This window comes from Haliotis rufescens, unplaced genomic scaffold (genome assembly GCF_023055435.1).
Source record: "Haliotis rufescens isolate VD_foot unplaced genomic scaffold, xgHalRufe1.0.p SCAF_6, whole genome shotgun sequence".
Taxonomy (NCBI): domain Eukaryota; kingdom Metazoa; phylum Mollusca; class Gastropoda; order Lepetellida; family Haliotidae; genus Haliotis; species Haliotis rufescens.
In genome coordinates, this window is record NW_025964334.1 from 45,489,824 (window position 1) to 45,549,919 (window position 60,096).

The 60,096-nt window shown below is 42.6% G+C and overlaps 4 protein-coding genes across 7 annotated transcripts; 2 read left to right on the forward strand and 2 right to left on the reverse strand.

Moving 5' to 3' along the window:
- The first annotated feature begins 209 nt into the window (after positions 1–209).
- On the forward strand, positions 210–12,068 carry LOC124142974 (vegetative cell wall protein gp1-like). Its single transcript, XM_048386521.1, has 3 exons — positions 210–374; positions 9,747–10,517; positions 12,063–12,068. Exons 1-3 carry the CDS (start codon positions 210–212, stop codon positions 12,066–12,068), a joined length of 942 nt encoding a protein of 313 aa, XP_048242478.1.
- LOC124142944 lies at positions 10,461–29,614 on the forward strand. Of its 4 annotated transcripts, XM_046511712.2 has the most exons (3): positions 10,461–10,609; positions 11,096–11,151; positions 27,698–29,614. In XM_046511712.2, the coding sequence occupies exon 3, from the start codon at positions 27,715–27,717 to the stop codon at positions 28,474–28,476; it is 762 nt and encodes a 253-aa protein (XP_046367668.1). In that variant the 5' UTR covers positions 10,461–10,609; positions 11,096–11,151; positions 27,698–27,714; the 3' UTR covers positions 28,477–29,614. The 4 variants fall into 4 exon arrangements, with proteins under 4 accessions (XP_046367668.1, XP_046367666.1, XP_048242252.1 ...); XM_046511710.2 differs by lacking the exons at positions 10,461–10,609; positions 11,096–11,151 and adding an exon at positions 18,354–18,441; XM_048386295.1 differs by lacking the exons at positions 10,461–10,609; positions 11,096–11,151 and adding an exon at positions 19,618–19,705.
- A 2,899-nt stretch (positions 29,615–32,513) lies between these two features.
- LOC124142943 lies at positions 32,514–49,165 on the reverse strand. Its single transcript, XM_046511709.2, has 3 exons — positions 49,087–49,165; positions 36,478–37,449; positions 32,514–35,377 (listed from the first exon to the last, which is right to left on the reverse strand). Exons 2-3 carry the CDS (start codon positions 37,184–37,186, stop codon positions 34,827–34,829), a joined length of 1,260 nt encoding a protein of 419 aa, XP_046367665.2. The 5' UTR covers positions 37,187–37,449; positions 49,087–49,165; the 3' UTR covers positions 32,514–34,826.
- Positions 49,166–56,734: 7,569 nt separating this feature from the next.
- On the reverse strand, positions 56,735–58,623 carry LOC125374848 (probable GPI-anchored adhesin-like protein PGA18). The gene is made up of 2 exons (XM_048386522.1): positions 58,591–58,623; positions 56,735–57,982 (listed from the first exon to the last, which is right to left on the reverse strand). Exons 1-2 carry the CDS (start codon positions 58,621–58,623, stop codon positions 56,735–56,737), a joined length of 1,281 nt encoding a protein of 426 aa, XP_048242479.1.
- Between the last annotated feature and the right edge of the window lie 1,473 nt (positions 58,624–60,096).

A 60,096-nucleotide genomic window follows, 5' to 3' on the forward strand; every position in this document is an offset into this window, starting at 1 on the left:
AAGGACGAAGGACCATAACAAGAAGGATGTCCATCTTATACATGAAGAATGTTTGGAGACTATAACAAGAAGGCTGTCCATCTTTTAAGAAGGATGTTTGGAGACTATAACAAGAAGGATATCAATCTTATACATGAGGCATATTAGGATACCATTACAAGAAGGAAGAAGGACCATAACAAGAAAGATGTCCATCTTATACATGAGGCATGTTTGGAGACCATTACAAGAAGAATGTCCATCCTATACATGAGGCATGTGAGGAGACCATTACAAGAAGGATGAAGGACCATAACAAGAAAGATGTCCATCTTATACATGAGGCATGTTTGGAGACCATTACAAGAAGAATGTCCATCCTATACATGAGGCATGTGAGGAGACCATTACAAGAAGGATGAAGGACCATAACAAGAAAGATGTCCATCCTATACATGAAGAATGTTTGGAGACTATAACAAGAAGAATGTCCATCCTATACATGAGGCATGTGAGGAGACCATTCAAGAAGGATGTCCATCTTATACATGAGGCATGTTAGGAGACCATTACAAGAATGATGTCCAACTTATATGTGAGGAATGTTACGAGACCATTACAAGAAGGATGCCCATCTTATACATGAGGCATGTTAGGAGACCATTACAAGAAGGATGAAGGACCATAACAAGAAGGATGTCAATCTTATACATGAAGAATGTTTGGAGACTATAACAAGAAGGATGTCAATCTTATACATGAGGCATGTTAGGAGACCATTACAAAAAGGATGAAGGACCATAACAAGAAGGATGTCCATCTTATACATGAAGAATGTTTGGAGACTATAACAAGAAGGCTGTCCATCTTTTAAGAAGGATGTTTGGAGACTATAACAAGAAGGATGTCCATCTTATACATGAGGCATATTAGGATACCATTACAAGAAGGATGAAGGACCATAACAAGAAAGATGTCCATCTTATACATGAGGCATGTTAGGAGACCATTACAAGAAGGATGAAGGACCATAACAAGAAGGATGTCAATCTTATACATGAAGAATGTTTGGAGACTATAACAAGAAGGATGTCAATCTTATACATGAGGCATGTTAGGAAACCATTACAAGAAGAATGTCCATCCTATACATGAGGCATGTGAGGAGACCATTCAAGAAGGATGTCCATCTTATACATGAGGCATGTTAGGAGACCATTCAAGAAGGATGTCCATCTTTACGTGAGGAATGTTAGGAGACCATTACAAGAAGGATGTCCAACTTATGTGTGAGGAATGTTACGAGACCATTACAAGAAGGATGTCCATCTTATACATGAGGCATGTTAGGAGACCATTACAAGATGGATGAAGGACCATAACAAGAAGGATGTCCATCTTATACATGAAGAATGTTTGGAGACTATAACAAGAAGGATGTCAATCATATACATGAGGCATGTTTGGAGACTATAACAAGAAGGATGTCCATCTTATACATGAAGTGTGTTGACACCCACACCACAGACATACCACAAACGTACACAATCCACTGTCTGACCCCTACAACAGGGATACCGCAAACATATACAATCCTTGGTGTGTGACCAACACCACAGACATACCGCAAACATACACAATCCACTGTCTGACCCACACCACAGACATACCGCAAACATACACAATCCACTGCCTGACCCACACCACAGACATACTGCAAACATACACAATCCACTGTCTGACCCACACCACAGACATACCACAAACATACACAATACACTGTCTTACCCACACCACAGACATACTGCAAACATACACAATCCACTGTCTGACCCACACCACAGACATACTGCAAACATACACTTTACACTGTCTGACCCACACCACAGACATACCACAAACATACACAATCCACTGTCTGACCCACACCACAGACATACCGCAAACATACACAATCCACTGCCTGACCCACACCACAGACATACCGCAAACATACACAATCCACTGCCTGACCCACACCACAGACATACTGCAAACATACACAATCCACTGTCTGACCCACACCACAGACATACCGCAAACATACACAATCCACTGTCTGACCCACACCACAGACATACCGCAAACATACACAATCCACTGCCTGACCCACACCACAGACATACTGCAAACATACACAATACACTGTCTGACCCAAAAGACAGGGATACCGCAAACATATAAAATCCACTGTCTCACCTACACCACAGACATACTGCAAACATACACAATACACTGTCTGACCCACACCACAGACATACTGCAAACATACACAATACACTGTCTGACCCACACCACAGACATACCGCAAACATACACAATCCACTGCCTGACCCACACCACAGGCATACCACAAACATACACAATCCACTGTCTGACCCACACCACAGACATACAGCAAACATACACAATCCACTGTCTGACCCACACCACAGACATACCGCAAACATACACAATCCACTGCCTGACCCACACCACAGACATACTGCAAACATACACAATCCACTGTCTGACCCACACCACAGACATACCGCAAACATACACAATCCACTGCCTGACCCACACCACAGACATACTGCAAACATACACAATCCACTGTTTGACCCAAAAGACAGACATACAGCAAACATACACAATCTACTGTCTGACCCACACCACAGGGATACAGCAAACATACACAATCCACTGTCTGACCCACACCGCAGGCATACCACAAACATACACAATCCACTGTCTGACCCACACCACAGACATACCGCAAACATACACAATCCACTGTCTCACCTACACCACAGACATACTGCAAACATACACAATACACTGTCTGACCCACACCACAGACATACTGCAAACATACACAATACACTGTCTGACCCACACCACAGACATACCGCAAACATACACAATCCACTGCCTGACCCACACCACAGGCATACCACAAACATACACAATCCACTGTCTGACCCACACCACAGACATACAGCAAACATACACAATCCACTGTCTGACCCACACCACAGACATACCGCAAACATACACAATCCACTGCCTGACCCACACCACAGACATACTGCAAACATACACAATCCACTGTCTGACCCACACCACAGACATACCGCAAACATACACAATCCACTGCCTGACCCACACCACAGACATACTGCAAACATACACAATCCACTGCCTGACCCACACCACAGACATACCGCAAACATACACAATCCACTGTCTGACCCACACCACAGACATACAGCAAACATACACAATCCACTGTCTGACCCACACCACAGACATACCGCAAACATACACAATCCACTGTCTGACCCACACCACAGACATACAGCAAACATACACAATCCACTGTCTGACCCACACCACAGACATACAGCAAACATACACAATCCACTGTCTGACCCACACCACAGACATACCGCAAACATACACAATCCACTGCCTGACCCACACCACAGACATACCGCAAACATATACAATCCACTGTCTGACCCACACCACAGACATACAGCAAACATACACAATCCACTGTCTGACCCACACCACAGACATACCGCAAACATACACAATCCACTGTCTGACCCACACCACAGACATACCGCAAACATACACAATCCACTGTCTGACCCACACCACAGACATACCGCAAACATACACAATCCACTGTCTGACCCAAAAGACAGGGATACCGCAAACATACACAATCCACTGTCTGACCCACACCACAGACATACTGCAAACATACACAATCCACTGTTTGACCCAAAAGACAGACATACAGCAAACATACACAATCTACTGTCTGACCCACACCACAGGGATACAGCAAACATACACAATCCACTGTCTGACCCACACCGCAGGCATACCACAAACATACACAATCCACTGTCTGACCCACACCACAGACATACCGCAAACATACACAATCCACTGCCTGACCCACACCACAGACATACAGCAAACATACACAATCCACTGTCTGACCCACACCACAGACATACCGCAAACATACACAATCCACTGCCTGACCCACACCACAGACATACTGCAAACATACACAATCCACTGCCTGACCCACACCACAGACATACAGCAAACATACACAATCCACTGTCTGACCCACACCACAGACATACCGCAAACATACACAATCCACTGCCTGACCCACACCACAGACATACTGCAAACATACACAATCCACTGCCTGACCCACACCACAGACATACAGCAAACATACACAATCCACTGTCTGACCCACACCACAGACATACCGCAAACATACACAATCCACTGCCTGACCCACACCACAGGCATACCGCAAACATACACAATCCACTGTCTGACCCAAAAGACAGGGATACCGCAAACATACACAATCCACTGCCTGACCCACACCACAGGCATACTGCAAACATACACAATCCACTGTCTGACCCACACCACAGACATACCGCAAACATACACAATCCACTGTCTGACCCAAAAGACAGGGATACCGCAAACATACACAATCCACTGTCTGACCCACACCACAGACATACCGCAAACATACACAATCCACTGTCTGACCCACACCACAGGCATACCGCAAACATACACAATACACTGTCTGACCCAAAAGACAGGGATACCGCAAACATACACAATCCACTGTCTGACCCACACCACAGGCATACCGCAAACATACACAATACACTGTCTGACCCACACCACAGACATACTGCAAACATACACAATCCACTGTCTGACCCACACCACAGACATACTGCAAACATACACAATCCACTGCCTGACCCACACCACAGACATACTGCAAACATACACAATCCACTGTTTGACCCAAAAGACAGACATACAGCAAACATACACAATCTACTGTCTGACCCACACCACAGGGATACAGCAAACATACACAATCCACTGTCTGACCCACACCGCAGGCATACCACAAACATACACAATCCACTGTCTGACCCACACCACAGACATACCGCAAACATACACAATCCACTGCCTGACCCACACCACAGACATACAGCAAACATACACAATCCACTGTCTGACCCACACCACAGACATACCGCAAACATACACAATCCACTGCCTGACCCACACCACAGACATACTGCAAACATACACAATCCACTGCCTGACCCACACCACAGACATACTGCAAACATACACAATCCACTGTCTGACCCACACCACAGACATACTGCAAACATACACAATCCACTGTTTGACCCACACCGCAGGCATACCACAAACATACACAATCCACTGTCTGACCCACACCACAGACATACTGCAAACATACACAATCCACTGTTTGACCCAAAAGACAGACATACAGCAAACATACACAATCCACTGTCTGACCCACACCACAGACATACCGCAAACATACACAATCCACTGTCTGACCCACACCACAGGGATACCGCAAACATACACAATCCACTGTCTGACCCACACCACAGACATACTGCAAACATACACAATCCACTGTTTGACCCAAAAGACAGACATACAGCAAACATACACAATCTACTGTCTGACCCACACCACAGGGATACCGCAAACATACACAATCCACTGTCTGACCCACACCACAGACATACCACAAACATACACAATCCACTGTCTGACCCACACCACAGACATACCACAAACATACACAATACACTGTCTGACCCACACCACAGACATACCGCAAACATACACAATCCACTGCCTGACCCACACCACAGGGATACCGCAAACATACACAATCCACTGTCTGACCCACACCACAGACATACCACAAACATACACAATCCACTGTCTGACCCACACCACAGACATACCACAAACATACACAATACACTGTCTGACCCACACCACAGACATACCGCAAACATACACAATCCACTGTCTGACCCACACCACAGGGATACCGCAAACATACACAATCCACTGTCTGACCCACACCACAGACATACCGCAAACATACACAATCCACTGTCTGACCCACACCACAGACATACCGCAAACATACACAATCCACTGTCTGACCCACACCACAGACATACCGCAAACATACACAATCCACTGTCTGACCCACACCACAGACATACCACAAACATACACAATCCACTGTCTGACCCACACCACAGACATACTGCAAACATACACAATACACTGTCTGACCCACACCACAGGGATACAGCAAACATACACAATCCACTGTCTTACCCACACCGCAGGCATACCACAAACATACACAATCCACTGTCTGACCCACACCACAGACATACCACAAACATACACAATACACTGTCTGACCCACACCACAGGGATACTGCAAACATACACAATCCACTTTCTGACCCACACCACAGACATACTGCAAACATACACAATCCACTGTCTGACCCATACCACAGACATACCGCAAACATACACAATCCACTGTGTCTGACCCAGACCACAGGGATACCGCAAACATATACAATCCACTGTCTGACCCACACCACAGGCATACCGCAAACATACACAATACACTGTCTGACCCACACCACAGACATACCGCAAACACACAATCCTCATAAAGTCTGCATCGATAAGATTAAAACCCGGGACCTTTTCAATTGAGAAACGTACTCAGTTTGTTGCGGCCTGCCTGATTTACTGTGTTTAGTTCCATTGAAAATGTGGCGTGTTTTAATCATTACGACGCACACTTTGTGAGAATTTGTGTAGCTACTTCTATTTAAAGTGTGTTCATGTTCCATAGTTTGGTAGCTCTCTGCTGGTTTTCATTGGTAGGCCTGATATTGTTCCCTACAAACCTGTTTGTAACGATTGGTGGCCTTGGTGGGTGCCATGAAAAGGGGTAGGTATACAAAGGGTTTATTTTCGGAAAGCATCGCAGCTCAAACCGATATATGAAAGCTGCATCAGCGGAGCACACAATTTTCACCATGCACAACACGGCGTGAGTACAGGTTAAAGATATTGTAGTAATCATGAATGCCAGTCTTCTCGTTATGTAGCACTTACACTATCAATAGCCTTCAATAATCAATCTGAGATGACACGTCAAAAGGTCTTTCTACATGCCCATCACATTATAAATGTGCCAAGTCAGTTAATGCACATTAGACGTTTCACATTATCACAAATAATCTAATCCAGGTGTCAAACAATACAGCTAATGTTACGCGGAGCATAGAAATCAATATCAGGAATATTTACGACGATAATGTGCACTTACACCAGCCACGCTACACCGTCCATGAAGCAGACGCTCACTGGCCTCCACCGCACACAGAGTTACCATTACAACAGCGGCACCAAGACAAAATGGCGTTTAATAATCTTGGTTTGTGTTGAATCGTCCCCAAACCCTCGCAACCAGGTGCTTCTCAGGCACGTGTCACCGCGAACTTGGGGAAGGGTCACTCTGAACATATTCCTCTTTTAATGCTTGAAGTAAACAAACGATTAATCTTTGCTAAAGTTGATCCCAAGTGTTTGAAATACCCACGAAGACCACTGGTATCTGATCCACCGCGCTCATCTTTAAAATGACGCATGTCAAACAGCAGGCATATAGATATATAGATGTGAAACAACAGAATATCTCCAGGTGGACTTTGATGTCATACGTACAACATATCAGACACAACAGGCACCAGACAGACTAAGATGTGGTATACAGTCATACAACGTGCACAATTTCCAGACAGACCTTAGATACACGTACACGGTATACAACAGACAGTCTCCAGACACACGGACGTCATATAACAGTCTCCAGACACACGGACATGTCATATAACAGTCTCCAGACACACGTACATGCCATATAACAGTCTCCAGACACTTCGACATGCCATCTAACAGACATATCATATAACAGTCTCCAGACACACGGACATGTAATATAAAACAGTCACCAGACACACGGACGTGTCATATAACAGGCAGTCTCCAGACACACGGACATGCCATATAACAGGCAGTCTCCAGACACACGGACGAGGACCCGGGTTCGATTCCCGACATGGGTACAAAGTGTGAAGCCCATTTCTGGTGTCCCCCGCCGTGATATTGCTCACTCACTCACTCCCCAGACACTTGGACATGCCATCTTACAGACATATCATATAACAGTCTCCAGACGCACCATATAACAGTCTCCAGACACACGGACATGTAACATATGTAATAAATCTGACGCCTTGGTGAGTATTTTTTATATATATTCTAAGCCTCGGGAAAATTATTCACATAATCGTATCAGACTTTTTTACCCTAAATGCGCACATGTGTGTTTTGAGCCTATCATGTATAGAAGTCTTTGATAGAACCTGAATCTTGCATTAGAGATGGTAAATAGTCCTTCTCACAGTCCATAATAGTTTCTCTTACTGTAATGCCACACCTCAAATTAACCAAGTCTAGATTTTCCACAGGTTTTGAATCTCCCATCTCAGTGGGTCACCTTTTCAATTTAAATGGAGTTTTTAAAAATGTTTTTATGAAAATAATATATTGCCAGAGACTAAGCGTCCGGCTAAGGTGGTGAGCCTTTATTTCACCCGCTGGCACCCTAGGATCCCATCGGGCACAAACCCTCGACAGACGATTACATGAAGCAATGTTTCTATTGACCCATCATTAGAGAAGCTTGTGGTCTCCTCTAACACATAGAGTGTAATGCGCCTATTGTTCCGTACCAGGTTGTGGACGGCATGCAACCGTTCGTCAATGTTCTTTGGAGATTGACCCTTCAGGGTAAACAATTTCATGACCGCTCTATACGCAGTTGCGTCCATTTCAATTCTAAGGAATAAGGTACTTTAGGGTCTTCAAGTCAGTTATCAGCAAGTCACTGGCGGGAAGCACGTCAAACTGTGAAAGATGACTCAAGGCACACAGGTCACTAATCTATGTCACGCGTAAACATAACAACAAACTAGATATACCAAGTTCAAGGATTACTGGTATCCTCTGACACTGATCAAAATACGATTGTTTTTTGTTTTGTTTTTTGTACAGTATATGTATTTCCGATGGCTTCATGGTACAGTGTTCAAAATATACAGATGTTGTTGACCTTTGACGACTGACTGTAGAGACCCTTTCATAGGCAGAGCGTTGTGATACAACGATACAACTGGATAAATCGAGTACATAACTACGGTTATAACGAACACGCTTATAACGAACTAACGGATATACGGACGAACTTTTTAGTCCCGACTAAATGCTGTAGTTATGCTGTATATATATTTTTATTTTTTTAAATATTTTTTTATTTTTTCAATCCTTTTACATTTATTTGATAAAATGTGACATTCCAGTACATAGTTGATTAATCATCTAAATAGATGCTGGCAAGTTGACCAAAATTTATAGAATAGGTCAATGTCACACTCAATAATCGCTGAACATTTAGTAAGGTTGTAGTAGTTTCTTATTTCGTTCTGAAAGACTTGAACTGACGTGTCTTACAACCTTGGGGCGACGTTTGGTCTGTATCTACTTTATACTACGACCGACACTTGACAGAGGACACACCTCTTAAGTCCCATTCAGTGAGTGTTGAGATTTTACGCCGCTTTCTGACATCAGACCAGGAATAGGACGTAGGAAAACATCATAGTTACTTTGTGGGGAGTTGAATTTCGGGTCTTCGGCGTGACGGGCGACTGCTTCACCACAAGGCTGACCCGCCGACCCTCCCGACCTTCCCGACTTTCCCGACCCTGCCGACCCTGCCGACCCTCCCGACCTTCCCGACCCTGCCGACCCTCCCGACCCTGCCGACCCTGCCGACCCTCCCGACCTTCCCGACCTTCCCGACCCTCCCGACCCTGCCGACCCTCCCGACCCTGCCGACCCTCCCGACCCTCCCGACCTTCCCGTCCCTCCCGACCTTCCCGTCCCTCCCGACCTTCCCGACCTTCCCGACCCTCCCGACCCTCCCGACCCTCCCGACCCTGCCGACCCTCCCGACCTTCCCACCCTCCCGACCTTCCCGACCCTGCCGACCCTGCCGACCCTCCCGACCTTCCCACCCTCCCGACCTTCCCGACCCTGCCGACCCTGCCGACCCTCCCGACCCTGCCGACCCTCCCGACCTTCCCGACCCTGCCGACCCTCCCGACCTTCCCGACCCTCCCGACCTTCCCGACCCTGCCGACCCTGCCGACCCTCCAGACCCTGCCGACCCTCCCGACCTTCCCGACCCTCCCGACCTTCCCGACCCTGCCGACCCTCCCGACCTTCCCGACCCTGCCGACCCTCCCGACCCTGCCGACCCTCCCGACCTTCCCGACCCTGCCGACCCTCCCGACCTTCCCGACCCTGCCGACCCTCCCGACCTTCCCACCCTCCCGACCTTCCCGACCCTGCCGACCCTCCCGACCCTCCCGACCCTTCCGACCTTCCCGACAAGCAACCGGGGGGTTCCACGATCACGTGCAGTACATACTGTAAGTAGGTGTGACAGTTGATGGCTGGGGTGTGTAGGCCTCGTACTTTCGCACGGAGCACAGGCAGGAGAACGACAGCAAGGCAGGAACATGTATGTATAATTTGTGTATTTGGAAACCGTGAAGACGCCCTGTCCTCACAGTGACAGACTATTGTTGTCAATTGTTGGCATCTCAAGTATATTGTCACTAAAGAGAAAAGGAATTTAAATTCTTTTTACAAATTCATTTCAATTTATTCAACAAGTTCACAAAGAACAAACAGAAGAGGGAGGCGACATGCTGATGAATGTCCACGCCTTTTCTAAGGTTGAGATATGTCCACTTCTGTGTGTGTATGTGCTTGACTAGTTGTCATACTAGTTGCACCAAGTAACACAGAGAACTTGGGGCCTGGCACGTTATGAAATTACTCTCTTGTAAATTTTGAAGTGGTAATAGGAAATCAAAGTCGCGTGTAAAAGGCAATATAGTGTAGATATTGTGAATGTGTGTATGAGAAATACTTCTGTACCCGTTCAGCAACACAATATAAAGCAACTTCTGTGGCTTTAATACTCCGTTCATTCTCTCTACAGCGGCACGCCCCGTGGAGATTAAGTGGAAGAATAGATCCCCAGCACCGCATGCTTTGGTAAGAGTTGAATCGTATATTATAAAGGGGGATATTTTATCTTGGGACTGTATCTTAATTTGCTGAGTACCCATTTAATCTTTTTTTCATATATGTTTCCCCCTATATTAATTGACCAGATCCTAAATACTGTTTAAAAAACACCATTAGTTGAACAAATTGAACTCTTCGGGCTTTCCTCTTACATCAAGCTGACGCGCTTTGATTGACTGAAATACTGTTCAAAGCGGCGTTAAAGACAACCTCCCTCACTCAGTCTGCAGGCCTGACGCCTGTCAGTAGAACCCCAGTACTCTTATTCCCAGTCACCATGATGACAGTATCATTTAAATACCGCTACGTTGTTTACAACAACCCTTGACTTCAATGGCTGTATTTTCAGCCATGCGACAAGAACAAGCTTTTCGTTTGACAAAACTGTGAACTACGTCTTGGTATAACGTGGGCAGTACAAGGCCAGTTCATTGGCGGAATATGAGTGTAACCTTCCCATCCCGACCCATTGTCAGCCTTGTTTAGTCTCTGCCTTACCGTGTATGCTTTGTATGCCTTTCATATCATTTACAAATTACATTATGAATCTGGGTTAACAGCTGTTTGATAAACATGGTCTGTTATTATTTGAAAGTAGTACCAGTACTTATTGCGAGAGTGATATGCAAACACACAGACAGTGACGTGAGTGTCTTGTCAGCGTCGTCGGCAGGGCATACAATACGCGCAGTCTACCTTGTCGCCAATCTACCGTACTATCGGACACTCCAATAAATTCTGTTTATAATACTATAATGAATGATGGCGTACGTTGTCACAACCATGTGCACACGTGTTTGTTTGTACCTGTGTCTCGTGCATTTATTTCTGTGTGTGTCTGTGTATGTGTCTGACTGTGTCTCTGTGTGTATGTCCAGGTATAGTGTCCGTGCGTGTGTACATTTGTGTGCGCGCGTTCACGCGGCCTACGTCGTTGACGATTGTCTGTTGCGAGCTGCGGTAACCGTATCTCTGTGCTGCTCCCTAGAACCGATTTTGATATTGACGTGTCGCTACACACAGAGCTACGGACTGTTCCACAGTGTTTCCCTCATGAATCCCAGATCCAAATCTGCATCGCACTTTATAGGTTTCAAAAAGTGCATGCGTCTTGATCTAACGACAAACGCAACACACACAAAAATTATCCGCCAAAACCCGAACCCTCTCGATGAATCCATCGCCTGGGCGATTCTATCAAAGAAAAGCTTCTAGTAATTCTGACTGCTGGAGTTCTACTACTTCATGACAATTACTCTTCTCGCACCTATCGACTTGCAAACTGCTGCTGTGCGACAATCTGGGTTCGAAGAGCTTCCTCACCTTCACTCCAGGTATATCTGTACAGGTGACACTACAGGTATATATGTACATGTGTTCCCCTGGTGACACTTCAGGTATATATGTACAGGTGTTCCCCTGGTGACACTACAGGTATATATGTACAGGTGACACTACAGGAATATATGTACAGGTGACACTACGGGTATATATGTACAGGTGTCCCCTGGTGACACTACATGTATATATGTACAGGTGATACTCCAGGTATATATGTACAGGTGACTCTACAGGTATATATGTACAGGTGTCCCCTGGTGACACTACATGTATATATGTACAGGTGACACTACAGGTATATATGTACAGGTGACACTACAAGTATATATGTACAGGTTTTCCCCTGGTGACACTACAGGTATATATGTACAGGTGTTCCCCTGGTGACACTACAGAATGTATATGTACAGGTGATACTGCAGGTATATATGTACAGGTGACTCTACTGGTATATATGTACAGGTGTTCCCCTGGTGACACTAAAGGTATATATGTACAGGTGTTCCCTGGTGACACTACAGGTATATATGTACAGGTGTTCCCCTGGTGACACTACAGGTATATATGTACAGGTGTTCCCCTGGTGACACTACAGGTATATATGTACAGGTGACACTACAGGTATATATGTACAAGTGTTCCCCTGGTGATACTCCAGGTATATATGTACAGGTGACACTACGGGTATATATGTACAGGTGTTCCCCTGGTGACACTACAGGTATATATGTACAGGTGACACTACAGGTATATATGTACAGGTGTCCCCCTGGTGACACTACATGTATATATGTTCAGGTGACACTCCAGGTATATATGTACAGGTGACACTAAAGGTATATATGTACAGGTGTTCCCCTGGTGACACTACAGGTATATATGTACAAGTGTTCCCCTTGTGACACTACAGAATGTATATGTACAGGTGTTCCCCTGGTGATACTCTAGGTATATATGTACAGGTGACACTACAGGTATATATGTACAGGTGTCCCCTGGTGACACTACAGGTATATATGTTCAGGTGACACTACAAGTATAAATGTACAGGTGACACTACAGGTATATATGTACAGGTGTTCCCCTTGTGACACTACAGGTATATATGTACAGGTGTTCCCCTGGTGATACTCCAGGTATATATGTACAGGTGACACTACAGGTATATATGTACAGGTGTCCCCTGGTGACACTACAGGTATATATGTTCAGGTGACACTACAAGTATATATGTACAGGTGACACTACAGGTATATATGTACAGGTGTTCCCTGGTGACACTACAGGTATATATGTACAGGTGTTCCCCTGGTGACACTAGAGGTATATATGTACAGGTTGTCCCATGGTGACACTACAGGTATATATGTATAGGTGTTCCCCTGGTGACACTACAGGTATATATGTACATGTGTTCCCCTGGTGACACTACAGGTATATATGTACAGGTGTTCCCCTGGTGACACTACAGGTATATATGTACAGGTGTTCCCCTGGTGACACTACAGGTATATATGTACATGTGTTACCCTGGTGACACTAGAGGTATATATGTACAGGTTGTCCCATGGTGACACTACAGGTATATATGTATAGGTGTTCCCCTGGTGACACCACATGTATATATGTACAGGTGTTCCCCTGGTGACACTACAGGTACACTATATGTACAGGTAGACCGCCGGTGACGTGCTGGCAGGTATAGATATATATCTCAGACAGGCTATTGTAGTTACCTAGTGTCACGGTAGAACACCGGCCATCTAAAACCTATTATCACCTATAAATTCCCGACTACATTTCGCCCACTTCAACACGCACTTGCAGGTATTCTCCTTCTCTCCATTCTTCTCACGCGGCAGGCATTTTATAAGAGCTCAGCACTCAGTATTGACTCTTGAAGTAAGACTTAAAAGTAATTCTGTGTCAGATTGCTCCATGGTCCCACTTCAAGCTCACAATGTCTGTTTTATTACCTCTACCGGGGCACACACATCGTTTTAGATATGTAATTGCCACACAAGTGACAACACGTGGTAGGCCAGGGCCCACTGACACAAAACTATCTTAGTACTGAGACTAACCCCCACATTCTAATTACAGGATATTAAACGTGCTATCCGTTTCATATCAAGTACATGTCCCGAGCTTTAGAGAGAAGCACAAAGCAATATTTGACGAGGGATTAATGTACTCTGAAATGGGAACCACTTTTGTATCCTATGTATTAATAACGATGATTTTATTGATTATCAACACAATAACGCAATGTCCGTGTGCCCTATTTGGCTTTTGTTTACATTTTGCCTTCTGTGTATTCAAGTACACTTTGCTGCATTTATAAGGACAGATGGCTGTGAAGTTATTGTGTTGATAACTCGTTAAAGATCATCGTTGGTTATGAATAGGGTACAATACCCGGTCCCTTTTCAAGCTTGTTTCGTGAAATATTGTTTTACAGGTAAAAATTATTCCACTCGACACATACACCTGACATGAAATGAGAAGCTCGTCCAATATCTTATAATTAGCCCGAATAATCGTAACACTAAGATCGTTTTGTGCACATGGGCCAGGAGGGACTCGTGTTGACGATCCGGGCCCTGTTTCACTAAGCCATGTTAGTTCTACGTTTGTCTGTGATATGGTATGAGAGTTATGACCGTCGTAACACAAAGATAACTCTGCAGAACTGGGCCCAGTTTAGTTAGCTCACCCGGTGGCTGGCATGTTCCGGTGATTGTCCGTTGTTTGTGGTGAACTATTCCAATATTCTAGTCTGATTCAGTAAGCGAAGCAGTAAACCATGGCCTGGGCTTGACCATGGGGAGGAAGGGGATCTACCTGGACACCATTTATTTCGCTGACCACATGCTCTTCAATCGGCTTAATACTAGAGTATATTTTCTAAATTATTCCTCGGGATAAATTATTTATATTTTGAAACATCACGTGAGTGTATCCGACATTAACACACACACGCATTGATTGGTATGCTGTCCTCCTGACTCTTAACACATACTTTCTACAGACGTGTTTACAATACAGGCGCTCCAGCGTTCAACAGTGTGGCTTGTTGGAGTGTTTGTTTGTTTGTTGTTTAACACCGTGCTCAGCACTGTTCCAGCTATACGAGTGTGTGTTTGTCTGTTGTTTAACACCGCGCTCAGCACTGTTCCAGCTATACGAGTGTGTGTTTGTCTGTTGTTTAACACCGTGCTCAGCACTGTTCCAGCTATACGAGTGTGTGTTTGTCTGTTGTTTAACACCGCGCTAAGCACTGTTCCAGCTATATGAGTGTTTGTTTGTCTGTTGTTTAACACCGTGCTCAGCACTGTTCCAGCTATACGAGTGTGTGTTTGTCTGTTGTTTAACACCGCGCTCAGCACTGTTCCAGCTATATAACAACGGTCTGTGAATAATCGAGTATGGACCAGACAATCCAGTGATTGACATCATGAACATCGATCCGCGCAATTGGGATACGATGACATTCATCAAACCAAGTCAGTAAGCCTGACAACCCGGTCCCGTTAGTTGCCTCTTACAGGCGTAGTCACCAACTCTTGGTTTGCATTTAAACCCCCTTCTTGAAACAACGTGATGCGGCTATAGTGTCTTACACCTCTTCTGCTGGATCAACCTGACGGTGCTCGTATGTGCCTGATCTATAAATCTGTAACACTGAAGAATTTGCAAGGGCGCGTACCCAGGAGAAGTTAGTTATGACATGGCGGTGATTGTGCGGGGATTATCGGGTCTCACGTTGTGATTGCGGGAGATCTTATAGATGAATAAATCACATGTGTTTGAAAATTGATTAGAATCTATGGTCACTTGAAACCTCACGTGCGAATGAGTGTAAGTAATTAGAGGTATAAATCAGGACCGCTGAGCGGAATTGCTGGGGGTGTACACCACTGATCAAACATTGCACAATCTCTCACACCGACACTGTCGCTTTCTGTGGGAGTCCTGCGTAACTGTCAGTCTCCACAGTCGTTGATCGATCTTCACAATCTTCATTGATCTCCTCTCATATACTGGCATACACTTATCCTGGGTTATCGAGTTGATATTGAACTCAGTATTAGCACGAATCATTGATTCGCTCATTGAGACCATGTTATTGAAAGTCGGATTAATAGCAACACATTTGGCAGGTGATGTTCTTAGATATTCTGATGTGTCAATTTAATTGAACTATATACACGAGTGAAGACATACCTGGAAGGGATATAGCTACAGTTACAGTTTAGTGTTGTGCCCGGTACGTCGTGTTAGCGTCTATACCCATGCTGTCTGGGTTGCGTGCAACGTTGATCTCGCTGATATAGTCACGGAGCTGATACACGCCAATCACAGATCATCACCAGTGATCACACGATAACACTGCACAACTAGTAAACAGCACCACACAGCCGGCGCTTGGAGATGGCGTGATAACACAACAAACGCACATTACAAATACATGCTACTCACTGCTAGGGCTAACTGTGACAATATGTCAAACCTGAAGTCAGTAACTTGTCAGTTAACCCATGTACTTCATCACTTGTCAGTTAACCCCCGTATTCCATCACTTGTCAGTTAACCCCCGTATTCCATCACTTGTCAGTTAACCCCCGTATTCCATCACTTGTCAGTTAACCCCCGTATTCCTTTATTTGTCACTTAACCCATGTACTTCATGACTTGTCAGTTAACCCATGTACTTCATGACTTGTCAGTTAACCAAAGTACTTCAACACTTGTCAGTTAACCCCCGTATTCCTTCATTTGTCAGTTAACCCCCGTATTCCTTCATTTGTCACTTAACCCATGTACTTCATCACTTGTCTGTTAACCCATGTACTTCATCACTTGTCAGTTAACCCCCGTATTCCATCACTTGTCAGTTAACCCCCGTATTCCATCACTTGTCAGTTAACCCCCGTATTCCTTCATTTGTCACTTAACCCATGTACTTCATCACTTGTCTGTTAACCCCCGTATTCCATCACTTGTCAGTTAACCCCCGTATTCCATCACTTGTCAGTTAACCCCCGTATTCCTTCATTTGTCACTTAACCCATGTACTTCATCACTTGTCTGTTAACCCATGTACTTCATCATTTGTCAGTTAACCCCCGTATTCCATCACTTGTCAGTTAACCCCCGTATTCCATCACTTGTCAGTTAACCCCCGTATTCCTTCATTTGTCACTTAACCCATGTACTTCATCACTTGTCTGTTAACCCATGTACTTCATCATTTGTCAGTTAACCCCCGTATTCCATCACTTGTCAGTTAACCCCCGTATTCCATCACTTGTCAGTTAACCCCCGTATTCCTTCATTTGTCACTTAACCTATGTACTTCATCATTTGTCAATCAACCCATGTATTCCATCACTTGTCAGTTAACCCCCGTATTCCATCACGTTTCAGTTAACCCATGTATTTCATCAAGGTAGACACAATTTTATGGATAACAACTTCTTTAATACTGTAAAAAGCGACGGTTCGGTATTCAATCACATGTCACCATACACCCTGTATTCCATCACTTGTCAATATACACTCTAAATTCCATCACTCGTCAACATACACTCTGTATTCCATCACTTGACAATATACACCTGTATTTCACACTTGTCAGCATACCCCTTTATTCGGCACATGCATTAAATAAGTGTATTACCGTGCATATCTTTATTGCCGTATCTTATTTGAAGCTAAGCAATTTGCCACTGAGGCTGTAAAATTGAAGAGATCAATATAGTGCTATTCAGACACGGTAAATTAAGCATCGACTGGTAATCATATCGTCCACTGAGAGACGCAAACAGAGCCTGGAGCTGCTTACCATGGCTGGCATCGGGGGAACTGGGCTCTTCAGACCCTTTCTGGAGGTGCACGGAGTATCAGGGAAAGGTAACACCATATGTATATATATGAGGATATGTGACACATTCTGGAGGTGTGTGGAGTGCCTCGTAGAGGTAACACCATATGTATATATATATGGGTACAGAGCACATTCTGGAGGTGTGTGGAGTGCCTCGTAGAGGTAACACCATATGTAATGTATATATATGAGGATATATGACACATTCTGGAGGTGTGTGGAGTGTCTGGTAAAGGTAACGCCATATGTATATATCTATCAATCCTAAATATTTATAATGTGAAACAATATTGACTGTCTTATTACAATATGTCCATTTTTCAAACATATTTAAAATACCACCTTTTCTGAAAACAATAACATTTGACTTTTTCAAATTTACTTCAAGGCCCCATTTCTCACAATATAGCACTATAGGCTATCTTGTTGTCCATAGTTTAATTATACCTTCTCGCCTACTGCCACTATAGGCAATCTTGTAGTCCATAGTTTAATCATATCTTCTCCCCTGCCACTATAGGCTATCTTGTTGTCCATAGTTTAATTATATCTTCTCGCCTACTGCCACTATAGGCAATCTTGTTGTCCATAGTTTAATTATACCTTCTCGCCTACTGTCACTATAGGCTATCTTGTTGCCCATAGTTTAATTATACCTTCTCGCCTACTGTCACTATAGGCAATCTTGTTGTCCATAGTTTAATTATACCTTCTCGCCTACTGCCACTATAGGCTATCTTGTAGGCCATAGTTTAATTATATCTTCTCGTCTATAGGCTATACTTTAATTATATCTTCTCGCCTCTCGTGATCCCATTGTTTAACCTAACTATTTGTCTACTGCTGTTATAGACTATCTTGGACAGCCTTGGTTTAATCATATCTTCTCATCTACTGCTGCCATAGACTTTTTAGTTCACCCAAGGTATAATTATATTGCCTTGTCTACTGCTACTGCTATAGTAGACTATATCGCAACATATCGTTTACTTATATCCTTCTACTGATAATACTGTACATCCTTAGTTTATATATTGCATATATCTACTCCATTGCCAATACCGCTCTTCATTTAAGGGCAAACGCTACCGTCCTCCGTTATTGATGTATCAGTTCCACTCATATTATCTTGTTCCGAGAAGATCTCTCGCTCTCTCTGATCCCAGATCTACTTGTTGAAGATATGGAAATAATATCTTCATATGTAGGTTAAATCGCAGAGAGAGTGAGCTCCCCCGCGTTGTCAAGTCCAACTCAATCGCTGACAATGTTATCGATGAGCGTCATAAGGTGAGATGAAACGGATTAAGTATTTCTTTCACGCTGTCCACAGCCGTCACTCACGGCCGAGTTGTATTACAAGCGTGTGTGTTCCCTGAGTGTGTGGGAGCACAGACATGGCAGGTATGAGCAGTGAAGACAATGCTGGCGGGCGCTCGGGCGAAGGGAATCAAACAGGTAGGTATGTCAGTGACCGGTTCATTTCACTGTGAAAACTACAGTTCATTAACGTGAGTAGCTTCCTAGTGGTGGGTTCATTAGACTAGTGTGTGACAAGTAAAGGGACTCGCCGCACAACAGCCAGGGACAGTGGATGCTCTATAAGTACCATACATTACAATGTGGTGTTTAACATCATGTTGCATTCTTCTCGTTACTCTGTGGCCTGGGAGCAGCTCGACCACGACCCATCTTGCTGTTTATTTGCCTCAACTGTGTATAATCTTCTCGCTACTCTGTGGCCTGGGAGCAGCTCGACCACGACCCATCTTGCTGTTTATTTGCCTCAACTGTGTATAATCTTCTCGTTACTCTGTGGCCTGGGAGCAGCTCGACCACGACCCATCTTGCTGTTTATTTGCCTCAACTGTGTATAATCTTCTCGTTACTCTGTGGCCTGGGAGCAGCTCGACCACGACCCATCTTGCTGTTTATTTGCCTCAACTGTGTATAATCTTCTCGCTACTCTGTGGCCTGGGAGCAGCTCGACCCCGACCCATCTTGCTGTTTATTTGCCTCAACTGTGTATAATCTCGCTACTCTGTGGCCTGGGAGCAGCTCGACCCCGACCCATCTTGCTGTTTATTTGCCTCAACTGTGTATAATCTTCTCGTTACTCTGTGGCCTGGGAGCAGCTCGACCACGACCCATCTTGCTGTTTATTTGCCTCAACTGTGTATAATCTTCTCGTTACTCTGTGGCCTGGGAGCAGCTCGACCCCGACCCATCTTGCTGTTTATTTGCCTCAACTGTGTATAATCTTCTCGTTACTCTGTGGCCTGGGAGCAGCTCGACCCCGACCCATCTTGCTGTTTATTTGCCTCAACTGTGTATGATCTTCTCGTTACTCTGTGGCCTGGGAGCAGCTCGACCACGACCCATCTTGCTGTTTATTTGCCTCAACTGTGTATAATCTTCTCGCTACTCTGTGGCCTGGGAGCAGCTCGACCCCGACCCATCTTGCTGTTTATTTGCCTCAACTGTGTATAATCTTCTCGTTACTCTGTGGCCTGGGAGCAGCTCGACCACGACCCATCTTGCTGTTTATTTGCCTCAACTGTGTATAATCTTCTCGTTACTCTGTGGCCTGGGAGCAGCTCGACCACGACCCATCTTGCTGTTTATTTGCCTCAACTGTGTATAATCTTCTCGCTACTCTGTGGCCTGGGAGCAGCTCGACCCCGACCCATCTTGCTGTTTATTTGCCTCAACTGTGTATAATCTTCTCGCTACTCTGTGGCCTGGGAGCAGCTCGACCACGACCCATCTTGCCGTTTATTTGCCTCATCTGTGTATAATCTTCTCGTTACTCTGTGGCCTGGGAGCAGCTCGACCACGACCCATCTTGCTGTTTATTTGACTCAACTGTGTATAATCTTCTCGCTACTCTGTGGCCTGGGAGCAGCTCAACCCCAACCCATCTTGCTGTTTATTTGCCTCAACTGTGTATAATCTTCTCGTTACTCTGTGGCCTGGGAGCAGCTCGACCACGACCCATCTTGCTGTTTATTTGCCTCAACTGTGTATAATCTTCTCGTTACTCTGTGGCCTGGGAGCAGCTCGACCCCGACCCATCTTGCTGTTTATTTGCCTCAACTGGGTATGATCTTCTCGTTACTCTGTGGCCTGGGAGCAGCTCGACCCCGACCCATCTTGCTGTTTATTTGCCTCAACTGTGTATGATCTTCTGGCTACTCTGTGGCCTGGGAGCAGCTCGACCCCGACCCATCTTGCTGTTTATTTGCCTCAACTGTGTATGATCTTCTCGTTACTCTGTGGCCTGGGAGCAGCTCGACCCCGACCCATCTTGCTGTTTATTTGCCTTAACTGTGTATAATCAGTATTACAGATGTCATCACGTGGACTGTCTGAGCTCTCTGTGCGTGTTTGAACAGTATGGTCGGTGGTGCACGTCTAGTGTTCGCAAAGATGACAAGGACTTATTTGTTTGTCTGTAAACAGTAAAATATTCACCAATCACCTTTGTGCATGGTAATTATAGAGGCATTATGGTGAAATACGGGTAATTAGAGAAACAGCAATCGATAAATTACAATTCCATATAGCTTTCAGTTTACATTTTGTATCTATTCAGACATTAATTCCTGCATTTAGACAGGGCCCTATATTTTGTCGCTATATTCGGATACATTTCCGTATTTTGTTGCTGTATTTATTTTTGCTCCAATTCTTGTCCCTGTATTCATATTTGTCCATTTAGCTTCTTCCAGTATTTAAACCCGTCCCTTTACATCGTACCTATATTTAGACCCGTCCTTGTCATTTTGTCCCTGTATTTAAACCCGTCCCTCTACATCGTACCTATATTTAGACCCGTCCTTGTCATTTTGTCCCTGTATTTAAACCCGTCCCTCTACATCGTACCTATATTTAGACCCGTCCTTGTCATTTTGTCCCTGTATTTAAACCCGTCCCTTTACATCGTACCTATATTTAGACCCGTCCTTGTCATTTTGTCCCTGTATTTAAACCCGTCCCTCTACATCGTACCTATATTTAGACCCGTCCTTGTCATTTTGTCCCTGTATTTAAACCCGTCCCTCTACATCGTACCTATATTTAGACCCGTCCTTGTCATTTTGTCCCTGTATTTAAACCCGTCCCTCTACATCGTACCTATATTTAGACCCGTCCTTGTCATTTTGTCCCTGTATTTAAACCCGTCCCTTTACATCGTACCTATATTTAGACCCGTCCTTGTCATTTTGTCCCTGTATTTAAACCCGTCCCCGTTTTAGATTGATTTTCTCGCCGCGAATAGCTGCAGGATTGCTGATGCGGCGTTTAAGTAGTACTCACTCACTCCTGTATTTAGATCCGTCCCTGTATTCACATTGTTCCTATTCGTGTCTCTGTATATAACATACTGATGTGAGTTACTGAGTTTACATCTGACATCTGTTCAGACATTTAGATGTCTTCTGTTTGTTGCCCGTGTATTCACATTTATTCCCGTGTTTTGCCGCTGTATTCAGATTTATTCCTGTATTTTGCCCCTGTAAGCTGCCAGTAAGTGCACTGAGATTCCCATTCACCCACAGATACAATTGACGGTTCATGTCTCTGTAGGGTAGCTGGAGCAATAGAAGAGGAACGTATTGGCAATTGATTGACTCGCCAGGGAAAATATTGTGTTCACATGAGTGGGTCCGCCCGTTGTGTCCGTCACCCTCACACCGTTTACACGGGGGATTAGAGCTGGCACTGTCCACATGCCAGGAGAACTGTTTATGTGTATCCACGTCCTTTAGTTATCTGCTTACAACATTCATAAACCGCAACACCTGCAGGTGTAAAAAAATTCCTGTCAGTTTCAACAGAATATATATCGCAATGTTGGTGTGAGGTAAGTAACGCCATGTTTATTGTAACGATTGAAATATAATGTATATATGCCATACGTTGAAATGTACGCATGTTAACACGTCTTTGTGTGCTCATTATACAGTGTATGCATCCGATCTAACTCAAACCGGGGACAGTTGTCACATTCAGTATAGAGCTTACAACAAATAACAGATATTTGTTAATTCCATGTGCAAACACTGGCCTGGATACCAGAGCGAACTTAGTAATGCTGTGGGGCTTAACACTATAGAAACGTACTGTCAACTTTACGCCTCTTAACGGACATTATATAACCAGAAATATGTATATTAAATCGTTAGTTTCTACAGCGTGTATACAGAGTGTGTGTACGCGCGCGCGCGCGTGCGTGCGTGCGTGCGTGCGTGCGTGCGTGCGTGCGTGCGTGCGTGCGTGCGTGTTCCTAATGTAACAGGGACATGATAATGATAGCGTCAAGGCACTGATGTGGGCAGGCTCGGTCAGCTCAGTAATATTTTCAGCCATCAAGTGAGGAAAGTGAAACTGTTGGACTTGTTTATGTTATGTATTATATCTCCCCTGTGCCTATTGACATATGAATGTTTTATTGAACATTTCAATACAAATTTGCTATGACCAAAATGTCCAGCGCCTCCTTTCAGGGTAAAATAATAATTGTATATCTTGTAACAATGACTGAAAATATACTCTGTCTATCAGTGTGGATATGTGACTGTCACAAACTCTACCAGTATCAATGCATCACTGCCATTTATTGTCTGTCAGCATCACTACATCACTGCCATTCACTGTCTGTCAGTATCAATGCATCACTGCCATTCACTGTCTGTCAGCATCAATGCATCACTGCCATTTATTGTCTGTCAGCATCACTACATCACTGCCATTCACTGTCTGTCAGTATCAATGCATCACTGCCATTTACTGTCTGTCAGTATCAATGCATCACTGCCATACACTGTCTGTCAGTATCAATGCATCACTGCCATTCACTGTCTGTCAGCATCACTACATCACTGCCATTCACTGTCTGTCAGCATCACTACATCACTGCCATTCACTGTCTGTCAGCATCAATGCATCACTGCCATTCACTGTCTGTCAGCATCACTACATCACTGCCATACACTGTCTGTCAGCATCACTACATCACTGCCATTCACTGTCTGTCAGCATCACTACATCACTGCCATTCACTGTCTGTCAGCATCACTACATCACTGCCATTCACTGTCTGTCAGCATCACTGCATCACTGCCATTCACTGTCTGTCAGCATCACTACATCACTGCCATTCACTGTCTGTCAGCATCACTGTCATTCACCATCTGTCAGCATCACTGCATCACTGTCATTCACTGTCTGCCAGCATCACTACATCACTGCCATACACTGTCTGTCAGCATCACTGCCATTCACTGTCTGCCAGCATCACTACATCACTGCCATACACTGTCTGTCAGCATCACTACATCACTGCCATTCACTGTCTGTCACCATCACTGCATCACTGTCATTCACTGTCTGTCAGCATCACTACATCACTGCCATTCACTGTCTGTCAGCATCACTACATCACTGCCATTCACTGTCTGTCACCATCACTGCATCACTGTCATTCACTGTCTGTCAGCATCACTACATCACTGTCATTCACTGTCTGTCAGCATCACTACATCACTGCCATACACTGTCTGTCAGCATCACTACATCACTGCCATACACTGTCTGTCAGCATCACTACATCACTGCCATTCACTGTCTGTCAGCATCACTGCATCACTGCCATACACTGTCTGTCACCATCACTGCATCACTGTCATTCACTGTCTGTCAGCATCACTGCATCACTGTCATGTATTGTCTGTCAGCATCACTGCCATTCACTGTCTGTCAGCATCAATGCATCACTGCCATTCACTGTCTGTCAGCATCACTGCATCACTGTCATTCACTGTCTGCCAGCATCACTACATCACTGTCATACACTGTCTGTCAGCATCACTGCATCGCTGTCATGTATTGTCTGTCAGCATCACTACATCACTGCCATACACTGTCTGTCAGCATCACTGCATCACTGCCATTCACTGTCTGTCAGCATCACTACATCACTGCCATACACTGTCTGTCAGCATCACTACATCACTGCCATACACTGTCTGTCAGCATCACTACATCACTGCCATACACTGTCTGTCAGCATCACTGCATCACTGCCATTCACTGTCTGTCAGCATCACTGCATCACTGTCATTCACTGTCTGTCAGCATCACTACATCACTGCCATACACTGTCTGTCAGCATCACTGCATCACTGTCATTCACTGTCTGTCAGCATCACTACATCACTGCCATACACTGTCTGTCAGCATCACTACATCACTGCCATACACTGTCTGTCACCATCACTGCATCACTGTCATTCACTGTCTGTCAGCATCACTGCATCACTGCCATTCACTGTCTGTCAGCATCACTACATCACTGCCATACACTGTCTGTCAGCATCACTGCATCACTGCCATTCACTGTCTGTCAGCATCAATGCATCACTGTCATTCACTGTCTGCCAGCATCACTACATCACTGCCATACACTGTCTGTCAGCATCACTACATCACTGCCATACACTGTCTGTCAGCATCACTGCCATTCACTGTCTGCCAGCATCACTACATCACTGCCATTCACTGTCTGTCAGTATCACTGCCATTCACTGTCTGCCAGCATCACTACATCACTGCCATACACTGTCTGTCAGCATCACTGCCATTCACTGTCTGTCAGCATCACTACATCACTGCCATACACTGTCTGTCAGCATCACTACATCACTGCCATACACTGTCTGTCAGCATCACTGCCATTCACTGTCTGCCAGCATCACTACATCACTGCCATACACTGTCTGTCAGCATCACTGCCATTCACTGTCTGTCAGCATCACTACATCACTGCCATTCACTGTCTGTCAGTATCACTGCCATTCACTGTCTGCCAGCATCAATGCATCACTGTCATTCACTGTCTGCCAGCATCACTACATCACTGCCATACACTGTCTGTCAGCATCACTGCCATTCACTGTCTGTCAGTATCAATGCATCACTGTCATTCACTGGCTGCCAGCATCACTACATCACTGTCACACACTGTCTATCTGCATCACTGCATCACATCCATACAGTGTCTGTCAGCATCACTACATCACTGTCACACACTGTCAGCATCACTACATCACTGCCATTCACTGTCTGTCAGCATCACTACATCACTGTCATTCACTGTCTGCCAGCATCACTACATCACTGTCACACACTGTCTATCTGCATCACTGCATCACATCCATACAGTGTCTGTCAGCATCACTACATCACTGTCACACACTGTCAGCATCACTACATCACTGCCATTCACTGTCTGTCAGCATCACTACATCACTGTCATTCACTGTCTGCCAGCATCACTACATCACTGTCACACACTGTCTATCTGCATCACTGCATCACATCCATACAGTGTCTGTCAGCATCACTACATCACTGTCACACACTGTCAGCATCACTACATCACTGCCATTCACTGTCTGTCAGCATCACTACATCACTGTCATTCACTGTCTGCCAGCATCACTACATCACTGTCACACACTGTCTATCTGCATCACTGCATCACATCCATACAGTGTCTGTCAGCATCACTACATCACTGTCACACACTGTCAGCATCACTACATCACTGCCATTCACTGTCTGTCAGCATCACTACATCACTGCCATTCACTGTCTGTCAGCATCACTACATCACTGTCACACACTGTCAGCATCACTACATCACTGTCACACACTGTCAGCATCACTACATCACTGTCACACACTGTCAGCATCACTACATCACTGTCACACATTCTTAATGGAAATGTATCATCATTGTCATCTACCCACAACCTTATGCCTTTTCACCACGTCATGTCGGCCAACCATTGAATGTGTACTAATAACTGTATGCCAACCAACCATTGAATGTCTACTGATAGTGTATGCCAACCAACCATTGAATGTCTACTGATAGTGTATGCCAACCAACCATTGAATGTCTACTGATAGTGTATGCCAACCAACCATTGAATGTCTACTGATAGTGTATGTCAACCAATCATTGCAGGATATCCTTAACTCTGTTTGGGCACCATTAGTATCAGCCTAGCTCTCTTGTCTTCTGTGAGGGTGTTATACTACGTTTTATGTCCGTAAACTAGCCATCACAGGCCTTGTACTCCTCACTCTCTGTATGTTTGCGCTACCTAGGATTCGGGCATGTATTTCAAATCCATCCTATTGGCGTTGTTTCTCTATCAGCACACTTACTCTCTGACCTTGCAATTGCTGATCCAACTCGTCATGTTTCAGACAGTGCAGCCGTTGAGATGACGGAGTCACGGGTGGAGGACGAAGCGGCGGTGAAGATGCGCAGAATGGACCTCAACTACATGCATCGGCCGCCCAGGATCGTCCCGAACTACGGCAAGAAGAGCCTGAGCGTGCTGCCCAAGTCCAGCGTGTCTCGCGTGCTGCTGTATGACAACGTGACTCAGCAACAGATGCTGGATGTCAAGCTGTCTCACATCAAAACCGAGCAACAGAAGACAACTCGTCTGCTCGATCTACACCGGAAGTCATTTCTCATAAGACGGTTAATGAAGCAACAACATGCGCAGGACCACAAGACGACGACTCCTGGTGTTCTTGACTATCTGTTACCAATCTTATTAGCAGGGGAAGACAATCCTGGCAGGGACAGTAGCTCACCTAGACACCCTAAGTTTGTCCACAGCAGTGCTGGAGAATACACGTATCGAGACGAGGATCTGAAGCTTCCTGACATTGCGGTCAGAAGGAGTGGTAGGGTGACATTCAAGGGGAGCAATGGCGGCGTCACCCGCATCATGCACACGATGAACACGGGGGGTGAACAGAGTAACAGTGGTCAGATGTGGGCTAAGCGAAGGACAGTTCTAGACAAGCGCTTCCAGGGCCTTGAGAGTCTCCTTGTCCGACTGGATGATCCTGGCAACGGTTATATCGAGCTGAGCCCAAGTTATCACAGGGAGACAAGTCAGGCTCCTCCCAGCCTGTCAGCCCTGAGAACCACCGTGCAGACAGGCAGTGCACACACAGCCGAGGGCTGATGCGCGGCAACAGCGACAGTGTCCCGGTGACATCTCGGTGATATCGGACGTTAAAACGTGTGTCTGTGATAGAAGCCATCCTTCATGTCTTAAATCTATGGCATAGACTTTATAAAGTAATGTTTACGTTATAATACATTAACTTACAACGACAGAATGGTGGCGGAGACGACGGTCCAGGTGAAATGCACACCGTGACACCACCCTGCCCTGTGTCGTGGACACGGTGACAGGGAACCTTCCATCTGTCAGTATATCTGAGTCAGCTTCTGAAGCAGTAGTTTCTAATGTATATAGATCGGCACACCGTGACATTAATAGACATAACTCTGTCGTGCACGTGAAATGAGGAACATATTTCCATGGATATACAGTTCCGACGTATATATCCAACACCGCGAACTGATCTGCACTACCTAATATCTGTATACTCTTAGTCTGCGATGTACAAATACACGTAATAATAGGCTGTATGAAGCGGTAGTAAAATGTTTCAAGTGACGTTGGTTGGAAACACAGGCAAATATTTCCGTCCAACAGGTGGTCACTATTTTGGTCAGGTGGAGTAAATGTATGTACAGATAAAGTACAGTAAATTATACAGTTTATAGAGCCGCGAAACTCGAGCTTCGTGAAACCTGTACATTTCAGCATGATAGGCCTTACACAACAAACACTGCACGAGCTGTACAATCTGTATGAAGTCGTGCAGTCTGTTTCGAATGTAAATAGTGGAGTTTGTGCGATCTGCAGCGTACAGGTAGTGGAACTCGAGTATTTGCCTGTGCTCTGAGATAGATAAAGAATGTGTGCCAGTACTTTAAACTTACTGTCGAGAGAACAAAGAACCTCGCCCTTTGTTCTCGCGACAATACGTTCATATCTCGATAAAGTGCTGGTACTCGATCCTCTATCTACGTACACTAAATAGCAGACCAGATAATGGTGTGTGTATTGGTGTTTGAAAGGGCGAAACATTCAACAGCTAATGCTTCTAAAAAACAACCTGATGACTGCAACAGATAACAACGTTTAACACATAACCGAACCTCTTCCGGTGCCTATTATACATCTACATTATGTCTACGTTATTATTATTCTCCTCAATAATTGAACTTATAAAATTCCATTGTAGCCACTTGTTGTGATCGATTGCATGATTTCCGGAGTGAAGCCACTATACATAGAGACCAGGGACTCGTTCCACAAAACGATCATAGCTACAAGCATCAAAAGACTATGTTAAAGTATAGGAGTTACGATCGTAGCGCTACAAGCATCATAAGTCTGTGTTAAAGTACAGGACTTTACGATCATAGCTACAAGCATCATAAGACTATGCTACAGTTACGATCGTAGCGCTACAACATAAGAATGTGGATATTAAAGAGCTCCAAGAAACTCTGCAGACAAGAATATCAACAATAATCGTTGATAAACGAACGTCTGCTATAGATGGGCAAATAGATTGTATGAGCACCAGAAGTAAGATATTGTACTCAGAAGCCGTAAGAAGTGCGAACTCTGATGACCCGTGTGTGACATTTGAAAATACAACAACAAGCCAAGCAGCAGCTCATTGTCCAGCAATTAGTAATGGCAACCCATCTAGATCAACAAACTCAACAATCCGAGACCACACCAAAAGCCAAGCAATGTGAGACACTCACGACAAGAAACATCTCGTAACCACACGAACAATGAACCGTCCCTTACTATTACACGCGAAAGCCCCAGTGAAGAAAATCATGCAAGTCAATCAAGGACCGTCCAACTGAACGATCAGTGGAAAAAGGCCTTCTCTGGGGCCTCTCGCTTTAGACAAAAGAGGCTTGTTCTGTCTTATATAAAAGCTGACATGCCCTTTGAAATTTAGAAGACGCGATCAAGGACTATGCAACATAGCGTGGTGTTACAATTAGTTATATGAAGCTCCTTAAGCAACGGGAGGGTCGAAATCCAACTTACACAATACGTGTAAATATGCCAACACAATGTGCAAAGGCAATATTGGCCGATGAAACGTTCTGGCCTGAAAATGTAAACTGCAGAGAATGGGTACCAAAACGTTCTTGGTATACATTAGGGGTCGAGAATGAAAAGCCATACTAATAATAAACATTAGACATAGTGCATTGCTACTACTCGTTATGCTTCGAAAAGCAACTTGGAACATACGAGGCATTATGCACGGTACACATCAGTTATGTACCAGACTAGACAGCACAGATCTATTCTTTGTCACTGAACATTGGTTAAGTGAACAAAATGCCTCCCTAATGAAAACTATACATGATGATTTTGATGTTTACTATAAATGCAGCTGTACCAGTACTTCTCAGCGTGGGTCAGGTGGTATAGCAACCTTCATACGTAAAGGCGATTGGTGTAGGGTATCCGTTATCAATACATCACAAAGCCAAAATGTTGTCGGAGTAAGTCTACAAATAGGTAGTAACACATTATAAGTGATAGGAACTAGATTACCTTCCACTAACATCTTAGACAGTGTATACTTCGAACAGCTGGACAATGTGATGGAATTGTATGACATATACTCACAACAGGGTCTTACTATTCTTACTGGAGATTTTAATGCAGATATACGACAATCTGCTGTCCAAAGAATAAGATCTCGTTGTCTTCAAAGGGTACTAAATGAACGAACCCTATATTCAGTTGTACCATTGGTATACGTTCTCAAACAAATGTAAAGATGTGAGAACAATGATAGACTATATGTTTGTGAGTGTTGATTATCTGAATAACCTAATTGGTTATACCATTGATACTAATATACCATATGCTGTCACAGACCATCTGCCTATCCTTCTGTGAATAACAAATGACTGTCCTAAAAACATATGGTGGATATAAGCTCAATTGGAAGAAAGCGTGTGATACTGATCTCATGCTGTATCGTTATGAAACTGAAAATTACTTTCTTAAAGACATATGCAATTTGTCCCAATTCCCATCCCATAATGAATATATTGAAACGTATAATAAGTACATTACAGAAGCCCTCCATGCATCTACTGCAGCAAGTATCCCATCAACAAAGTTTAAACCCTACCTCCTTTTGGAAAAATGACAATCTGAAGTTATTACATGATGAAATGCGCAGCAAAAGACGACATTGGCAAGAGAATGGCAGATCACATGCTACGAACGATGATATCTTTGTTAAATATAAACAAGCAAAGCGTAGTTTCAGAAGACAGCATCGTAGATCTAAACAATAGCTCATAGATAGCACACTGAAAGAACTCTATGAGGCAGCTGAAAGAGATGTACATGAATATTTTAAAACTGCAAAACGATATACCAAAACTAAGGGCCAAGTAGTCTTTATAAATGTAATCAAAGTAGAAACGCAGAAGGCATTTGTTGAGTCTTTGGTAAATACTTTAGAGACTTGTCAATCCCAACCATGGGAAGTAATTTTGACTGTTCTTTTGCTGATGAAGTAATATGCTCAGTCACAAATATTGAAAACAACAAAACCTCTGATGCTGATAACGATGTCATTGCTAACTAGCCATTGAAGAGACCATTCACCATTACAGAGGTATTAAGTACAGTTAAAGGACTAAAAAACAACAAATCTCCAGGATCTGTGGAGCTCACAAATGAACATATTAAGTATGCGGGAAGATCTTTATTAAAGCATATTATGGTATTATTCAATGCTATTATTAAACATGAATATGTACCTAAAGTGTATCATATTGGCGAAATCTTACCAGTACACAAGGGACGAGGAAAAAGTAAAAGTGATCAATCTAACTACAGAGGCATAACACTCACTTCAGTCTTAAGTAAGCTTTTCGAAAGAATGCTTCTCAACAGAATCGAAAAAATGGACAAGCGACGATGTAGCCTTTCCTCACCCCCTACAGTTTGGATTTAGGAAAAATGCTGGTGCTGGAACGGCGGCTTTCACTCTTCTAAAAAGTGTTTCATACTTTAACGAAAGAAATTCAACAGTTTATTGTGCCTTTATCGATAACGAGAAAGCCTTCGATAGTGTTTGGCTTGACGGTCTCCTTTATAAATTACATAAATTTAGTATCAATGGTAAATTATGGAGAATTCTACGTCTATGTTACAATTCTATGTACCCATGTGTTAGCTTTGCTGGCTTCAAATCTGATGTCTTCCCTGTTAAACATGGTGTAGGTCAGGGTCGTGTCATATCAGCATGGCTCTTAACTCTTTATACCAACAATTTACTTCATCAACTAAGCAGTTCCGGTTGTGGACTATGTCTCCCATGGGGACGATGCCCAGGAATACAGTTAGCAGACGACACGACCTTGATCAGCTGCAAGTCAAAAGGTCTTCAAATGCTCCTAAGCGTTGCAGAAAATTATGCTAACAAGTGGCAGTTAGAATACAATGTGTTCAAAAGTGCTCTCCTAACTTTTTGATGTAGTAAAAAAACAGTGTCTCCTGAACATCTTTACATTGGAAAGATAAAATTACATGTTCAAAAGGCAGTTGTTTGTACGGGAGTGTACATAAGTACTGTTAAAACTTCTGTAGAAAGATCGAGGTTAGTATGTGAAAAACTGAGAAAGTTGATAAATGTAAACCATGATTCTGGCCTGTACTTTGGTGGACGCTATTTCTGTCTTGTCTCCAAATATTGTCTGACGAGGTTAATGATTATATAATGTGTTCACATTTCATCAAGAAACGGTTATGGTCAGAACTGGTGAAAGAAAAGATTCACCTACACGAAAAACAATTACTAAACAATGCGCTTCTGAGCAGATTATCTCTATCTAGATATCTAACAATACGATCTGGACTAGAGCATAGGTTAGTGAAACTTGCTCACGATAGACCAGAATATTTTACTTCCTCAGCTAGACTAGTTCGCTTAGATTCAATGCCAATAGAATCAAAGGAATGTATTTGTGGAACAGTTGCGAATGATATAGTGAAACACGTTTTCATGTCATGTCAAAAGAATTTAGAAGAAAGAAATATCATCTTTGATAAAATCACTGATTTGCTTGATGTTAAAATATTTGTGAGAATCTGGACAGACGATGACACCTTTCTGACTTTTCTGCTTGGCAAACAACTTGAAGATGAATTCGACTACAATGTATGGGCAGAGAGCATGATAAATATTGGTGGTGCAGTTAAAAAGTGGGATGAAGTCATCCGAAGCTGTTTATATTAAACAATGTATATACTGTAAGCAAGTATACATTTTAAATAGCACACGCTAATTGTCCATCTAATAACACCAATAATCACTATGATACATATGTTTATGAACTTCTTCTGACATATATGTAATATACATATGTGTGTGTGTACACTTATACTATAGATGTTGTCTTTTCACTGTATACCTTGTACTCTTAATGAAATGGAGGAAATAATGAACATCTATCTGTCTGTGTTAAAGTATAGGAGTTACGATCGTAGAGTTACAAGCATCATAAGTCTGTGTTAAAGTACATGACTTACGATTGTAGCGTTACAAGCATCATAAGTCTGTGTTAAAGTACAGGACTTACAATTGTAGCGTTACAAGCATCATCAGACTATCTTAAAGCATAGAAGTTACGATCGTAGCGTTACAAGCATCATATGTCTGTGTTAAACTATGGGAGTTACGATCGTAGCGTTACAAGCATCATCAGACTATGTTAAAGTATAGGAGTTACGATCGCAGCGCTACAAGCATCATGAGACTATGTTAAAATATAAGAGTTACGACCGTAACGCTACAAGCATTATAAGTCTGTGTTATGTTAAAGTATAGGAGCTACGATCCTAGCGCTACAAGCATCATAAGTCTGTGTTAAAGTATAGCACCTACGATCGTAGCGCTACAAGCATCATAAGACTATGTTAAAGTATAAGAGTTACGATCGTCGTAGCGCTACAAGCATCGTAGGACTATGTTAAAGTATAGGACTTACGATAGTCGTTTTTGACGGTACACTAAGAGAGACATGTTCTATCTGAATCATATAGTGTACCTGTAGTGCTACTTCTTTTGTGAACTATATTCTGGACTTTCATTCATTAACAAAAACTGTTTTGTCGTCAGTGGTAATGCTATAGAACAATGATAACAATACAATTCTCTGCATGACGTTACATTAACGGTCAGTTGTTCTGATAAGGTATTGAAGTCCATGCGTGATTACAGTGGTGCCATTGTCCGACATGGGCACCCTGGAGCACATTACACCCACGTCCGCTCAACTTCCTGTACAACCAAGAGCAAACAACTGTCACACAAGTGGCTTGCTTCACTTTCGGTACAGAAACAATTAAAACACTTAATGTCACCATTGTTTGCCACAAATAATGTCGAATTACCACTCGAATTTTAATTTCTCCTCGAAAAGATAATTGAAAAATAGTTGTGCTTTGGCCATGTTGACTCCTTGTCCATAGTGCACCCCGTCCACGCTGACGGTACCGAGTGTCATGTTGAATGTATCCATGACAGGGACACCCCACGTCGTCAGCAACTCGCTGATCTGTCTGTTGTAGTCCCTCACCAACGTCGCATTGCGCTCTGGGGCAAAGGCAAGGACGCCAAAAGCGTGAACCGAGGCCCAAATAATGCGAGGCCATTTCAACATGGCTGACTTCATATATTTGAGCACCGGAAGTAAAAACTGTGACTTGACAAACGGAACGCTGAGGGTATCGTGCTGACCGAACCCGACGAGAACAATGGAGCGTCCGATACTCGTCAAGGTCCTTATGTCTGATAAAAACGTCTGCACATACACAGCCCTAGTGCGCACTCGAAATCCAATTTTGACACTGCCGTTGCATACTGCCGTGTCGGTGACGATATAGCGCCGACACTCCTTATCCGTGAACTGGTTCATACCGGAACATCTAGTGCGCATGTCTGAAAAGGAAATATGTCTCAGTACGGTAGAGTGGCAAAGTATTAATACTGATGATAATGTGTGAAATGTGATATCGGTGAATGAAGTAGAATTCAACACCGCATCAGCATTGTTTCAGCAATACAGCGACGAGAACAAGGCGTAGTTTAAAACATGTCATTATAAAAAAGCTGTATGCAAAAACAGTTGTGAATCATATTGCACCATAGCAATAATATTAATTAATTATTGTTTAAAACACTATCTGTAAGCTACCAGGAACCAAACATTCGCCACCGTCATGGGTATCAATAGGATTGATGCCATGACTTCAGGTGCCGGAGGTTGTGATGAATGCTACCCAATATCAAACATGCTCAGTTGCTGGTCAGGGATAGTTACATGGATTAGCATAGGAATTACATGTCACAAATGTTATTTTGGTAACATGTGATATTGTCTTACAACAGAATATAGCAGTTATTCCGCACCAACATTGACACAATTACGGAATGGGTTGAGTAGTTGCTAAATGTGAACAAAACAGTAAACTGTTCTGGACTCGACCCCTTTATCCCGAACTGCACGTGAGCGGCGGTAGCCGGCGGTGTAATGACGCTGACCCCATGCTCGGCTACTCACTGGTCGCAACTTCTTAATTTCTCAGTTAAACCCACGACAGATCATAAGCGGGTCGGAATTATTATTCGAATCCCCTGATCAGCGGATCCGGGAACGACGGCATTGCGATTTGCGATGCTTTAGATCATTGGATTACCCGTGGCCCCGTCCGGCAACGGGTTCAAGTGACATTGCTGAAGACAGTGGGTATAAAGGTCTGTTTGTTTGTTGTTTAACGCCACACTCAGCAATATTCCAGCTATATGATGGCGGGCGGTCTGTAAATAATCGAGTATGGACCAGACAATTCAGTGCTTCATATCATGAGCATCGATCCAAGCAATAGGGATAAATATGACATGCATCAACCACGTCAGCGAGTATGACCACCCGATCCCGTTGGCCTCCTCTAAGGACAAGGGTTGTCGCCTGTTACGACCAGCATGCGTTGCTGAATACCTATTCTAACCCGGGGGTATAAAGGTATTGGACTAGTTACCGTCAGGTATGTCGTTTCCTAAAGCACCGTCCTGGACATTTCCGGCGAGAATGAGGAGCAGCGCCACATACAGTTGCCGCATCAGTGAATCCCCCGCCACCAGCAGCGTGGACCCCGCCAGCAGACGACAAGCCTCCTCACCCCTAAACACGCGAAGACCACATCGGGGGTCATCTGTCTCCCAACTGGCCAACTCAGCATGGACATCCTGGCGTAGGTCGTAGCACTCAGGGCACCGACATTCCTCCCGAGACCCTTCTTGACACATCGTACCCCTGCAGCACGGGTTGCGACCACTAGGATCACACATCGCTCGGAAATAACGGAGAACGCTGTGGTCACGGATGCCAGAAGAATAGGAGACTACGCCACATCGTCCGTCCTCTCGCTGCATCGTTACAGGAAGTTTGTATTGTTTTCGCACAGTAGACACAAACGCGTCCAATTTTTGTCTCTCCATCAGTGAAACATTTCGGGGAACCCAGCGTCCTCTCGACATCCCCGACAAAACATTTGGACACAGAGCAAGACTGCGAGGGCGGGCCCTTCGCCCAGATGTGGTCACCCACGTCAGCTCAAGTCGTATAAGGGTTGTGAGTGTCAGACCCGTTGACACAATAAGACACACTGCGTATAGCTTGCTTACAGAAAGAGACGCCATCCATCTTGACATGTTGCTGTAAGCTTGTAAGATCGTATCACGATTCATTAGAAAGGCTATCACAATCACTCTCCTGGAATATAGGACTGAATCGTGATCAGTGTCATCACATCTGGCAGCAAAGTTAGGATGTTTTTGTTTCAAACTTTCAAAATTGTATGATCACTGTACTTGTCGCCTAGTTTCTCTGTGGCTCTGGTATACGTCAGCGTGGTAACATTCTTAATTCCTTCATGCCAACCTCCCCAGCACCGCAGGGAACTGCCGCTGTCCAAGAGCTACCTTCATAGAACCTGTCTGATGCTTCCAACCTGAAGAGACAATACAGATATGAAACTAACTTAATAACAGTAAAGCAATAACATTTCTCACGTAGTATTCATTTTATAATATGTATCTCTTTATATATCGGAAAACAGCATTTACAACGCCAGAAGAGCAAACACTGAAGCCGACCAGTATTTTGGGATCTGTTGATGTTGAACATTCTCAGCCTTCGACCACAGTAGGATGTACAGAGGCAACGCTACATGTTTGCCCTACCAACTTGGTATGTCTGTACAAAGTAATTGCATGTTTGATTTTCGCCCTATCTCACCCTAGACTATACTTTGAAAGACCCCAGAAAATTGTTTGTGACAATATTTTCCGACTTGGTTGCCATGCTACATTTCCTTGACTGGGATCAATAAAGCTCTCCGGGGCAGAGGCACGTCTATATCGGTCGTGTTGTTCCACTGTCATAGTCTCGGTTATAGTAATTTCCTGGCATGTGTACACGATGACGTCCAGAGACACGATGTATTGATGGACAGATGAAGGTACTGTGTGTATGAATGCGCCCTCACACAGTCAGTGTTGTTCAATGATAAGAATAGAAATTCTATTTCTTCACAAAATAAATACAGGCATAACCTAGATGACCAACATGTGACCATAGACTACATCCCTACATGTGACCATAGCCTACATCACTATATGTGACCATGGGATACATCCCTACATGTGACCATAGACTACATCCCTACATGTGACCATAGACTACATCCCTACATGTGACCATAGACTACATCCCTACATGTGACCATGGGATACATCCCTACATGTGACCATGGGATACATCCCTACATGTGACCATAGGATACATCCCTACATGTGACCATAGACTACATCCCTACATGTGACCATAGACTACATCCCTACATCCCTACCATAGACTACATCCCTACATGTGACCATAGACTACATCCCCTACATGTGACCATAGCCTACATCACTATATGTGACCATAGACTACATCCCTACATGTGACCATAGCCTACATCACTATATGTGACCATGGGATACATCCCTACATGTGACCATGGGATACATCCCTACATGTGACCATAGACTACATCCCTAAATGTGACCATAGACTACATCCCTACATGTGACCATAGACTACATCCCTACATGTGACCATAGACTACATCCCTACATGTGACCATGGGATACATCCCTACATGTGACCATGGGATACATCCCTACATGTGACCATAGGATACATCCCTACATGTGACCATAGACTACATCCCTACATGTGACCATAGACTACATCCCTACATCCCTACCATAGACTACATCCCTACATGTGACCATAGACTACATCCCCTACATGTGACCATACTCTGTATACATCCCTACATGTGACCATGGGATACATCCCTACATGTGACCATGGGATACATCCCTACATGTGACCATAGACTACATCCCTACCATAGACTACATCCCTACATGTGACCATAGACTACATCCCTACATGTGACCATAGACTACATCCCTACCATAGACTACATCCCTACATGTGACCATAGACTACATCCCCTACATGTGACCATAGACTGTATACATCCCTACATGTGACCATAGACTACATCCCTACATGTGACCATGGGATACATCCCTACATGTGACCATGGGATACATTCCTACTTGTGACCATAGACTACATCCCTACATGTGACCATAGACTACATCCCTACATGTGACCATAGACTCTATCCCTACATGTGACCATAGACTACATCCCTACATGTGAAAATAGACTACATCCCTACATGTGACCAAAGACTACATCCCTACATGTGACCATAGACTACATCCCTACATGTGACCATGGGATACATCCCTACACGTGACCATGGGATACATCCCTTCATGTGACCATGGGATACATCCCTACATGTGACCATAGACTACATCCCTACATGTGACCATGGGATACATCCCTACATGTGACCATAGACTACATCCCTACATGTGACCATAGACTACATCCCTACATGTGACCATAGACTACATCCCTACCATAGACTACATCCCTACATGTGACCATAGACTACATCCCCTACATGTGACCATAGACTGTATACATCCCTACATGTGACCATAGACTACATCCCTACATGTGACCATGGGATACATCCCTACATGTGACCATGGGATACATCCCTACATGTGACCATGGGATACATCCCTACATGTGACCATAGACTACATCCCTACATGTGACCATAGACTACATCCCTACCATAGACTACATCCCTACATGTGACCATAGACTACATCCCCTACATGTGACCATAGACTGTATACATCCCTACATGTGACCATAGACTACATCCCTACATGTGACCATGGGATACATCCCTACATGTGACCATGGGATACATCCCTACATGTGACCATAGACTACATCCCTACATGTGACCATAGACTACATCCCTACCATAGACTACATCCCTACATGTGACCATAGACTACATCCCCTACATGTGACCATAGACTGTATACATCCCTACATGTGACCATAGACTACATCCCTACATGTGACCATGGGATACATCCCTACATGTGACCATGGGATACATCCCTACATGTGACCATAGACTACATCCCTACATGTGACCATAGACTACATCCCTACCATAGACTACATCCCTACATGTGACCATAGACTACATCCCTACATGTGACCATGGGGTACATCCCTACATGTGACCATTGCCTACATCACTACATCTAACCATAGGCTACGTAACCTTATGTGATCAAAAGCTGCCAATCTACAATGAATGAAATGTGAGTTAAACTGCATCATGGTATCTCAGTGGGCTAGCTTTATAAACAGGCATATATACCTGTAGTGTCACCAGGGGAACACCTGTACATATATACCTGTAGTGTCACCAGGGGAACACCTGTACATATATACCTGTAGTGTCACCAGGGGAACACCTGTACACATATACATGGAGTGTCACCAGGGGAACACCTGTACACATATACATGGAGTGTCACCAGGGGAACATCTGTACACATATACATGGAGTGTCACCAGGGGAACACCTGTACACATATACATGGAGTGTCACCAGGGGAACACCTGTACATATATACCTGTAGTGTCACCTGTAATATATACCTGTAGTGTCACCAGGGGAACACTTGTACACATATACACGGAGTGTCACCTGTCCATATATACCTGTAGTGCACATAGCTATATAAGTGCAACAATTTTAATGATGTAAAAGACCACAAGTGATAACCCTATCATGCTATTTCAAACACCACAAGTGATAACCCTATCATGTTATGTAAACATCCACAAGTGATAACCCTATCATGCTATATCAAACACCACAAGTGATAACTCTATCATGCTATATCAAACACCACAAGTGATAACTCTATCATGCTATATCAAACACCACAAGTGATAACCCTATCATGCTATATCAAACACCACAAGTGATAACCCTATCATGCTATATCAAACACCACAAGTGATAACCCTATCATGCTATATCAAACACCACAAGTGATAACCCTATCATTGTATGTAAAAACACATAAGTGATAACCCTACCATGTTATGTAAACATCCACAAGTGATAACCCTATTATGCTATATCAAACACCACAAGTGATAACCCTATCATGCTATATCAAACACCACAAGTGATAACCCTATCATTGTATGTAAAAACACATAAGTGATAACCCTATCATGTTATGTAAACGTCCACAAGTGATAACCCTATCATGCTATATCAAACACCACAAGTGATAACCCTATCATTGTATGTAAAAACACATAAGTGATAACCCTATCATGTTATGTAAACATCCACAAGTGATAACCCTATCATGCTATATCAAACACCACAAGTGATAACCCTATCATGCTATATCAAACACCACAAGTGATAACCCTATCATTGTATGTAAAAACACATAAGTGATAACCCTATCATGTTATGTAAACGTCCACAAGTGATAATCCTATCATGCTATATCAAACACCACAAGTGATAACCCTATCATTGTATGTAAAAACACATAAGTGATAACCCTAACATGTTATGTAAACGTCCACATGTGATAACCCTATCATGCTATATCAAACACCACAAGTGATAACCCTATCATTGTATGTAAAAACACATAAGTGATAACCCTACCATGTCATGTAAACATCCACAAGTGATAACCCTATCATGCTATATCAAACACCACAAGTGATAACCCTATCATGCTATATCAAACACCACAAGTGATAACCCTATCATTGTATGTAAAAACACATAAGTGATAACCCTACCATGTTATGTAAACATCCACAAGTGATAACCCTATCATGCTATATCAAACACCACAAGTGATAACCCTATCATTGTATGTAAAAACACATAAGTGATAACTCTACCATGTTATGTAAACATCCACAAGTGATAACCCTATCATGCTATATCAAACACCACAAGTGATAACCCTATCATGCTATATCAAACACCACAAGTGATAACCCTATCATGCTATATCAAACACCACAAGTGATAACCCTATCATTGTATGTAAAAACACATAAGTGATAACCCTATCATGTTATGTAAACATCCACAAGTGATAACCCTATCATGCTATATCAAACACCACAAGTGATAACCCTATCATGCTATATCAAACACCACAAGTGATAACCCTATCATTGTATGTAAAAACACATAAGTGATAACCCTATCATGTTATGTAAACGTCCACAAGTGATAACCCTATCATGCTATATCAAACACCACAAGTGATAACCCTATCATTGTATGTAAAAACACATAAGTGATAACCCTACCATGTTATGTAAACATCAACAAGTGATAACCCTATCATCCTATATTAAACACCACAAGTGATAACCCTATCATGCTATATCAAACACCACAAGTGATAACCCTATCATGCTATATCAAACACCACAAGTGATAACCCTATCATTGTATGTAAAAACACATAAGTGATAACCCTATCATGTTATGTAAACATCCACAAGTGATAACCCTATCATGCTATATCAAACACCACAAGTGATAACCCTATGATGCTATATCAAACACCACAAGTGATAACCCTATCATGCTATATCAAACACCACAAGTGATAACCCTATCATGCTATATCAAACACCACAAGTGATAACCCTATCATGCTATATCAAACACCACAAGTGATAACCCTATCATTGTATGTAAAAACACATAAGTGATAACCCTATCATGTTATGTAAACGTCCACAAGTGATAACCCTATCATGCTATATCAAACACCACAAGTGATAACCCTATCATGCTATATCAAACACCACAAGTGATAACCCTATCATGCTATATCAAACACCACAAGTGATAACCCTATCATTGTATGTAAAAACACATAAGTGATAACCCTATCATGTTATGTAAACGTCCACAAGTGATAACCCTATCATGCTATATCAAACACCACAAGTGATAACCCTATCATTGTATGTAAAAACACATAAGTGATAACCCTATCATGTTATGTAAACGTCCACAAGTGATAACCCTATCATGCTATATCAAACACCACAAGTGATAACCATATCATGCTATATCAAACACCACAAGTGATAACCCTATCATGCTATATCAAACACCACAAGTGATAACCCTATCATTGTATGTAAAAACACATAAGTGATAACCCTATCATGTTACATAAACGTCCACAAGTGATAACCCTATCATGCTATATCAAACACCACAAGTGATAACCCTACCATGTTATGTAAACATCCACAAGTGATAACCCTATCATGCTATATCAAACACCACAAGTGATAACCCTATCATGCTATATCAAACACCACAAGTGATAACCCTATCATGCTATATCAAACACCACAAGTGATAACCCTATCATTGTATGTAAAAACACATAAGTGATAACCCTATCATGTTATGTAAACGTCCACAAGTGATAACCCTATCATGCTATATCAAACACCACAAGTGATAACCCTATTATTGTATGTAAAAACACATAAGTGATAACCCTATCATGTTATGTAAACATCCATAAGTGATAACCCTACAATGTTATGTAAACATCCACAAGTGATAACCCTATCATGCTATATCAAACACCACAAGTGATAACCCTATCATGCTATATCAAACACCACAGGTGATAACCCTATCATGCTATATCAAACACCACAAGTGATAACCCTATCATTGTATGTAAAAACACATAAGTGATAACCGTATCATGTTATGTAAACTTCCACAAGTGATAACCCTATCATGCTATATCAAACACCACAAGTGATAACCCTATCATTGTATGTAAAAACACATAAGTGATAACCCTACCATGTTATGTAAACATCCACAAGTGATAACCCTATCATGCTATATCAAACACCACAAGTGATAACCCTATCATTGTATGTAAAAACACATAAGTGATAACCCTATCATGTTATGTAAACATCCACAAGTGATAACCCTATCATGCTATATCAAACACCACAAGTGATAACCATATCATGCTATATCAAACACCACAAGTGATAACCCTATCATGCTATATCAAACACCACAAGTGATAACCCTATCATTGTATGTAAAAACACATAAGTGATAACCGTATCATGTTATGTAAACTTCCACAAGTGATAACCCTATCATGCTATATCAAACACCACAAGTGATAACCCTATCATTGTATGTGAAAACACATAAGTGATAACCCTACCATGTTATGTAAACATCCACAAGTGATAACCCTATCATGCTATATCAAACACCACAAGTGATAACCCTATCATTGTATGTAAAAACACATAAGTGATAACCCTATCATGTTATGTAAACGTCCACAAGTGATAACCCTATCATGCTATATCAAACACCACAAGTGATAACCATATCATGCTATATCAAACACCACAAGTGATAACCCTATCATGCTATATCAAACACCACAAGTGATAACCCTATCATTGTATGTAAAAACACATAAGTGATAACCCTATCATGTTACATAAACGTCCACAAGTGATAACCCTATCATGCTATATCAAACACCACAAGTGATAACCCTACCATGTTATGTAAACATCCACAAGTGATAACCCTATCATGCTATATCAAACACCACAAGTGATAACCCTATCATGCTATATCAAACACCACAAGTGATAACCCTATCATGCTATATCAAACACCACAAGTGATAACCCTATCATTGTATGTAAAAACACATAAGTGATAACCCTATCATGTTATGTAAACGTCCACAAGTGATAACCCTATCATGCTATATCAAACACCACAAGTGATAACCCTATTATTGTATGTAAAAACACATAAGTGATAACCCTATCATGTTATGTAAACATCCATAAGTGATAACCCTACAATGTTATGTAAACATCCACAAGTGATAACCCTATCATGCTATATCAAACACCACAAGTGATAACCCTATCATGCTATATCAAACACCACAGGTGATAACCCTATCATGCTATATCAAACACCACAAGTGATAACCCTATCATTGTATGTAAAAACACATAAGTGATAACCGTATCATGTTATGTAAACTTCCACAAGTGATAACCCTATCATGCTATATCAAACACCACAAGTGATAACCCTATCATTGTATGTAAAAACACATAAGTGATAACCCTACCATGTTATGTAAACATCCACAAGTGATAACCCTATCATGCTATATCAAACACCACAAGTGATAACCCTATCATTGTATGTAAAAACACATAAGTGATAACCCTATCATGTTATGTAAACATCCACAAGTGATAACCCTATCATGCTATATCAAACACCACAAGTGATAACCATATCATGCTATATCAAACACCACAAGTGATAACCCTATCATGCTATATCAAACACCACAAGTGATAACCCTATCATTGTATGTAAAAACACATAAGTGATAACCGTATCATGTTATGTAAACTTCCACAAGTGATAACCCTATCATGCTATATCAAACACCACAAGTGATAACCCTATCATTGTATGTGAAAACACATAAGTGATAACCCTACCATGTTATGTAAACATCCACAAGTGATAACCCTATCATGCTATATCAAACACCACAAGTGATAACCCTATCATTGTATGTAAAAACACATAAGTGATAACCCTATCATGTTATGTAAACGTCCACAAGTGATAACCCTATCATGCTATATCAAACACCACAAGTGATAACTCTATCATGCTACATCAAACACCACAAGTGATAACCCTATCATGCTATATCAAACACCACAAGTGATAACCCTATCATGCTATATCAAACACCACAAGTGATAACCCTATCATGCTATATCAAACACCACAAGTGATAACCCTATCATTGTATGTAAAAACACATAAGTGATAACCCTATCATGTTATGTAAACGTCCACAAGTGATAACCCTATCATGCTATATCAAACACCACAAGTGATAACCCTTCCATTGTATGTAAAAACACATAAGTGATAACCCTACCATGTTATGTAAACATCCACAAGTGATAACCCTATCATGCTATATCAAACACCACAAGTGATAACCCTATGATGCTATATCAAACACCACAAGTGATAACCCTATCATGCTATATCAAACACCACAAGTGATAACCCTATCATTGTATGTAAAAACACATAAGTGATAACCCTATCATGTTATGTAAACGTCCACAAGTGATAACCCTATCATGCTATATCAAACACCACAAGTGATAACCCTATCATTGTATGTAAAAACACATAAGTGATAACCCTATCATGTTATGTAAACGTCCACAAGTGATAACCCTATCATGCTATATCAAACACCTCAAGTGATAACCCTATCATGCTATATCAAACACCACAAGTGATAACCCTATCATTGTATGTAAAAACACATAAGTGATAACCCTATCATGTTATATAAACGTCCACAAGTGATAACCCTATCATGCTATATCAAACACCACAAGTGATAACCCTACCATGTTATGTAAACATCCACAAGTGATAACCCTATCATGCTATATCAAACACCACAAGTGATAACCCTATCAAGCTATATCAAACACCACAAGTGATAACCCTATCATTGTATGTAAAAACACATAAGTGATAACCGTATCATGTTATGTAAACGTCCACAAGTGATAACCCTATCATGCTATATCAAACACCACAAGTGATAACCCTATTATTGTATGTAAAAACACATAAGGGATAACCCTACCATGTTATGTAAACATCCACAAGTGATAACCCTATCATGCTATATCAAACACCACAAGTGATAACCCTATGATGCTATATCAAACACCACAAGTGATAACCCTATCATGCTATATCAAACACCACAAGTGATAACCCTATCATTGTATGTAAAAACACATAAGTGATAACCCTATCATGTTATGTAAACGTCCACAAGTGATAACCCTATCATGCTATATCAAACACCACAAGTGATAACCCTATCATTGTATGTAAAAACACATAAGTGATAACCCTATCATGTTATGTAAACGTCCACAAGTGATAACCCTATCATGCTATATCAAACACCACAAGTGATAACCCTATCATTGTATGTAAAAACACATAAGTGATAACCCTATCATGTTATGTAAACGTCCACAAGTGATAACCCTATCATGCTATATCAAACACCACAAGTGATAAGTCTATCACGTTATGTAAAAAAACACAAGTGATAACCCTATCATGATATGTAAAAACCACAAGTGACAATGCTGCCATGTTATGTAAAAATACCTAAGTGATATCCCTATCATGTTATGTAAAAAAAAGACACAAGTGTTAACCCTATCATGTTACATCAAACACTACAAGTGATAACCCTATCATGTTACATCAAACACTACAAGTGATAACCCTATCATGTTACATCAAACACTACAAGTGATAACCCTATCATGTTACATCAAACACTACAAGTGATAAACCTATCATGGTATGTAAAAATCCACAAGTGATAACAACCACGTGCACGTCTGTTCCCCCACCTCTAAGATATAACGCTTCTATGTAATATATCAAACCCACATGTTATAACGCTTCTATGTCATATATCAAACCCACATGTTATAACGCTTCTATGTCATATATCAAACCCACATGTTATAACGCTTCTATGTAATATATCACACCCACATGTTATAACGCTTCTATGTCATATATCAAACCCACATGTTATAACGCTTCTATGTAATATATCACACCCACATGTTATAATGCTTCTATGTCATATATCAAACCCACATGTTATAACGCTTCTATGTAATATATCACACCCACATGTTATAACGCTTCTATGTCATATATCAAACCCCTAAGTTATTACAATGCTGTCCTTTAACTAATAACCCTGCTTTGTTTTATATCAAAGGCACATGTTGTAACACTACTTTGTAAAATATCAAACACATACTTTATAACACTACTTTGTCAAGTATCAAACACACGTTATAACACTGCTTTGTCTGGTATCAAACACACGTTATAACACTTGTTTATCAAGTATAAAGCACACGTTATAACACTGCTTTGTCTGGTATCAAACAAACGTTATAACACTACTTTGTCAAGTATCAAACATATACGTTTTAACACTACTTTGTCAAATATCAAAAACACACGTTATAACACTACTTTGTCAAGTATAACACACGTTATAATACTACTTTGTCTGGTATCAAACAAACGTTTAAACACTACCTTATCAAGTATCAAACACACACGTTATAACACTACTTTGTCAAGTATCAAACACACGTTATAACATTACTTTGTCACATATAACATACATTATAACACTACTTTATCAAGTATCAAACACACGTTATAACATTACTTTGTCACATATAACACACACATTATAACACTACTTTGTCACATATAAAACACACAAATTATAATAACACTACTCCGTCACATATAAAACACACACGTTACAACACTTCTTTGTCAAGCATCCAACACACACGCTATAACACGACTCTGTCACATATAAAACACACACGTTACAACACTTCTTTGTCAAGCATCCAACACACACGCTATAACACGACTCTGTCACATATAAAACACACACGTTACAACACTTCTTTGTCAAGCATCCAACACACACGCTATAACACGACTCTGTCACATATAAAACACACACGTTACAACACTTCTTTGTCAAGCATCCAACACACACGCTATAACACTACTCAGTCACATATAAAACACACACGTTACAACACTTCTTTGTCAAGCATCCAACATACACGCTATAACACGACTCTCCCACATATAAAACACACACGTTACAACACTTCTTTGTCAAACATCCAACACACACGCTATAACACGACTCTGTCACATATCAAACACACACGCTATGCCACTACTGTCAAAATTAACTCCCTGCAAGTGAGAACTACTCCGGTGTATTATTACGCCCCAAAACTACTCTCTACTGCAAACCAAACCTCTACCTGTGGCGACACTGCCTCTACCCCTGCCTCTAGCAGACACATATAAACACAGTCTTACCCGTCTGTATCCCGCCCGTCGCTCGAGCACGACGGCCTATCACCTACTGCCTCTAGATAACGCTCCAAGATGGGTTTCCTGCTGGTCGATAACCTACCTGCTTATGTAGGTACTTTAGTGTCTCAGTTTTATATTATCAATATTCCATATATAGAAAACTCAAGCTATGTATTAATGATACTCACGATAACAAAGTTACATTATGTGTGCTGTTGAATTTGACACCTCTACAGCAGCCCTTCAGCACCTCTATACACCCTTCAGCAAACACCCACACTGTCACCATCACCGCTGTAAAACGAAGTTCTTCTACCCGGTTATTACAGTAAGATAACACCCCCAAAGCACCCCAATAGCACTCCTGCAGCACCTCTATAACAACCCCACAGCACCTCTATAGCAGCCCTACAGCACCTCTATAGCACCCTGTAGCACCTCTATAACACCTCTATAGCACCCCTACAGCACCTCTATAACACCCCCACAGCACCTCTAAAGCAGCCCTACAGCACCTCTATAGCACCTCTATAACACCTCTATAGCACCCCTACAGCACCTCTATAACACCTTTATAACACCCCAACAGCACATCTATAGCACCCTATAGCACCTCTATAACGCCCCCACAGCACCTCTATAGCAGCCCTACAGCACCTTTATAGCACCCTATAGCACCTCTATAACACCTCTATAGCATCCCTACAGCACCGCTATAACACCTTAATAACACCCCCACAGCACCTCTATAGCACCCTATAGCACCTCTATAACGCCTCTATAGCACCCCTACATCACCTCTATAACACCCCTATAACACTCATATAACACCTCCACATGACCTCTAAAGCACCCCTACAGCACCCCTATAACACCTCTATAACACCCCAACAGCACCTCTATAGCAGCCATACAGCACCTCTATATCACCCTATAACGCCTTTATAACACCTCTATAGCACCCCTACAGCACCTCTATAACACCCCCACAGCAACTCTACAGCACCCTATAGCACCTCTATAACGCCTCTATAGCACCCCTACATCACCTCTATAACACCCTATAACACTCATATAACACCCCAACCTGACCTCTATAGCACCCCTACAGCACCCCTATGACACCTCTATAACACCTCTACAGCACCCCTACAGCACCTCTATAGCACCTCTACATCAGCCCTTCAGTATCTCTATAACACCTCTACAGGAGCCCTTCAGCACCTCTATTACACCTCTACAGCACCCCTACAGCACCTCTATAACACCTCTACAGGAGCCCTTCAGCACCTGTATAACACCTCTACAGGAGCCCTTCAGCACCTCTATAACACCTCTACAGGAGCCCTTCAGCACCTCTATAACACCTCTACAGCACCCCTACAGCACCTCTATAGCACCTCTACAGGAGCCCTTCAGCACCTCTATAACACCCCTACAGGAGCCCTTCAGCACCTCTATAACACCTCTACAGGAGCCTTTCAGCACCTCTATAACACCTCTATAGCATCCCTACAGCACCTCTATAACACCTTAATAACACCCCCACAGCACCTCTATAGCACCCTATAGCACCTCTATAACGCCTCTATAGCACCCCTACATCACCTTTATAACACCCCTATAACACTCATATAACACCCCAACCTGACCTCTATAGCACCCCTACAGCACCCCTATAACACCCCTATAACACTCATATAACACCTCCACATGACCTCTAAAGCACCCCTACAGCACCCCTATAACACCTCTATAACACCCCAACAGCACCTCTATAGCACCCCTACAGCACCTCTATAGCACCTCTACATCAGCCCTTCAGCATCTCTATAACACCTCTACAGGAGCCCTTCAGCACCTCTATAACACCTCTACAGCACCCCTACAGCACTCTATAGCACCTCTACAGGAGCCCTTCAGCACCTCCATAACACCTCTACATCGGCCCTTCAGCACCTCTATAACACCTCTACAGCACCCCTTTAGCACCTCTATAGCACTTCTACAGGAGCCCTTCAGCACCTCCATAACACCTCTACATCGGCCCTTCAGCACCTCTATAACACCTCTACAGCACCCCTACAGCACCTCTATAGCACCTCTACAGGAGCCCTTCAGCACCTCCATAACACCTCTACATCGGCCCTTCAGCACCTCTATAACACCTCTACAGCACCCCTTCAGCACCTCTATAGCACTTCTACAGGAGCCCTTCAGCACCTCTATAACACCCTATAACTCATATAACACCCCAACCTGACCTCTATAGCACCCCTACAGCACCCCTATGACACCTCTATAACACCTCTACAGCACCCCTACAGCACCTCTATAGCACCTCTACATCAGCCCTTCAGCATCTCTATAACACCTCTACAGGAGCCCTTCAGCACCTCTATAACACCTCTACAGCACCCCTACAGCACCTCTATAGCACCTCTACAGGGGCCCTTCAGCACCTCTATAACACCTCTACAGGAGCCCTTCAGCACCTCTATAACACCTCTACAGGAGCCCTTCAGCACCTCTTTAACACCTCTACAGGAGCCCTTCAGCACCTCTATAACACCTCTACAGCAGGCCTTCAGCACCTCTATAACACCTCTACAACAGCCCTTCAGCACCTCTATACACCCTTCAGCAAACACCCACACTGTCACCATCACCGCTGTAGAACGAAGTTCTTCTACCCTGTTATTACAATAAGATAACACCCCCAAAGCACCTCTATAGCACTCCTACAGCACCTCTATAACACCCCCACAGCGTCTCTATAGCAGCCCTACAGCACCTCTATATCACCTCTATAACACCTCTATAACACCCCTACAGCACCTCTATAACACCCCCACAGCACCTCTATAGCACCCTATAGCACCTCTTTAACGCCTCTATAGCACCCCTACATCACCTCTATAACACCCCTATAACACTCATATAACACCCCCACATGACCTCTATAGCACCCCTACAGCACCCCTATAACACCTCTATAACACCCCCACAGCACCTCTAAAGCAGTTCTACAGCACCTCTATAAAACCTTTATAGCACCCAACAGCACCTCTATAACACCCCACAGCACCTCTATAGCACTCTATAGCACCTCTATAACGCCTCTATAGCACCCCTACATCACCTCTATAACACCCCTATAACACTCATATAACACCCCCACATGACCTCTATAGCACCCCTACAGCACCCCTATAACACCTCTATAACACCCCCACAGCACCTCTAAAGCAGCTCTACAGCACCTCTATAAAACCTTTATAGCACCCCAACAGCACCTCTATAACACCCCACAGCAGCCCTTCAGCACCAATATAACACCCAACAGCACCTCTATAACAACTCTACAGAAGCCCTTTAGCACTGCTATAACACCTCTACAGGAGCCCTTCAGCACCTCTATAACACCTCTACATCAGCCCTTCAGCACCTCTATAACACCTCTACAGGAGCCCTTCAGCACCTCTATAACACCTCTACAGCACCCCTACAGCACCTCTATAGCACCTCTACATCAGCCCTTCAGCACCTCTATAACACCTCTACAGCACCCCTTCAGCACCTCTATAGCACCTCTACAGGAGGCCTTCAGCACCTCTATAACACCTCTATAGGAGCCCTTCAGCACCACTATTAGACCTCTACAGGAGCCCTTCAGCACCTCTATAACACCTCTACAGGAGCCCTTCAGCACCTCTATAGCAGGCCTTCAGCACCTCTATAACACCCTTCAGCAAACACCCACACTGTAACCATCACCGCTGTAGAACGAAGTTCTTCTACCCTGTTATTACAATAAGATGCTGTGTGGGTATCCTCGGGGGAGTTTCAGTTTGTTCGGGACCTTATAGACAAGATGCTGCCTGTATCCAATAATCCTAATTGTACCTTATCGCCCTCCATTCATGCCAGCTACACAATGATGCGACAATACCCGATCTATACTTTATACTTTCTAGATTAAAATACCATCGATTTCGAAGCGCAAGCTGAAATATTTAATAAGACATGTGTCATCAAAGAATATCGGGCCTTTTTCCGGTCTTCTATAACATGGTGGCAGTTTTGTAAAGTGGTTTTTCTGTTTCATAAAAGAAGACATAAATGTTTGAGCTGATGTTATTGGTGTTGTAGCATTGCGAAACGACAAAACAGAAAATAGAGAGTCGTTCTGCAGCATTGAACATTGAAGCAATTATGCATACCATGGTGATTGTTAACACGTGGGGACGCACTACGAGTAGTTCTGATGGGACTATTCCAGATAGGACTGGCGGTAGGAAGGGCTCACCATGCAGCACATATCATGAGTACTGAATCTTGCGATGCATAGCAAAACAGCACGAAAGTTTATATACAGCCAATAAATTCTCAGCAATGGATCTCTCATGGAGGTGGAGGGTACAACCCATGACATCGTTTTATCAGTGCCAAGGACAAGGTATGACGAACACGTGTTTGGTCAACTAGATATGCAAAAAGGTATCAGATATGATTATAATAATGAGAACTGGACATTCGCATGTTCTGGACTTCAGTAAAAGGAATTGAATTATTTGGAAGGAACTGATTAAATTCCCGACGTAAACATAAGCCAACAATAGTGCCGAAAGCTACTGGCAAGCGCGGAAGCACCTTGATGTAGCTTCAAATAAACTGTTTGGAGCGTGCCCATTTGCTGTAACGGCTGCAAGACAGAATGTTTAGAGAATGTAGTGCATTTTGTCTTTTCAGGAAGGGTCATGAAAAAAATGAACAAGGGCACGGGGAGGGTCATCCAAAAATAAGACAAGCGTTAAGGAAGAGTAAATATTTTCAGTTCTGTATGTTTTTTAACCCGCTTCGCTTTCTAGACTGTTGGTTCTTACCAACACAGTAGTGTGAGTTTATGCCATGTGTTTCACTTCTAAAACTGGCTGTTTGGATGCATCATGCCACAAAACAAAGCGCGCAGTGTATGTGAAAATGGCAGAGTCGATTGTTTATTGCCTTTGAATCTTACAGTTCTTACTTGATTTAATAAGGACATTGGTTCATTGCTTTTGTTTTCTGATCAACCAAAGGGGAGGCCATGCGAATAGACATGCATGCATGCAAAGAATTGATTTGTTTAAGTTATGTTCTTGAACATGCGTCGCGCGAGAGCCGTCTACCGAAAAAGTAATATGTAAGTTTTTACAGAGACCATATAGAGGTCTATTATACGGTCTCTGCTTTTTATTCACAACTCGTGGTGCGACTATTCGAATACGCAGAGGTTCTGAATGAAGACTTGGTAGCTTGCTTTTTATGCCATTTAACTCTAGTAGATAGGTGCAAGCAGAACTGTGTCAGCAGATAGCGGTGCCTAGCAAGGCTTATATTGCCAAAGTCACATTGCATTGTATTTGGATAGTGATTAGTTGTCAGGAATGTAGTACTTTTTAATGTAAGCAGTAGTTAGGACGTTATTATATTTGGATGCTCGAATTATCTCTTAACTTCCTGAATAGCATGGATGGATGTCAAGCGTTATAGAAACATGTGGATTAATCTGTGATGGTCAAGTTACACTGGACTGGTCAAGCACTAGTTGGAACGTGCTGGAAGCTAGTAAGACTATACTAAGTGGAGCGGGCGTGTGCCTGCAATCTTACATGTCATCTCACATTTCATCTGATATTACATCAATACCAACTTTCGTGTGAATATCACTTTTCGCCCTTATTCTCGGAAGTTTGACCACTGTTGCGGCTAGGTGATTATTACTATTGTCATTGTGTCTCACATTTTATATTTTGATTCAATATTGTACTACAGCCCTATTGTGTACAGCCAATGCAGTTGCTGTGCAGTAATCTGTATGGATTTGTAAACTTAGTTAATTTTGTAATACAGTTGTCCATATACGTGTTGTTGTTTGTTGTGTGTATATAATTATGAAGCATTGGTTTCAGGGGGCAGTTGATAGTAACTGAACAATACAATGGAGATCAGGATTATCAATTTGTACGCACGCGCGGGGAATGGCATCTTTATACTTTATCAATCCTGGGTGATGCGAGTTTTCACAATGCTTCATTTTTATCGGGGATATATGATCGAAAATACAAGATGATAATCCTACAGACATGACATCGGTCAGTCAAGTATATCGACAGACCAAAGAGAAGACGATTTGTTTTGCAGTGAGGTTGTTTAATCACGATAGTGTGTGGTTGGACAAGAATTAACTTATGTATGTAATAACATCGGTATGTATTATTGGTATTTAATACAATGAGATTGTTGTCTCAGTAGTATTGCCCTACAGCCTGTGTTCTTCGAGAAGAAGTTGTCACAGTATGTGACAGTCTGTGTGGTTGTCACAGTAGTATCGTCCTGATACAGTCTGTGTGGTTGTCACAATAGTATCGCCCTTATGCAGTCTATGTGGTTGAAGAAGGATAGTTGTCACAGTGGTATTGTCCTGGTGCTGTCTGTGTGATTGAAGAAGAGTAGTTGTCACTGTAGTATTGTCCTGATGTACTCTGTATGGTTGAAGAAGGATAGTTGTCACAGTAGTATTGTCCTGATGTAGTCTGTATGGTTGAAGAAGGATAGTTGTCACAGTAGTATTGTCCTGATGCAGTCTATATGGTTGAAGAAGGATAGTTGTCACAGTAGTATTGTCCTGATGTAGTCTGTATGGTTGAAGGACAGTTGTCACAGTAGTATTGTCCTGATGTAGTCTGTGTGGTTGAAGAAGGATAGTTGTCACAGTAGTATTGTCCTGAAGTAGTCTGTATGGTTGAAGGATAGTTGTCACAGTAGTATTGTCCTGAAGTAGTCTGTATGGTTGAAGGACAGTTGTCACTGTAGTATTGTCCTGATGTAGTCTGTGTGGTTGAAGAAGGATAGTTGTCACAGTAGTATTGTCCTGATGTAGTCTGTGTGGTTGAAGGACAGTTGTCACAGTAGTATTGTCCTGATGTAGTCTGCATGGTTGAAGAAGGACTGTTGTCACAGTAGTATTGTCCTGATGTAGTCTGTATGGTTGAAGAAGGATAGTTGTCACAGTAGTATTGTCCTGATGTAGTCTGCGTGCTTGTAGAAACGACAGTTGTCACAGTAGTATTTTCCTGATGTTGTCTGTATGGTTGGAGAACGACAGTTGTCACAGTAGTATTGTCCTGATGTAGTCTGTATGGTTGAAGAAGGATAGTTGTCACAGTAGTATTGTCCTGATGTAGTCTGTATGGTTGAAGAAGGACAGTTGTCACAGTAGTATTGTCCTGAAGTAGTCTGTGTGGTTGAAGGACAGTTGTCACAGTAGTATTGTCCTGATGTAGTCTGTATGGTTGAAGAAGGATAGTTGTCACAGTAGTATTGTCCTGATGTAGTCTGTGTGGTTGAAGGATAGTTATCACAGTAGTATTGTCCTGATGTAGTCTGTATGGTTGAAGAAGGATAGTTGTCACAGTAGTATTGTCCTGAAGTAGTCTGTATGGTTGAAGGATAGTTGTCACAGTAGTATTGTCCTGATGTAGTCTGTATGGTTGAAGGAGGATAGTTGTCACAGTAGTATTGTCCTGATGTTGTCTGTATAGTTGGAGAACGACAGTTGTCACAGTAGTATTGTCCTGATGTAGTCTGTATGGTTGAAGGATAGTTGTCAAAGTAGTATTGTCCTGATGTTGTCTGTATAGTTGTAGAAACGACAGTTGTCACAGTAGTATTTTCCTGATGTAGTCTGTATGGTTGAAGAAGGACAGTTGTCACAGTAGTATTGTCCTGATGTAGTCTGTATGGTTGAAGAAGGATAGTTGTCACAGTAGTATTGTCCTGATGTAGTCTGTATGGTTGAAGAAGGACAGTTGTCACAGTAGTATTGTCCTGATGTAGTCTGTATGGTTGAAGAAGGACTGTTGTCACAGTAGTATTGTCCTGATGTAGTCTGTATGGTTGAAGAAGGATAGTTGTCACAGTAGTATTGTCCTGATGTTGTCTGTATAGTTGGAGAACGACAGTTGTCACAGTAGTATTGTCCTGATTTAGTCTGTATGGTTGAAGGATAGTTGTCACAGTAGTATTGTCCTGATGTTGTCTGTATAGTTGGAGAACGACAGTTGTCACAGTAGTATTGTCCTGATGTAGTCTGTATGGTTGAAGAAGGATAGTTGTCACAGTAGTATTGTCCTGATGTAGTCTGTATGGTTGAAGAAGGATAGTTGTCACAGTAGTATTGTCCTGATGTAGTCTGTATGGTTGAAGGAGGATAGTTGTCACAGAAGTATTGTCCTGATGTAGTCTGTATGGTTGAAGAAGGATAGTTGTCACAGTAGTATTTTCCTGATGTAGTCTGTGTGGTTGAAGAAGGGTAGTTGTCATAGTAGTATTGTCCTGATGTAGTCTGTATGGTTGAAGAAGGATAGTTGTCACTGTAGTATTGTCCTGATGACGTCTGTATGGTTGGAGAACGACAGTTGTCACAGTAGTATTGTCCTGATGTAGCCTGTATGGTTGGAGAACGACAGTTGTCACAGTAGTGTTGTCCTGATGTAGTCTGTGTGGTTGAAGAAGGATAGTTGTCACAGTAGTATTGTCCTGATGTAGTCTGTATGGTTGAAGGAGGATAGTTGTCACAGAAGTATTGTCCTGATGTAGTCTGTATGGTTGAAGAAGGATAGTTGTCACAGTAGTATTTTCCTGATGTAGTCTGTGTGGTTGAAGAAGGGTAGTTGTCATAGTAGTATTGTCCTGATGTAGTCTGTATGGTTGAAGAAGGATAGTTGTCACTGTAGTATTGTCCTGATGAAGTCTGTATGGTTGGAGAACGACAGTTGTCACAGTAGTATTGTCCTGATGTAGCCTGTATGGTTGGAGAACGACAGTTGTCACAGTAGTGTTGTCCTGATGTAGTCTGTGAGGTTGAAGAAGGATAGTTGTCACTGTAGTGTTGTCCTGATGTAGTCTGTATGGTTGAAGAATGACAGTTGTCACTGTAGTATTGTCCTGATGCAGTCAGTATTGTTGAGTTATGTTAAAGAATTCGGAATAATGGACAAAAGACAACGTACACAGATTATGAAAGTTACGGTATTAAATATTTTTGTAATGACACGACATTTGTTGTTGAAGGAGAGTGTTCGGTTTTACTGTTGGGATAATCTCTCAGTGGGTATGATTGTTTTCTTATCCCCTTTGTCCTTGCAAATATTCGCTTCTCTTCTCTATGTTTTTTAATGGTTTTGTTGGGAACATCAAACATGTTTTCTTCTTCGAAGGAAGCCTGGAAATAGAAGGCGCTTGTCGCGACTCAGCGCACATAGGTCAATGATGTATTGATTTAGTGACAAAATCAGGACCATTGCATTGCTGGTTTCAAAGACGCTTTCGGTCTTGACATAAAACTATGTTTCATTGTTGTTGTCTTTCTTGTTGTAAATGTTCAACAAAGAGAATTGATTGATTATCAAGATGTGCCAGCTCAGTCCAAGGGCCTGGTCGATACAGGGTTGACAGCGTTACAATCAGAGTCTCGAGTGCCGTTCGTGTTTCCATCTCGTCACACAAGATATATCCATACTTTCCTGAATGGAGCATAAATCTTTCCACGTTAGAGATTATTGTCAATAAATCAATTACATAACCACTGTTTGCGAGGTGTACTTCAGCGGGAAGTAGTATATGGGATGTGAACATCAGTACTGACCGTCAATGATTCTTTAAGATGTCTTTTATTTGGGTGAAAACCTGAAAATAATGTCATCAATTCGTCCTTTTACAAATACGGATTATTCTCAATATTAAATATTACCTGAAAGAGACCTATCTGTGAATGTTAAGTCTCGATTTATGAACAACATAAATATGTCATAACAATATTGGGTTCATATAGATGCGACATTCATCATGGAGTTATGGAAGACTTTATTTTTTTACGTTAATGCAACTCATATCATTTCCAATATGGGTAAAAGCAACCATCAGTTATACCAAATATTTCTGCGTCATTGTAAGATGTAAAATCAGGTTTGGGCGAGATTGTTAACTGTTCCAAGTTCGTAAGATTTTTAAATGAGCTACTTTAATAACAGGCACTTTGCAGCAGATTGAAACGCGTCATCACAGACAGTTCACGAAGACATGCACTTCGTACACCTTTACTTGGTTGTAACATATGATATATTGATCAACAGGCTCTGGACCGGTTTCTACCCGAATGGGACAACTCTGCATCTTAATTGGGCAAGTGGTCTTAATTTACCAGGAATGGATGCTTTTACGTGATTGTCATGATTAATGCAAGTGGGTTGAACGTATTGTAATGCGTAAATTGAGAGGTCGAATGTCTCCGGGGCGAGGTTAGAGATTTGAAGAAGTTATATATGTGCCCCACTAACCAATGTAGTTTCCTACCACGACTACGCTATTCTAATAATTTAAAAATTATAAGACCAAGAACAATTGATCATTCATTTATTCTTAAACTGGGATATTTGTGTTTGATTAAGTATAAGTTTTATTCTAAATATTGAACATATCGATTTGGTATCTTTTCGCTATAAGAAAGGAACAGATAGAATACAATTATTTTTTTCTTAACCACGCCCTTGTTTGCTCACATCGGATTCCGCCACGCGCAGAGATTGATGCCCAGCATGGGCACAGTGTGTGAAGAACATAAACTTGAAATAATGGCCATTGTTTAAGTAGAGAAGTGGGTCAAGGTGAACTTGTATATATCCCCGCCCAGCAGAAGACAAATGGGTCAAGGTGTACTTGTACATATCCCCTCCCAGTAGAGGAGGAGTTAGTCAAGGTGTACTTGTATATATCCCCTCCCAGGAGAAGACAAATGGGTCAAGGTGTTCTTGTATATATCCCCTCCCTGTAGAGAAGGAGTGGGCCAAGGTGAACCTGTATATATCCCCGCCCAGTAGAGGAGGAGTGGGTCAAGGTGTTCTTGTATATATCCCCTCCCAGTAGAGGAGGAGTGCATCAAGGTGTACTTGTATATATCCCCGCCCAGTA

Excerpts from the sequence above, each read along its gene's own strand:
- LOC124142974 (XM_048386521.1), top strand. The coding sequence starts at position 210 with ATGTTTGGAGACCATTACAAGAAGAATGTCCATCCTATACATGAGGCA. Across the intron at positions 375-9,746 it reads CCATCCTATACATGAGGCAT|GCTGACCCGCCGACCCTCCC; the intron begins GTGAGGAGACCA and ends CTTCACCACAAG.
- LOC124142944 (XM_046511710.2), top strand. The coding sequence starts at position 18,375 with ATGGCTGGCATCGGGGGAACTGGGCTCTTCAGACCCTTTCTGGAGGTG. Across the intron at positions 18,442-27,697 it reads GCACGGAGTATCAGGGAAAG|ACAGTGCAGCCGTTGAGATG; the intron begins GTAACACCATAT and ends GTCATGTTTCAG.
- LOC124142943 (XM_046511709.2), bottom strand. The coding sequence starts at position 37,186 with ATGAATCGTGATACGATCTTACAAGCTTACAGCAACATGTCAAGATGG. Across the intron at positions 35,378-36,477 it reads AGGAAACGACATACCTGACG|ACATGCGCACTAGATGTTCC; the intron begins GTAACTAGTCCA and ends TTTCCTTTTCAG.
- LOC125374848 (XM_048386522.1), bottom strand. The coding sequence starts at position 58,623 with ATGGAAACACGAACGGCACTCGAGACTCTGATT. Across the intron at positions 57,983-58,590 it reads CGGCACTCGAGACTCTGATT|ACTACATCAGGACAACACTA; the intron begins GTAACGCTGTCA and ends TCAACCTCACAG.